Genomic DNA, 72,089 nt, shown 5'->3' on the forward strand with positions numbered 1-72,089 from the left:
GCAATGTCTTGGACATTAGAAACTCTTGTGTTATGAATACTATCCATGATGCTCAGTCCCTCTACTTTAAATATTGCCACTCTGCGTGTCACAGTATTTTTTTGAAATCTAGTCATAAACTAAGTTCTACAGGAAAAGGCCATGAAAATGGTCTCAGTCCTAGTCTTAATTTAACTCTCAGCACTAGGAAAGACACTGAGGACATATATACTGAAATAAAAAGGGCAAAGAATAAAATTTGAGTAATCAGGTCCGTGAGCTCCAACACTGCTAGCTAACTTGTCCCTATGTTTATTTGTGACAACTCCAGCTAGCTTTCTCTGAGACCAATCTGCCTGTAAGGTTTGAATCAGATGGGATTTCTACTCTTTAATAACCAGAGTAATACTAGCCTCAGTGGCTATTCATTAAAGCACTGGACATTTTCCTGCTGTCTCCAGTAGCCCAGGAAGAAGAGAGTGAACTACCCAGTCCCCTCCACTTAAACCAGTTGATTGACAAGTCTCTTTCAACAAAGAGGACAAAGTCTCTTCATATTTCATACAGTAGTGTAATTCCCTGATACCTTTCATGTAAAAGTTAAAAAAACCAAATCTAGATACTGATACTGTCTTCTATATAGGCAAAAGGTAATCTCTGATGATTTGTCTGTTGCTTAACATCAAAGTTATTAGATGAGTGCTATTTACAATATTTTCCAAGATTTCAAGATGATAAAAAAAGGAAAAAATTGAATAAAGAATGGATGAGATTGTGATAATTATTCAGGTGTTTGTTGATGAAATAGTTAAGAGAAACATAATCTAATAAAATACAAGAACACAAGTTGATTTTATTAACAACCTTTACACTAAGACTGTACATCACCGACTACATATTAATATTGTAATATGCTGAACATTATGCCATATAGTATGGACTATCCCTTTGGCCGTCTGGGGTCAGCTGTCCTGTCTGTGTTCCCTTTCAACTTCCTGTGTGATCCCAGCGTGCTTGATGGTGGTGTGAGGTGTCAAGCAAAACAAGCCTCGACTCTGTGTAAGCACTGTTCAACAATAACAAAACCATCCCTTTGTTATCAACACTGTTTCCAGCAGAAAACCAAAACACCCCCATACCAGCTACTACGAGGAGAATTAACTCTAACCCAGTCAAAACCTGCACAGGACTTGAACCAGTTGTGTTTGTATCATCACTGTTGTAGTTGAATTGGGTCCTGCCGTCTTAGCAGTGTATTTAAACCACATTCCTACCAACTTATTCCTACTGGTCCTGCATGATCACCCCTCTAGGCATGCAGAGCTATTTCCTTCCCATCTTCAGTCTGACAGGGTGCTGTTCTCCACACGTTCTGTTACTGGTGTGGTGTCCTTCTCTCTGCCCGGCACAGCAATGTCACTGCACGGCTCTGTCCTGTGTCTCTGTTGGGAATGCGTTGTACAGCAGTGCCACCCAGGGGAAAGGAGACAGGCCGGCACAGGGCAGTGCGTGCTTGTGTTCAATCCGAGGCAAAGCCTGGCAGCAGAAAGCACGGTCTCACCAGAAGTGGAGGGGTAATGACTGAGTGATAGCTTCTTTGGAGGATTTAGGAGTTGTCTAAAAATACAACTGTGCCTGTTGGGAAAGGCAGGTCTAATAAACGTCACATAAAAAGCATTACCTGGGGAATTGGTGTTGAAATGATGTTTGCCTGTCACCAAGTTTTTCTAAACTGTAGCAGGATTAATTTTTTGGGGAGTGATTATATTTCATATGGACTTTTTGTTTTGGTTTTTTTTTTTTGTTTGCTTGTTTGGCCGGGGGGTTTTAAGAATAAAAATTCATACTTAAAATTCCATACTTAATTGTTTCTCAGAAAAATTTGAAAACCTTAAGAAGCACTTACTTTGCTACCTCTTCTCATTTCATCTAAATGTGTCTGACATGGCTGCCCCTCTTTTCAGCCCTCAAAGACTCTACTCAAAATAACCAAAATAAAATGATTCGTACATATAAAAATCTTTTTAGGAATATCTGGGGGTAAAAATCAAAACAAAAGCAGACAAATAAACCCCTAAAAAACCCAAAACAAAACAAAAAACCCAAGTCCAAACTAACAAAACTGAAAGCAAAACACAAAGCAAAACAAAAAGTATTTTCAACTATATAAACCTTCTTCAGCATTTTTTCTTTCCCTCTGAATTAATCCGCCAAACTTTTAAGTTCTATTTGTTCATGGTCAGGTTTGGTGCACTTCCACAAGTCTTTCTGCAGGAATGTGTGGTGATAGCCTACTTCTTGTTTATAAACTTAGTGCCTATTCATGCTACTAAGGACCTCAATTTGCAAGGCAAATATTGTGAAGGGAAATTCATTATTGTCTATATTTTAAAGCAAAGCACGTGGGCTAGTTTCTGCTCTTGGGCTCACTCACAGTGCAGCTTGAATGCCATTCCGTGGAGCTTGTCTCTGCTCTACTTTGCTCATTTTTCTAGTCTATTCAATGGAAATAGATCTTGGACTAGACTTTTCATACCTTAGTGATATCTAGGAGATTGCCACTGTACACCCTGTCAATGAGAAGTTCAAGAATTTCAACAAACACATCTGGGCATGTGTCCAGTGACTCCCTGTTGAGAAGCAATGTGACATATGGAAACATCTGGCAGCCTGACCAACTTGATCACTTTCTACAACAAAGTAGTATTTTCTGTGGATGTGGGGCATCACTGTTTTCCAGTACTTAAAGGGTGGCTACAGAGAGGACAGTTTCTCTCTTTTAAGGATCTACACAACAAGGATAAGAAGCAATGTGTGAAAGTTACACCAGGAGAAGTTTCATCTTGACATAAGAAAAAAAAAGTCACAGTGAGAAAAATCAGTCACTGGAACAATCTCCCCAAGGACATGGTGGGGTCTCTATCCCTGGAGCTTTTGAAAACAAGACTGCACATGGTGTTAAACAACCTCATTTAAGTTGGTATTCCCATAAAATATTTGGACCAGATGACCTTTCAAGGTCCATCCAGCCTGGGCTGTTCTATGATTCCATGATTCTGGCATCTGAAGGATTATGCCCTACCTTGGAAAGCAAGAGAGAATGCTCCAGAGGAGATGATAAGACTTCAGGGTATAAAAAGGGGAACACTAGAGGAATTACTATGAGGGGATAGAGTCTGCATCTCAAGAAGAGACTGTGTGATTACTGGGGGACAGAGGGGAGGCAACAAATTGCCTGGCCATGAAGAAGGTAAGGAGGAACATCCCAGATACAGAAGGCAACAAATCTCGAATTGCTGCAACTACAAGAGAAACACCAAACAAAAACAAAAACAAACCAAACAAAACCGAAAAGCAAAACCAAAAAGACCACGTTGACAGAAACCAAGACTGCAAATAAAGAGGTCATAGAGGAAAGAGGGAGAGCTGATGGTTAGTTCCTGATGCTTAATCATAAGCAATCCCACTAAACTTTCTCTACACAAAAAAGGGGAAAACACCACCAAAACCCCTCATTGTTAAATTGCAAAAAATTGTAAATTGTAAAACATATTTTTCTGGCACTTCACATCTCTCTGTGTCTGGTGGTTCTTTTTGAGGCACGCACATGAACATACTCACAGACTGAACTACATGACAGCTGCTGGGCTTTCCAGATTGCTGGTTATGTTCATTCTGCTTCAGATCTGACCCCAGGCAATGGTTCAGCAGGAAAGATTGTGAAGGAAAGAGTAAAGTCCTCTGGATGGATTTGGTTTATAATGTTCCTTTAGGCCCCATTCAGAGGAAAAATGTATCATTTTGAAGTATGACAGTTACTATAGTCTTTGTAAATAAAACACCAAATGGATTCGAACATGTGTTAACAATATGTGAGACATGCATTAATCCAATCTTCAGGGGAAAAAAATAAAAGAAAATAATAAATACATCTAAAGTTCTCTGGGCAAGTAGAAGAAGCTCAAGATGTGCTATGAAAAGCATTATCTCCTTGTGACTAGTAAAAGTTTGTACAAAATCTCTCATGAGACAGCTAAGACAAAGTGTATGTCCATAGGGGTTTTTTGCTGCTTGAAAATGAGAGACTATCTTGGTTTGGTCCAGAAATAAAAATTGTACACCAAGCTTTATTATCATGACTTAGAAATAGAAATATAGTAAATAAACATCTATGAAATATCAGCTATTCCACATGAACCTCTATAGTTTATGTCTCTGATTTCTATGTTGCAGTGCCAGTGTATTTGAACAATATCCCTTTTGCCAGTACTGAATTAATTTCTTTTGTAATATCAGTAAGTATTGCTTTCTAGTTTTTCTACACCATGAAATAAAACAGCTATTTATATTCCATATATGATTTATAGTTTTGTACATCTTTCTTCTCATTTATTTTCACATAAAGTAAAATATAATTTAAATTTTTGGTGAAATTTATTTATAGTCTAGTTATTAGCATTCTATTTTAGCTCCCTGTAACTCTGGTTTTCTTTTCCTTATTGTCACATGAACAAACTGGTATTAACCAGAAACGAAGAGATGATGGTGAAAAACCGACATGAAAATACTAATGGTAAAGTGTAATAGCTATTTTTCAAATATCTGTATGTTTGATTTTCTATTTAGACCACAAAGCTGGCAGAAATACTTATGAAAATTATTATAGCGATTAAACTTTTTCTTTTTTTTAATTGTTAATTAATGTAAGAATAATGATAATATTCTTCTGCTAGGCAGAAAATTAATTATTTTTCATCTTTCTCATATTTCAGCTAGATTGTAATCTCTATTATTTGCCTTTCACTATATGTTTTAGCTTTAAGGGATCTTTTTCTTGAGTTACTCTATCAATAATCTTTTGAAAGTCTTATGCTGATCATTTCTCTTTTATCTACTGCTTTATTGTGAACTGAATATAAAAGGAATGTTAAAAAAATTCTAAAATATTAGCAAACTACAATCTCCTTTTGAAATGCTGTTAGGGCATATATAAAGATAATCCTGTTGTTTTACTAGTTTGAAATTTCAACCATTTTTCTAATTTGCACATAAACCCCAGTTTATCTAAGATGTAATCTTTTGTTGTTTTACCTTTTAATTCTCTAGTGTAATAACTATGTTTGGAGAAGAGAGCAAATCTTTGTTAACATCTAACTTCAAAAGTTTTTAGAATTATATGGTAGTCAGCCAGGAATTATAAAAATTAGTTTTTATATGAAGGCCACTTTGAGACATTTAAGCTCCACTTTAATTCTGTGGTAAAAAGTTCTATAAAAAATTTCTAGTAAAACCCAGTCTCTTTATATTTGTATTGACTTTTTGGATTTATCATACAAGGTGAGTTCACGAGGCTGGTTCATACATAACTAAGCCTCATTTAAAAAACCAAAATTTGGCACTCAGAAATGCTATGTGTAGCACTTCCGGGTATAAATTGTTGGAGCTGTACGAAAAGTATCTGAGTTGAAAGTAAAAACTAATAACTACACCTATTTCAGTAAATTAAGTAGTTTTTCAACTCTTTCCTTGGCACAAATATCATTTATTTCACAGTCCCTGGCATGACTTCATTCTAAGACAACTCGCCTTTTCTGAAGACTATCTGAGAACAGTTGAGGAGTCAGCATGAGCAAAACACCGTTCCCTAAAATCTTTTTGGAGGTGACTCTCTCTGTTACTCAGCCTCAGGGCCACAGAACAGTCACAGACTCACCGAAATGAGTGGTCTAGATGGAGATTCAGGCCCTCATTCAGAGATAAATTTGATGCCTCCCTAAGACAGTTCACCTTCTTCTTAGGTAGATGCACAGGATTGCTTTATCCAATGTACTTCAAATCCAGCCTGCTTTCTCCCATTAACAGTGAGGGAGTTATAGGAGAGGTCAGACATATATGACTTTTAGGTGAATAAAAATAGGTGTAAGAAATCTTACATGATCTCTAATTCTTCAGATTTTTGAAAAATATACACTTTCACAAATCTGATTTTTAACACCTGCAGCAGTTTCAGACTTCTCCTTCCCTTTTTGGAATTCTGAAGGAAAAACAATAAACTTGGTATTAAGCATAATGAACTTCCTTATTTTTGTAAATTGTCTTTGTACTTTACTCCAAGCATTCTAACTTTGTAAGCCACTTGCATGTGAGCCACTGCATGCAGAATTTTTATCCTAGTTTTAAGTATTTTAATCATCACACTAAAGTGTTTTGTTGTCAATATTAATAAAATAATACAGAATTAATGATGTGTTAAGAAAATGTTAAAGAAGTATAAGGTTTTGGATGTTTCTCAGAATTAAGTTTAACATCTAATCTATGACTGTTTCTCTACCACAATTGTACAGACAGAACTTGTGGATTTTTTACTTATGTGAATGTATTTCATCTTCAAAGGCTATACTTAAGAGACAGCTATAAAGAATAAAATCATATGCATTACTAAATGAAAGCAATATTTTTAAAAAGTCTTATAAAAATATCAGGGTTTATGCATGTGTTGGATGAATCATATATTTTATTCTTCAAAATAGCAGTGCATCTAATCACAGAACTTATCATAGACTAATATATAGTATATTTAGAGGCTATAGGAATTTCAGTAAATAATTAAAGATTGTCACAGTTATCCTAGAGGATGGCAATTAAACAGGTTGCTTTCTTTGTTTTCTTTCTGAGTTATCAGTTTTAAAATCCTCTATAAGCTTATATAAAAACTCCACACCCAAAGGTCAGGAATTTAAAAAAAAAATCTTATATAGAATAAGCATGCTAGGGAGAATTTATAGAAAAAATGTTTTCATCTGAGTTCTGTAAACTCTAGTTTTCTAAGAGCTGCAAGGAGAAGCTCGTAAAAACCCCCGATAAGTTTCCAAAAGAGAGTTAAACAGCTACTGCAACAGTCAAATGTTGCCTGACAATGAAAAATATTATGAAGAAAAACTAAAACCAGTAGTAAAAGTTATAAGGATTCATAGGGATTTTCATAAGATACCTTTTATTCTCATAAATGCAAGTTTTCAGAGATTTTCCTTTAAGCAAAATCACTGAATCACAGAATTGTTGAGGTTGGGAGACAAATCTGGAGAACATCTGGTCCAACATCTGGACACCTCTGGAGAACATCTGGTCTAAGCACAAGTAGGGTGCTTAGATCTGGGTTCCTCAGGACTGTGTCCAGACAGCTTTTGAGTATCTCCAAAGACAGAGACTCCACAACCTCTCTGGGTAACGTGTGCCAATGTTCAGTCACCCACAGAATAAAAAAAGTTTTTCCTCCTGTGTTTCAGTTTGTGCCCACTGCCTATCTATAAATAATGAATAAAGCACTATGGACATGATTTGTCTATGTATCTTCTTCATTTAGAAGATATTCAGACATGGAGGGTACTGGAGAATGTCAGGAGACACACTATTAAGAGCATGATTATGTTGTTCCAAGTTGTCATCATGAAAATTTGTGACGAAGTGGAAGGAGTTAATTGATACCAAAACCACTGAATTAAATGAAAAAGAATATTTTCCTGTTGTCAATTTTCCAGTGAGTAAAATTTTGTTTGTAAAACAGAGAAGTAAGTATGACCTTATTGTTTTAGATTATAAACCTGAGAATCTGAAAATTTTACTTAGTATAGATTTTGACAGATGGGAAATAGTGATATACTCTTTAGCTATATTGCACAGAATACATAAGGTTTAACGAATTAATGATACATAAGATTTTAAATCCAAATACTTATCTTCTTCTTTTCTTCCTTTCCCATCTTCCTCACAAATAAGCAGAAAGTTAGAATCACCTCTCCTTATTACTGTGAGAAAAGTTTGGTGGTTCCTGTGTCATCTGCTCTATATCTGCCAAGCTCAGTTAAGAATGTTTTGTCATATAATTTGGAAAAACAGAAGTTCTATCAGCATCTACTTTAAGGAACAGTGTATTCCCATCTTTAAAAATACTCTTCTTGGCTTATTGTACAGACAAAGAACACATTTTGCTATCATTGGGGTTTTTTTGGTTTTTTTGTATTTGTTTTTTTAATTATTATTTCTTAAATTAAAGAAATAACCATGAGTATACTTGTAATTCTTTTTAATAAAGTTAATTACAGTGTTATGTGTTGTCCAATTAACCACCAAGTGGAGCTCTAACCTAGAAAAAGAATGAATTGCTTTATAGCCAGTGCAGATACCAGCAGTGCTTTTTCATAAAACAAGCTAAATTTGAAGAAAAAAAAAAGTCAGCTGCACCCTGTGCCAATTACACCTGTGCCAATTCATGTCTTTGGGATCTGTTTTGTCTGTAATTCACAGCTCTAGTCAAGTGCTGTAAAAATAAAGCTCATTGCAGGCAAAGCAGAACAGTGATTCAAATTAACATGGAATTATACTGCAATAGACTGAAGATTTTACTTCAAAGAAACTACAGTTAATGAAAATGATGCTCGATCCCTCAAGTGTTCTGTGTTCAAGGATCCAAGTTCCAGATAAAAGAAACCGACTTATAAATTGTTCAATGATTAAAAGAACTGAATAAACCCTTAATAATATACATCTAATTGCCCTGATTACATTGAGAGAATTCTACTTACATTTGAAAGTTGAATGTCCTATTTAGAAGACCATCGAATGTTTAAATAAATGAGGCCAAGTACTTATGAGTGACATTTATAAAAAAAATTGTTATGTGTCAATTAGTTTGTTGACTGTCTTTATAACATAGTCTTGTGATTATTTCAAATCATATCTGGAATGGAATTACAAACAATGTAATACAGTAGATTGCATTTGAATTGCTGTTGTTTTTTGGATTCTTTGTATGCTCTTTTTCTACTTTTCCAGAAAAGTTGTGCTTACTTACCTGATTTCTTTTAGATTTTATTCTATTAGTTATTCTGCTAGTTATATTCTTTTAGTTCTATTCTGTTGTACTTGTTCTACACACAAGTGAGAATAGGACTTAGGAGAGCTTTGGAATTCCAAGGTCAGTTTGTGCACCTTCTGACAACATGTGTGTACATTCACTCCCATCTCTTCCTCTCACCCTCTGCTAACATACTGACTCACTCTCTCAAGGCAATCCTGAACTCATGTCTCACAGAAAGCCATGATTCTACAGGTATCCCAGCGGGGGCAGGTGAGAGACTGTGACTGAGGACGTTGAACAGAACAAACCTGTGTTGCAGGGTGTGTGCATGTTGCACAGGTACATATGGATATACATGTGTGTGATTCTCAGTGACCATTCACCCAGACTTCTCTGCAAACAGCAGGGTAGGCAGGTGTCAAGGAGGCTGTAAAGTGTGTGCCAGATACTGGTGTGACCAGAGCGTCTGCAAATCACCTATTGAAGGGACCAGAATATCCAAGTATTGTGGAGCTTGGGGGTCGACTGAGAGACCCATCTGCATGTGCTGTCTGTGTGTAAAGCAGCCAGAGCTGAGAGGATCCAAGGGCCAGTTGCTGAATGGATTGAATGTCTAAGTATGGGTGTGTGTTCTGGGTGAATGTCTAAACACCTGCAGCAGCAGAAGGGCTGTGGACCCCAAATACTCATCTCCCAAGTGCCAGCAATGGAGGAAACCAAGCATCCAGAGCCAGCTGCCAGATACAAACACTTAGAATATTTTGAGCAATTGTTTTTGTATTCTGAACCCATTATGCTTACAATAAATAGGAACAAAGCTGTTCCTATCAATTTAACTTTGCTGATTTCAGTAGCTTCATACATATGAATAATTATACATTTTGTAGCTTTTATACATCTTGTAACATATTGCTCCCAAGTAAATTCAAGTGCTTAATATTCACCATGACAAATCTGTTAAATGAATTCAATAACAACAAACTGTTGCATTAGGAATCATCTAAGAAGCAACAAAACAAACACTCCTCCCTCTCTATAGTCTGAATATCAGCCTGAGTAAGGTCTGAGTATTTTAATACCAATTAAACAGAGAAATTACATTGTACCATTAATTTTTAAAATGCTGCTTTTATCCAAATTGACCTCATAGAATGGACAACAAATAGCTGAACTTCTACTTCCATTCACTGTAAGGTGGAGACAAGCCGTGCACATCCAAACGTGATGGCCTGCTTTAGTTCACAGCTTTGAAAACTGACATTAAAAGATGGTGTGAGAGACAGAATAAATGGAGGCAGTTTTATTAATCAAAGTTTTACCTCAGACTACACCGTATTCTAGGAAGAGTATATCTTGTAAAATGTTTTGATGACTATGCTAATAACCTTTACTTAATGTTATGTTCTCTTGGACTAGTACTTCATAACTTCTCTAGATCCTTATGCTTCCAGACTGACAGTCATGACTCTGCAGCACGTAACCTAAAATTATAGTAGGAACATGGTTTCTGTGGTCTCACTATGAAGAAACCCAGGGAGCCACAAGCTGTGCAGTCTGTAGTTTTCTGTGGTAGGCAGTCCAGGACCTGTGGCAGTGTTTTCTCTCTTGAATCTGTGTATTACAGAAGCATCAGGATGCACGGCAGCACACTGCACCCAGTCAGAGATTTTCTGAACACTGCTTTCAGTTTCCTAATGACTTCTGGGAAAGTAGTTCATCAAGATACTGTACTCTCTGTGAAGTAACATTTTTTATTAAAATTCTCTTTCATCATGTTTCCCCAAATAGCTGTATTTGGCAGATCTTCCCTTTCTCTCTGTCCTCCATCAGGATATTATTTTCAATCGCTTTTTGATGTGTAGATTGAAATCAGATTTTTTTTTTAAATCTCAGTTAGCTTTTTAGTTATGGATGGGCTCATAGGTACTCATCTGTATCATGGCTAAAGGCAGTTTAAATTAACTGATGCCATCACAGAGAGACACAATTTCAATGGCATAAGATCCTATCACTTTGCTATTGTGCTTAGCCTGAAAGAGGCAATGGCTGAGACTGGAGGTTATGAAGCTCTGTTACAGGTCCCAGGTAGATGTAAAGGTAGGAGATGACACTTCAAAGAGATTTCAAGAAAGTGAGGGAATTTTTGAAGGATACCCTGAATTTATATCCAGGAGATGCTGGAAACATCAGATTACATTATAATTCTACAAACCAGATTGTGCCATTGTGGTAGTTTGGTCTAGGCCTTCCTTGGTGACCAGTTTGTAGCCAAGGAAGGGCCCAGAACAACTCTCTCACAGTCATGCATCATCACATCAAGTAATAGTTCCTGATGTCTTTGTCGCTAAATTGCTGTGTAATCGTGAATTTTCAGAAGAAATTATCAGCATAAGTTCTAAATAACTCCTATAAATACTAAAATTATTCTATTCTGTGACTGAGTGAGAACGATGTGACTGTGTATTGCCATCAACACTCATGGAATAGTACTCTATGGGCTATAAAAGAATAGACAGGAGTTCTCTATGACATGGAATCAACGTACTTGCATCTTTCCAATGATACTGCATTTCAAAGTGATTTCCAAATTTTTATCTTCCGGAGATGCAGCAGCTTCATGGTTTCATGGCTGTTACTTCTCCTTCTGCAGAACATTACTCACATGACCTTCCAAATATAAATCAATAGAATTTGTTTGTTGCTAATTTACAATTAAATGAGTACACATTGCAAATTAACCTAGGATGAAAAGGACTGATTAAAAAAAAAAAAAAAAATTTCCCCATTAAAAATTAGGTCCTATTAAAAAAAAAAAAAAGCAATTACTTTTAAGCAAAGAAGATGTTCATATAATTGATGGTATTGGAACACAGAGAAAACAACCTTAGAGTTAACTTTGTTTCTCTGCAGCCTATTTCCCGTTATGGATCTTTTTTCATTACCCAAACTCAAAATCAGTGTTATTCTTTATACCTTTTTTCTTGCAAGTTTTAACTTTGGTGTCTTTCTGCCAATCTGTGATCTAGCACCAATCATTCCCCTACTCACATTGTTTCCATTTGAAACCACAATATTTGCTCAAAGCTTTACAAAATATGTTAAGGCTTAGAATGGCTCCAGTAAGTACAACAGAGAATAGGAAGTGGAAGATCTTCTTTCAAAGTTTCACAAGCAGTGAAAAATAGCATGTTATTCAGATTTTGGAAGTAATGCAATATTCACATCTGTCTGTACTTTTTTCAGTTCTCAGTCAAAGCTTTGAGCCTTTCTTTTCCTGGAAAATTTGTAATAGGGATTTAATCTACTTTACTGTTGTCAAGGTGTAGTAGGAAGCTATGATAAAATGTTCCAGTATTAAATACTCTGACCAGCCTGTCTAATCACTTGAACTCTTCTCTAAGATACTGTAAATTATTCCTCATAGATTCTGTAGATCTCCTGTAGATCTATTATTCTAGTAGATATGGCCCTGAGCAAGGACATGCTTTGTAAACTCACTCAGCTGTAGAAATACCGTGCGAGACATTTTATCTGACTGTGCTGTGTTTGACTGCCCTTGAGAACAGATTCAGTGCTTGTCCAGTCAGCAAGCCTGCAGGTACAGATGAAGGTCATTCCTAAAATATGTGGGGCTCTATCTGCCTTGGTGTTTTTACCATGTTCACAAACCATGTTCACGTTGCAGGCAGGTGCTGGGAGAGTGTCCACAAGGCTGCTCACAAAGCCATGGGTCCTTATGAATAGCATTGACAGAATAATTTTGTTTTCTTCCTCCTTGCATCTTGCAAGGTTACACATTAGTGCTAATGTTTTTCTCCTCTGCCTCCCCTCATTACCCTCTGCTACTTTACTTTCTCTGGCAAGCACAGAAGTGTGTGTAGAAGGCAGATTCATAGGGTCTTTTTATTTCTAGAGACAAGAGTTATTTCACAGAATAAAGTAACTCTGTTTATGGGGTTACAGACCCCATATTTATACCCGAAATGTACTTAACTTCATCTTGATGCTTAATGCTTGCCCCAGCTTTCTCAGTGATGAGGGAGGCACTTCAAGCTACTACATTCCTTCCTTCCTTACAAAAAAACCCCAAGACAACTTTTATGATCCGGTCATTAAAATCGTTAGAAATACCTCTGCCTGAATCTAGGTACAAACGAGACCAAATGCCAAAGTCAATATTATGAGTTTTATTTTATGGTAAATGTGAGACAGAGAGAGAGAAAGACAGAATTAGGGAAAAGGGGGCTGGGGAGGTAGAAGAAAGAAAGTGACAGAGAGAGATTAATATAGAAAAAGTATCACCACTCCGTGTAACCTGGCAGCATCTCGTTGGTCTAGTTCTTCTGGTCTTCCTAATGGTGAGGGTTTCCCAGAAACCAATTTAATCCGATGGATTAATATATGTTCAGAAGATGCCTGGCACCTCCCCTTGGGAGGGGGAAACTTTGTAATCTCTTGTAACAGGTTTGTTGCCTCACTTGGATCACATGCAGTCCTTTGGCAGCAGAAGACCTCAGGAATGAGTGGTGGGGGAAGGTGCTTTGTGGGTCTTTAGTGGTTTATGGCCCCTTCTCAGCTGCATCTCACATGAATATCCTGTGTGTACTTGGTCTTCCCAGAGAAGGGGAGTGGTTTGCTCCTTCAGTTTGGTGTGGAGAGATTTCACCATCACATCCCCAAAACTCTTCTCCCCCATGGCCCCCGGAGCCCAGCTAGGGCTGAATCTTAGCATGGATACATTCTTCTTTCCTGAGCCTTGTTTACTTCTCCTCAGATTTGAGATGATTAGACAAAAATCTTATCTCAAGCCCTCAGTCACAGTCCAAACTCCAGTTAGAGGCATTGGGAGGTGGGGGGTGCTTTGGTGGCCACAAACAGACTGTTGCTTCCTTGGGGTTTGACAAAAAGTGTTTCTATGATTTTGACAACATGTAAGACATTACTGACATTTCAGTCCATCACAACAAAAAATAAAATAAAAGAAAAAAGAGGCAGATGAGAGGAAACGGATTAATACTATCTATGTATGTGATGCACACATTAATAGCTATTTCACTGTTTTTCTATATGTATTAAGTTCCTGCAGACAGACATTTATGCTTGTAAATTATATTGTGGCACAAAACCAATTTATCTTTTCCTGATTCTTCAGTACATACTTTTTGTAAACATTAAGATGCAATGAAAAAATAGGTGTTTGCCATACTAATTACCAATACAGAGGTAAAGCAAAAAAATGCATTTTCAAAAAGTACTTTAGAATGCAAACATACAATTTTTAAATCTGTGCTTATTAGAAATGTAATGAATGCCTTGGTTAGCCGAAATTATTTAGGTTCTGAATGATGTCTTATTGCACAGTTACCTGCTACCACCTCTCAAATTAAGGATTGACTAGGAAAAGCTTATTTGCTCACTTAGTATTTCATTTAGGTATTTAGTAACTGCAGTACACTCAGAAAGTGGAAACAAGCTTTTCCATTTACTTCACAAAGCTTTGAAGTAGGGCTTTCAATCTCTCATTTGTATGGATAATAGATAATTTAGACTATTAGATATTATGACTACCAGATAATTTTGTATTCATGAAACAATAAGGTGACTCATATTTTCTTTGGTACTTAAAAATAATAGATATGGGCTCATAGATTAAAACTATCTTTCATAGAATTAGAAAAGCAGGTGTGAAACTACCTTCAGAAAACCCTTGGGGAGCACGGCTATTCAAAATTATGTATGCTAGGAAAAAGGAGAAAAAATCTGGCCAGATGTTCATAGGTCATTAATTTATCCTAAGTAAGTTAAAAAAAATTTCATTTTCTTTCCCAAAAACACTTAATCACAAAATTGTATCAATTTCATAGCTATTTATTTCAGTAAATTATAATAATTCTAATAACATTTTAATTCTAATTACTATTATTCTAATAATAATACATTGCAATGTTATCATTTAATGAGGATTCAGTACACTGACTACAGCATAAAAGTTTGAGCAAATTAACATTTCAACTGACCCAATGATGTATCTTCAAGTTCATCTGTTAAAAGTTTGAGTTTAACAATTATTTATTTCTAAGAAAGAAAGAAAGAAAGAAAAGAAGAAAACAGGAAGAAAAAAAAAAGGCCCATTGTAGTCTTCCTTTATTTGACCCCTGTAAGGATTTAAAGAGCATGTCTCAAACATTGTTAAGGCTACAGAAGGACTTTGTCATGAGATAAATACAGAATGCCATGAGACAAGCACAGCGTGGCACTAACTCCAGACCTGGTGGAGTTAGCATGTCCAGACAAAAATTCCCACTAGGGCAAACTGTGTAAAGAAGCAACTGCTCGTACACGTCACCTGTCAAACAAAGATTATCCCAAGGTATGGAGCAGGTGGCATCTGCAACAGCCAATGACCACTGAAGCCCCCTCTCCGATTATGACCTCAAACTTGGACTGTAAGTTAAGCCACCACAGCAAGAACTTGAGATAAAATAAAAAGTGTTATCTCAGACCTAGTGGGAGGTTAACACAGTTTGTGGAGAAGATGTATTACTGATAATGGACAAAAACAATGCAGAATGAATGGGCCACAAGGAAAGCCAACTCAGCAATTGTGCAGAAATCAGCTCTGTCTGAGTAAAAGGTCATTCCAGCAGGGAGCAATGCATTTCATAATTTATCCACCTGGTGGATAAAGAGTTGGCTGGATGGTTGCACTCAAAGTGTTGTGGTCAATTGCTCAATATCCAAGTGGAAAGCAGTGACAAATGGCATTCCTCAAGGGTTGGTATTGGGACCAGCACTTTTTAACACTTTTGTCAGAAACATGGACAATGGGATTATGTGCACCCTCAGTGAGTTTGCTGACAACACCAAGCTCTTGATGCAGTCAACACACTGGAGGGAGGGAATGGCATCCAGAGGAGCCTTGATATACTGGAGACATGGGTCTGTGCAAGTTCAAGAAAGCCAAGTGCAAGGTCCTGCACCTGGATTGCGGCATCCCAAGCACATGGAGGCTGGGTAGAGAATAGATTGAGGCTAGCTGTGGGAAGAAAGGCTTGGGAGAGTTTTGGGACCAAAAGCTCAACAAGACTCAGCAATGTGCGTGTGCAGCTCAGAAGGCCAACCCCATCCTGGACTGCCTCAAAAGAGGCAGTGACCCTCCCTGGAGTACTGCATCCAGCTCTGGGGTCCCCAACACAAGAAAGTGTGGACCTGTTGGATTGAGTCTAGAGGAGAGCCACTAAGTTGATCACAAGCTGGAGCACTTCTCCTATGAAGACAGGCTGAGAGAGTTGCAGCTGCTCAGCCTGGAGAAGAGAAGGCTTCATGGAGACCTTACAGCAGCCTTCCAGTACATAAAGGGCCCACAAAAAGGCTGAAGAAGGGTTTGTAGTAATAGGAAAGGGGTAATGGCCTTAAGATGAAGGAGAGTAGGTTTAGATTAGAAATTAGGAAGAAATCCTTTCCTGTGAGGGTGGTGAGGCACTGGAACAGGTTTCCCAGAAAAGTTGTGAATGCCCCATCCCTGGAGGTGTTCAAGACCAGGCTGGATGTGGCGCTGAGTAATCTGGTGTAGTGGAAGGTTCCCTGCCCATGGCAGAAGGGTTGGCATTAGGTGATCTTTAAAGTCCCTTCCAGCCATAATCATTCCACAATTCTATATTAGCATGTGATGAACTCTGCAAATTACAGGAGATGTGTTTTATTTACAAATAGGTATTCTAGCCTCTGAATGCCATATTGCTTCATTTGAAAGTGTAGTGTGAAGTATGGTTAGATGTGTATAAGTAATCCATTCCATTAACAATAAGATCTTCTAAAGAACTCAAAAGTGCCAGAAATGTATTTGAAATACACAACAGCTTTTTAAGGAAAGTAGTAGTGAATTATATAGAAAGAAAGCATACTTCTTTAAAATCATATCATGCACACTTACAGAGACATTTTGAAACTGGTTATTAAATTGAAGAAAAGAGAAACTTAATAGTGAAAGGCATATAATGAATTGCTATTGTTGTTCTGCCAGCCTTCTCTTAAATAATAAAACCACCATTACATAATCTTTATCTCTTTTGTCCTGGGTAATTGGTAACTATTGCTTTCATGTTTAAATTAAAACTTAAAGAAATAATGACAAAAAACCCAACCCCCCCAAGCAACTGAAAGCCCTGTTTTCATTTTCGTTCTTTAAAACAGTAAGACTAACTGCCAAGACCTGTTTTAAATATTAAAAGTGCTGAGTGGTGTGGACTGAGTTCATGCTTTCATCTGGGGAAAAAAAAAAGGTTATATTCTTCCAGGTTTTTCACTCTTTTTCACCTTTTTCTGCATGATTGATGTTATCTCCAAATAAAATATGTAGTCTTGCTGAAAGATGCTAAATTAATGGCAATAAAACAGAAATTGATCAAAACACACTTGAATCATATAATTCTTTTGCATTTCTTCCTTCCTATTTTGTTTGCTTGCAAAGTATTTTTGTGAGAAGAGTTATTGATATCCTATACAGGATATATCAAAGATAATTAAACATTGTTTTGTTTTCTAGTAAAAAACTTTAAACAACCATTTTTTTCATACCTACTTTCCTTCAGAAGTAGAAATAAAATTTCTGTGTGTGCTACAAGAACTGTTGTACAGTGTTCATTTAGCAGTGACGTTAAACTTAGGTGCAAAACTGGAGAGTTGAACTTCCAGAGTTAATCAGAACATGTGGAACTACTTCTTAGTGAAGGAATAATACTGCTTTGCCACGAAATAAGAAGTCTGACTAGAGAGGTTCATAAACAAAGAATTTTAGAGGATACTATTCTGAAAATCATCAGTTTTCCGAAGAAGACAAAGAAATAAGTCCTTAGTATCTACTTTCACTTAATGAAGTTAAGTAGTGCTGTCAAAAATACAGGCTAAATTTAAAACCTACAGCTTCAACAGCATTACCTGTTCTTAGGATTATCACTACTGTGGGATTAGAGGTTTGTAAATATATTAGCAAGCAGGAAGAAAGCATTTTGTGTCAGTGATTTTTTCAAATATTCCTTTCATGTTGGTAAAATGGGGAGGGGGAGGAGTCAAGAGTCTACTTCCTGTCTGGGATCTAGGATATATAAAACTTGTTTCAGCCCTTCAAACTCAACTTTTTATTAATACATAATGTTGAAAGTCTGTTTCAGGATGCTCCCTTTCTGAGGGAAAGGAGCTGCTTGAATGGCAAGCAGCTGAACAGGCTTTACCACCTCTGTGTCATAAAAAAGTTTTCAAAAGTATTGCAAATTCACTATCGGCTGCCAAACAGGACTTGAGCAGTTCCCTGTGAGGGAAAGAAATCACCTATAAATTCTACAGAAGTGCAAACCATTTCCATTTCCACTCAGCCAGTTCATTTGAATTTGACCTTGTCTGAAAACTAGCTTTCTTGGAAACTATGTAACTGAATGCATTTCTGATATTTTATTGAGTTTATTAAGTCACTTTTATTAATATAAAAAAGCATATACCTAGGCCAATGTAACTAGAATAAAGTCATTAGGAAATCCTCCTGAATACTCTCCCAGCATCCAAAAATGTCATGTCTGAAAAATACCTAAAGAAGAACTTGCATTTATGTATTGAACTCTAAACTACCAGTTTCTTTTGAACTCAGTATTGTATTTGGGTTTGTGTGGCAAGGTTTTGGTAGGGGGGAAGGGGCCACAGAAGTGCCAGAAGCCTCCCCTATGTCCAACAGAGCCAATGCCAGACAGCTCCCAAATGGACCTGCCACTGGCCAAGGCCAGTGAATTAGAGAGGGTGATAGTGCCTCCGGGGTCACAGATTTAAGAAGGGGGAAAAACATCCAACTGCAGCCAAAGAGAGGAGTGAGAATATGTGGGAGAAACAGCTCTGCAGACACTCAGATCAGGGAAGGAGGAGGGGGAGGTGGTGCTCCAGGCACCAGGGCAGACATTCCCCTGTAGCCTGTGAGAAGACCACAGTGAGGCAGCCTGTCCTGCAGCCTGGGGAGGTGCACAGTTGAGCAGAGAGCCACCTACAGCCCACCTCACCCAAGAGCAGGTGGATGCCCAAAAAGGGGCTGTGGGATGTCTGCACTGGAGCAAACTTCTGGCAGGACTGAGCAGGTGGATGCCCAAAAAGGGGCTGTGGGATGTCTGCACTGGAGCAAATTTCTGGCAGGACTGGTGACCCCTTGGAAGGTACCCACGCTGGAGCAGTTCATGAAGAACTGTAGCTCATGGGAAGGATTCACAGTGGAGAAGTTAATGGAGGACTGTGTTCCATGGGAGGAAGCCAATGCTGGAGCAGGGGAAGAGCATGAGGAATCAGTCCTCCCCCAGAGATGGAAGGAGCAGAACAGACGAGTGACAAACTGACCACAACCCCCATTGTCTGCCCCACTGTGCCACTGGGGGGAAGGAGACAGAGAAAACTGAGAGTGAAATTGAACCCAGGAGGAAGGAAAGGGTAGAAAGGTGTTCTAAGATTTAGTTTGATTTCTCATTATCCTGCTCTGAATTAATTTGAAATAAATTAAACTGTTTTCCCCAAGTTGAGTCTGTTTTGCCCTCGACAAAAACAGTGTTGATGGGACAGTAATGTTTTAGAACTTGCTGAACAGTGTTCATACAACATCAAGGACTTTTTTGTTTCTCATGCTGCTCTCCCTCCCACCAAAGGAAAGTAGACTTGGGTTGCACAACAGGGTGGGAGGGGACACAGTCAGGACTGACCTCAGCCAACCAAAGGGATATTCCATACCATATGCTCATCAGTAAAAGCTGGGCTACAGTTTTCCCATAGTTACAATTGTTCAGGAAGTAACTAGACATGAGTTTGCTGGTGGTGAACTACTGCATTTGCATTAGTTTCTTTTTTTGATTCCTTTTTTATATATATATATTTCTTCTTTTTCTTCTTTCTCTTTTACTTATTAAATTGTTTTTATCTTCCCCATCCTGGTGTGTGGCAGTGAGTGAGGGCTTAGCTCATATCTCAATCCATAGCAGTGCATCACTTAATTTTAATTCCATTGACTTTAATCTGTCATTTTATTGAACTTTGTCATCACTAAGTCTAAATATAATCTGTCTAAACCTGATCCAAGAATGCCAGACTGTGTACTGAGAGTTTAACTATTAATTACCATTTATACTTCCTGGCAATTAATTAGTTTCTAAGAGGCTTTCTAACTATTCTCAAAGACGTGATTTTTATCTAAGCTTTTCTTCCAGTAGAAAAAAAATAAAATTTCAGGTATCCTTCTTCAGGTCAAACTTACTTTTATGTCATCATTGATAAATGAGAGCCTACTACAGAGACAAAAGCACTCAGTGCACATAATGAAGGTCTGTGGTAACATTGAAGCACCGTCTTGAACACTTTGACCAATTCTGTGCCTGAATACACAAAAACTTCTGGTTATGGAGTAACACGTTGAAAGAAGTTTTGATTAGTTTGCTTTTCTTTAGTATTAGAACAGTTTTGACTCTAGAGTTTTGCTTAAAAGATATAGACTCTTCAATTCTAGTCTCAAGCCCAATTAAATAAACATAAATGTCTCTAACTTTTTACCCTGGTGAAAAAAAAAAATCAACAAAGCACCACCATTTAAAAAAAAAGAAAGAGATTTGGAAAACTCTCACAAAAGACAGATTTTGCCTGTGAATTCATCTGGAAACAATAGAAACATTTAGAAAGAATCAGGGACTGTAGGAAGAAATGCAGGAAATAATTTTTTTGTTCTCTTTAGTCAAGACAGAAATGGACTTGAAGGTGACATAATTCACTTATTTTCTATGTGGTAGAATCATGGAATAGTTTGATTTGAAAGGGGCCTTAAAGATCATCTAGTTCATGGACAGAGATGTCTTGCACTAGACAAGGTTGTTTGGGACCCAATCTAACTTGGTCTTGAACACTTTCAGGGATGGGGCATCTACCACCTCTCTGGACAACCTGTTGCAGTCTCATCACTTATCCCAAATAATGTCTTCCGTATGTCCAATCTAAATCTACTCTCTTTCAGTTTCAAACTGCCTCCTTTGTATATTGAAAGGCCACAATCAGGTTTCCCCAGAACTGCCTTCTCCACTCTGAAAAAACTCTACTCTCTCAGCCTGTCTTCATATCCAACAGACTCCAATAAAAGTATACAACAACAATTGCTGGGATATTTTAAAGTGAAAACAGGATCAAAAGTCAGAAGATGTTGACTTGGAAGCTGCAGTTATTAATTCCCTCAGCTAATTCATGAGAAGATAAATGCCTACCAGCATATCAACTCTATTGACCTGAATGTGGACAGGTCTTTCATACCACCTTTGTCAGTTCTTCTGACGTGTAAAACGAAGATCTGGGATAAGTCTTATGAATCGTATATCCAAGATTGATGGATACTGCCAAATACCTCTTTTGCAGTTTAGTCAACAGATAGTCTACCTTTTGGCAGTGGCAGAAAACATAGAATCACAAAATATCCTGGAAAGATGAACTGATTGACTTTCAGTATCTCCTAACCTTTCTGTTGCTCTTTACTCAGCTGTATGGCATCCGCCTACTCCATTTGCCCCGTAAAACAGAAATGCTTTCTCCATTCCAATATATCTCCTCTTTTCGTTCCCCCTGGGTAAAGCTCAACAGGACTTGAACTCAGCAAGTTGGTAATTAATTAAATAAATTAAAAGCATAACCCCTGAGGTTTGACCTGAGAGCGGAAATTGCTCTGGCCGCTCAGTGACACGGAATGTGATTACTGAAAGATTAACAATGGGAAAGACAGCTGAAGAAACCACCCAAATAGATAGTCACAAGATGCCTTTCCACTCTACTAGACCAAGAGCCATGCAGCTGGATCTTAACAGATGGTCTCAGCCTCTTGTAAAATATTTAAGTATGCCTTAATTCTATCTTAGGATTTCTACAGAAGAAAGAGCCTCAATTTATTGTATTTTTACTGCTGACAGCAATAGTCCATTGAAGTGGCAGTGAAAGCACAGGGAGACACTGGGCTTACTCTGTCTTTCTGGCTGGCTGCCCACAGAGGCAAGGAAGTCCCTACTATTGTAATGCAGATGACAGAAAACAAAGCACACACTGCAGCTGAATTAATTGAAAGAAACCAACTGCACACCAAAACATAATTTAAACTTTAAAAATAAATCTTGACATTATAATTAGCATTATGTATTTCTGAGAGATCCTCACCCAACTGAATTATTAAGCATGAACTTTATGAAAAATAAGCTTACTGACTTCAGAGGAATTATTCTTTATTTTCATCAGCTTAACGGAAAACAGAATTGCCCCAAAATTATGCTAAAATGAGAATACTAAGATTTGAAAAATGAACTGTTTTCAGTCCTTAAACTATTTTCTCATGATATTCTAATATTTCCTTATAAAACAACAGTTTATTTAAAAAAGGTACAAATAAAATTTTTATTGGAAAAGCATAGACAATCTCTCTATTCAACTCCCATACAACTAGCTTTGTCATCTTTTAAACACTGAAGCCCCTTAATCTTGGTCAGAGGACTACTGGACACAGTGACTTCAACCTGTGTGCGTATTTTGGTGACAAATATGATTAAATTCCATTTGTTTTTTTCTGTAAGGCACATAATGCCTCCTAGTGTCTTTTTGTCACTCTCGCTTCCTTATTAATAAAATCCTGAGTGATCACAGGGACACCAGGAGCTCACAGATGCATGTTGGTAGCAAAGATTCATTTCAGTATATAATTGGTAAAAAATGAATAGAGAGGTCTGTAGTTCAGAAAGATGTATATATATTAAGAAAACTGTTGCACTTAAGGTAACTCCCACCTGCATTTTGAATAGAATTTTGGGAGTCTGCATTTTCTGCAATAAACTATGAAAATATCAGTTATATTTTTCCATCAAATGACATATCATGGTATTACAAAGATTTAAGGCATTAAATACAGTAGGGAAATCTATGCAATGATCTGTCTTTCACTGAAAAGGATCAAACAAAAAATAAAATAGAATTTAGCCTTCCCCATTAAATAAAAAGAATAAATATGGTGCACCACACCTGAAGTTTGCAGGCTTAGAATTTGAATTGCAGTTGTTCATCCACAGCTGGTTAGAAGCAAGCCATTACAAGATACAGTCATTATACTTGGATGTTACCTCCTGAGTCAGGAAATGTTAGTGTACAGAGAATGAGATTTTCAGCTGGTTGCTTCATAAGCAGGAGTTTGCCACAAACTCAGTAATCACAGGATAGGTTGTAAAGGACCTCTGGAGATCACCTGGGGTAACATCCTCTTCAAAGCAGGGTTGTCTAGGCCGTGTTGAGCTGAGCCCTGATGACCTCCAGCGATGGAGACTCCACAGCCATTCTGGGAAACCTCTTCTTCCTATTTAGACCTCCCTCACAGTTGTTTTAATGTCTAATTCAAATGTCCTGCTTTTCTAACTTGTGCCTCACTTCTTATCCTTCCTCTATCCATGAGCCTGTAAGGGAAAGGTGATGTGGAGCAAGGGCAGTCAAAGGTAAGTCAAGGGTAGAGAGAGAAGTGCTGAGGGTTAGGGCAAGGCAGACTCACCAAGGGATGCAGCCACACGGTACCTGGCCAGGAGAGCAGGGCTGGGGATGGTGATGGTGACTGGGGTCAGCTGGGAGACCACCAATATCCAGGGAAATCCGGAGTGACCAGGCAAGCCTGAGGCCAAGCCAGTGAGTCAAAGCTGACACCAACAGAGCAGATGTCCAGATCCAGCCTGCTTGGCATACAGCTCAGGCAGGGACCTGGTAGGAGTCAGTATTAATTATTTTATTCTATAATTATTTTGTGAACAATATTCACATATTTTATAGAAATATCTCAGAACCTTCAGCTGTAGACCACTTCAGTTTATTTAATAAAAGGATTCCCGCTACTATTTTTTTGCCATTTTTACTTACTTTAATTCAAATTTGACTGCAGACTTCTCACGGCAAGAAAAATTTCTTTTCCATAGTTAAACTGCTAATACAGGTATTGTCATACTTCATATTGCATCAGGTGAAGTTTATTTACAGTTCTTCTGAAGGCTTATAACAGTAAATACAGAACATCATAAAATGTCAGGTCAAACCAAAAATGTTCAGAAATATATTAATGTATTATGAATAAAGCTGGTAAACAAGGTTTGATGCAAGCATAAAGAGAGTTTATCTCATCCAATTTTGGAAATAAAGAACAGGAAAAACTGAGAAAACTAATAAAATATTTGAGCCAAAAACCTAGACTGAAATGCTGGTGAAATAAACCATCAGAAATTCCCACGAGATTAATTCTGTCTTGCTCTTCTTTGAATCCCAGTCTCATTCTACTGGTGAATACTGCACCTACGAGTGCATAAGCTTTGCAATTTTGCAAGCCTGTTGATTATATTAAGACTCCACAGATAATACTACATACAGAATTAATTATCTTCCCTTACCTATTCAGGAGAAAAAGCTATTCATCACTGTGAGAATTAAAAACCATATCGCAATCATATCAAAACTCATTACCCTCTCAACATTTTGATTCTGTTCTTCAATCTCTACTCATAAAAACTTGTGCACTGACATACAAAAAGCACACTCTTGCTTCCATCTCCACCTTTGCAATCATTAAAAGAGACTACAAGGGGAACATAAGGAAGAATTTTTTTACAATGAGGATGGTGAGGCATTGCAACAGGTTTCCCAGAGAAGCTGTGGCTGCCCATCCTTGGAGGTGTTCAAGACCACGTTGGATGTCGCTTTGAGCAATCTGGTCAAGTGGAAGGTGTCCCTTCCAAGCAGGGGCTTGGAATTAGATGAATTTTAAAGGTACTTTCCCAAACAAGACACCTTGTGATTCTATGATTGTCATTGCCTCACTGAAAAATAGAGGAAGAAAAAAAGAATAAAATAACATCTATGATAATTGTGACTTGTATGATTTACTGTATTTGTAAAAATCATTTATTTTATTATTGTGAAAGGCTCAACACAAAATTAAGAATTTCAATCAATATGACCTAAAAACTTTTCTTCACAAATAATGGCGATTTGTAAAAATGAAGTGAGTGTATATTATATGCAAAGGATGTTGAAGAAAATATAAAACAATCTATGAAATTCTGTAACAATGACAGTGAATAACTAGAAGTTTCTTTGATATATGTTTTCATTAAATATTTGCCTCATGCTATTTGGATTTTTTTTTCTTTTTTCCACAAAATTGAATGCCTTACTAGTCATTTGCAAACAAAATTGACCAAAACTATTAAGAAGCTATATTCTTTAATGTTGCCCATGTTAGGATGCTCTACAGTGACATACTTCTGCAAAGTTATGAGCTTTTCAGAACAGCCCAGGAAAAAGAAAATCTTTGTATAATTATGTAAACATGTTTGAATGGAAGCACATTGATGCTGTAGCCAATCATTTACCTACAATTATGTCCCTCCGTAATGTTTTTCTGTAGATCCTCTGCTCAACTTTGATCCAAATCAGCCCCCTGATTGTGCGATTTTCTTATGAACTTCTGTGGCTTACTTTAAGCATTATGGATAAATAAATTGCATAAAATTCCATCTCATTCTTTAAAAGGAAATAATTTCTAGGTCCTTTATAAATGATAATATCTTTTAAAAGAGAATTTGAGATAGAGAGCACAACAACTAACCAATTCTTGATGAATTAGAGTTAGGCTATCAATAGATTAGCTGAGAACAGCTCTCCAAAGATAAGAGCCATAGGAGAAAAAAAAAAAAAAGAAAAAAGTCTTTGCCCATGAAAACTATACAGAGACAGCAAGATTTGTCCTTTGCTATGGGAAATTGTAAGAACTCTGTAGTACTAAAATTTGCTGATCCAGCCAAATTCAAGGTTTACGTTTCAAAGGGCACTAATTTCTGTTACAGAAACCTTGCATGAAATTGTGTTATGTTAAAAAAAATACCTCTGCAATTATTAAAGCAAATCAAATTAAAAGCTTTAAGAATCTATGCAACATCAACTTTTAAAAAAATCCAATAGAAAAAAACCCAACTCAAAATTAATATTAAATGTTCAACTGATTTCCCAGGAATTTATTCTAGTTAATAGTTATAGCCACTTGTACCTTACAGTTAAGAATTATATAATCATAACAAACAAGTTTTCTCGGGGATGAAAAAACCTGAATATTAAATGTCAGAATTTTGTTTCTAGAAAAGCATTTCTCACGTTTTGTCGGCAGATGGCAGCAAATATCCAGTGAACAGCAGAGTTTTCCAGCGTACACGTTACTACATCACACCGATGGGAAGATCAAGTTGTCTGTCATGCGTTTTATTAATAAAATTATAAAAATATTCCGATAATAATTAAAATATGCATCCTATAGTATAAATTGAATGAATTTAATGTGTTTTTCTGAGTCAAATAAGTAGCTATCATATGTAGGATGGAGTTTCACAGCTATGGAGTTTCAAGCAGTAAAATAGGTAGGATTTGACTTGAAGTGAGAAACTGAAAATGCAGCACTGAGGTTATCATGTTTCTTACATATGCCATTTATTTATTCCTATATTTAGAAATCTCCCTTGGTCATAAACCTATTCTAACAGATACCAGGCAAAAATAACAAAAAGATCCTACTGTTCACTCAGGGGAAAAATGTATGTGTGAGGCAGTTGAGACACTTCTGCTCTTTACAAAGATTTTTTCTTCAGTGAAGACTGGATTTTAGTATAACTTCCAAGAAGTAGGTCCAAAAGTAGATATAAATTTAAGGTAAATTCAGAAGTGTCTAAGAATACATAGAGCTACAGTTAGAGTTCACATTTGTCTGTCAGATAATTGAATTAATTTCTACTGCTTCTGCTTTTTTTTCTTTTTTGGTCACTGAGCAGCTGAAGTTCAGAAATGTGTTTTGAAAGGGAAATGTATAGTTTAGGTATAATATTAGCCTTGGATTTTTGTGGCTGATTGTGATGGCCATGTAAGATAGTCAGGTCTTTGCACTCGTGCTCCCACACACTCACATCCACCCCACACTACTTCTTCCCATTCTCCTTCTGTCCTGGTTTACTCATTTTTTTAATTCCAGTTCAGCTTTTATCCCCACTGGAATGGAATGTGTCAGGCCACACCTATAGAAGCAAACCACACTGTAGCAGGTGTCCCACAGTTGTCTGTCTCTGCTCCCAAAATACTTTTGGGCACTGTGTGGCAGTCAGTGCAGGTCAAGGACTACCCCCAGCAGGTAGTTTAGAAGAAGCAAGCCTGCTTTGAAAGGCAGCTGAGAAGGGCCATACGGATGTGACCAGTGCCATGTCTGTCCACCTGAGTCAGAGAGCAGACTCTATAGACTATGGAGACACCTACTGACCTTTATCCATGGCTCAAATCCACTGAAAGAATAAGAGAATTCCCTGCCAACAAGTTCTACCACTCAACTCCACAAAGCTCCGAGACTGTAAATACGGCCTTACTTCTACATCTCTAAGGTAGAAGGAATCAAGTATTTTGTTGGCCTGATGTATGCACAGTTGCTAAAGGAGACTGCTCAATGAGAAGAGAGTTACTGGAGAGTTTATCTGCAAATTTTCTAAAAAAGTTCATAGAATATGCACAAATGGCCATAAAATAAACACAAGAAGTTCTACCTCAACATGAGGAAGAACTTCTTTACACTGAGTGTGGCAGAGCACTGGAACAGGCTGCCCAAGGAGGCCAGAGAGAGTCTCTGGAGATATTCAAAAAACACCCGGATACATTTCTGCGTAATATGCTGTAGGCAACCCTGCCCTGGCAGGGGGATTGGACTAGATGATCTCCAGAGGTCCCTTCCAGAGGTCCCTATCCTGTGATTTTGTGAAATTAATTTAAAAAAATATAATAAATTTAGCACCCTCCTTCCAACCTTTGGCATACATTTCAAAAGCAGAATTTCTTTAAAGACATCACCAGATGTTTACTTATCATGCAAAAAATAATGCATGGCCTAAGCCTCATAATTTGAAAGAGGTTTTCTTTCATTGAAATTTTAAATATGCTCAAATCTAAGGTAAGACGTAAGGAAAATTTTGGGAATCTGCTTTTGAAAACTGGTGGGCAACTTCAATTATGAGCAGAGCTACTACTGTTCAGGTTTGACCACAGAAACACCTTACAAAAACTGAGAAGCTGGTATTTTATTCTAGTGGTGGCACTGAGGAGTGCCATTACTGATTCTGCAGAAGTGACACAGATGTATCTGGACTAGGTAAGAGAATGAAGCCTGCAAAATCAAACTGATAATGTATTTGTTGAGAATTTATTCCAGCACTTCATAGAAAACTGAGGTAACCCTAACAGGAGCAAAACTGAAGTCAATATTACAAAAAGAATAAGAAAAATCACCAGTGAATTTACATGTGAAAGTACAACCATATACCATTCATTCTTTACATCTGTTCAAGTTTGTACATGTTTCTGAAAGACAGATTGGCTTTGTTTGTTGGCAATCCACAACTATTTTAAAAGCACAAATGAAACTATGTTACTGTACTGTAACACAGTATTACACTACTATGAAAGACTCAAGACCCCTCCCTCCCTCTCTGATCTCATTTGAAGTGTGACATCATCAGACTGGCATTGCTAATGCACGGCCTCCCCCCCCCCCCCAGTGTATAGTGGGTCTCATTTTTGCATGCTCTGAACTAGCTTTTCATACCCTCTTCACTTCAGACCTGTATATGTTAAGGACTCCTAGCCTTGAGTAGGCAGTAATAATTAGTACAGATGAACAAAACACATTTATAAAAGACAACATTTTAAAACTAAATGTGCTTGCTCTTGGACCTTCTGCAGTCTGGACATGATCTGCAGTTTGATCTCAGAAAACTATTTCAGCTTCAGACAAAAACATTTGGAATGTCAAGAGACTACTGAAAGTCCTGAGAACAACCTTAGGAACATTACTGTTATAACTCGGTAAAAAATCCATTAATGTTTCCCATAACATTGAATCTAAACATGCATTAGTGCAAACCATGAATAATAATTCCAAACTGCAATATGGCCTAAAATTTCCAGATATCACAGAAACAAATGTTTGTGGTCATTCACAACACAACACTGTACAATGTACAATAGAGTGCCTCTTTTTAATATGTATATGAAAATTCCAGAAGTGTGATGAGACAAAAGCAGATATATTTATTTGAATTAATTTATAAGACATGTTAAAGCTACTATTTAATAAAATAAAAACCTGATTACCAGGTAAGAAAATCTTTTTTTAAATGCTTTCTCTTTTCAAAATGTACAAATTCCCTGCTGGAAATCTTACAAAACACATATATGCTGCAAAAATGAAACATACAAGAGCAGCAATGAAGAATTACCTCAGTTTTCATCACCACTTCACTTGATTGAAACTGTTCTAATGTTCCATTAAGTATAATAATATAGTTGGAAAATGTAAATAACCTAATTACATTTTCTTCTTTCAAGCTTCCAGGCACCAGTCATATATCGCAGTCGTATAAAAAGAAGATCCCTGCCCATCTGCAGCCAGCTCCAAAAGGGAACTAACTTAGAACCTGTGATTAATGAAGAAGAAAATCAGAAGGACATTGTTAGAAAAAAATGAGCATTGGCAAGACACACAACTTAAGCAGTCTTGAAACTCTGCATTCTCAGCATGCTCAGTCCCACAACTTGAATCTTAATAAAAATTTATATTTTGAAAGTTATTGCTTTATAATAATTACACTACACCATAGGTGGGAGACTAGTTTGCAAGCAGCACAGTAATTCCATGTATGTGATAAGATGCACGGTCTTCTCCATAACAAGGCTTTGTTCAAATAAATAGGAACCTGAACACCAATAATTAGGCAAATGATCTTTTTATTGACTTTGGAGAAGAACATCACCACCTTGTCTTACAGCAGTAATATGAATGTGCCAATCTTCAGGCAAGTAAGGACCCCACACCACGAAATCAAGCCTTCTTCCATCTTTGCTAACGTTTGTGATAGGTGCAATGCACGTGTGGAACTGCACTGAAAGGAAGCATTTCTTTTCTAGCAAAGCTGGCTCAGGATGTTCTCTACTTGCACCCTTCATCATCACTGCAGTTCATTGTACTATTTGTTGTTCAGGAGTTGTGTTGAGGGGAAGAGATTGAGGTTAAGAAAAGATAAAAACATGAAAAGGTAAAAAAAAATGGAGGAGCTGCATTTGATGGGAAGGAAGTGAGCAGAAGCAAGCAGTACCTCTTAAGCTGGCTCTGCTATGCCAAAATATGCATGGAGCTATACTTTCCAGTAACCCAGAGACCTCCCTATGGGTCTGAAAGAACATCACATCTTAAGGGGAGATGGTGCCTTAGAGGAGGCCTTAATAGCTGAGAAATTTGGAAGGCAAGACACAGTGAAATGAACTTGAATCAATAAGCCATGATGGTCAGACGTCCTCCACAGTATTTTACAATGGCTCTATTTTTATTAACACATTACAGCAAGAAGACATGTCAAAGTAGTGTTTTGTCCTTGCAGTATAACTACCTACTTTTGCCTCCAGTGGGAGTGCAGAGTTTCTCTCTCTTGTTACCCCTTCACCTACTATTCCTGTAAAAAGCCATGGAAGAAGGTTGGCAAGGACATGAAATTCAAAATTTGTATGGAAAGAAGACTGTGAGTTATCAAAACTGCGTAAAAAATGGGCACACCCTTGGCTACTTTATTCTGGATTGACATGTAAGGAATCTTACAAGAATATAAAGAATTTGCCTACCTTCTATTTCAGTCCAGTTGACAGCAACTTCTGCTATAGGTATTTTCAAGCGCTGGGCTATATAAAGAAGTTCCACATCAAATGCCCTGAAGAACAGGAAATAGAAAATACAGTCACACTTATTTCCAGAAGAAAGACAGTGGCAATGTTAATTAAATCCCTTACCTGATTTAATTGGTATCAAGCGCATAACTGAACTAATTGTTCAGTTATGCAGTTGACACCAGTGCTCTAGAGGTCAGATGCACAAGGAAGGGAAATTTATTTCCCTGACTGCACATCTCAGGACACAGTCAGTATACAATAGTACAACAGTAACAACAATGCTTCACTGCATCCTGTTTTTGAAGTATAAGGTCATGCTGTGTCCAGACCACTGCTTGCTTTTCATTCTGGTCACTATCATGATTTAAACATTTTTAAAGACCATGAAGACCAAGCAGTCAAACGTACAGCGTCACTCCACATCTCTAAGGGTTTCATCCAAGGGGACAACGATGTGCTGTGGCTTTACGTGGATCTGATGGTTTCTCCTGGTACTTTCTAAGTCAAGAAACTCAAGGCAGCAGCACAGAAGTGAGAAATGATCTAAGTTACTGTGCATAACAGAATCTGAACAACAGTTTTACTTTACCCAGTGACCATTTAAAGCACAACACAGAAAACCTCTTGAGACACTTATGTTTTTTGCTGGCACAATTTTTTGCAGGTCGTGCAGCAAAATGAACTGGGGAGGTGATCCTGCTCTAAGTCAGCTGCCCTTTTCTGCTCGCTTTGTCCAAAATATACCTCAATCCTCTCAGTTCTCTGCAGAGGATTGTTTGTGTGTTTCATTCTTGAAACCACATGCTCAAATGGGCCTTGTGGACCTGAAGCACTGAAGCTTTTGATGTTAGACAAGTAGTTTGGCAGTTTGTAATGCTCGTGTAAAAATCAGCATATGAAACTGCCAGTAGTTACTACTGACAAGGGTGAATGCAAATCACAATTATGAAGATTCTGGTGATTTTTGTTAAGTTTCTTAGATTTATTGATTGCTAGGTCTTTTTTTTGTAGTCTTCAAATGCCACTAGAGATGTTCTTCTTCCTTAAATGAGTTTTAATAACTGGAATTTAGGCTAAACGGGCCCCTATTCCCCCCAATAAGCAGCTTTTTAAAAATACTAATCTGTATTGGAAGAAACCTCTCAATGGCCTTTCACATGTAATTTCTACTAGATTCAAAACATATCCAAATACAGAGGGTTTGGTTTTTTTTCCCCATAAGACTAAGGTTAAGGAACTGGAAACATTTTAGCCAAGCTGTTGGTAAGATTCCCAGTTTGAAGTCAGTGGAGCAGATGTTCAAGGCCAGCTTACAGAGGGGTCTTGACGACACACCTGTGAGGCAGTCAAGTTCAATTCAATATTAGTCCACATTTTCTCTCAGTAACTTCATAAGTTTAGATTCTCCTTAAATTCTCATTGCTAAGTCCAAGACAGTTTTCTTTTGAAATGAAAAAAATCTTTTGCTACTGGAGAAAATGTATGCAATAAAACCCCCACATTATTCATTCATGCTGCAAGGGTTGCTTGAATTCAAGTCATTGGTAATTCCATTTAACATTACAGAAAGGGTAGAAAGAGACAGACAGGTAACCAAGAGCAGGCAAAAAGACATACTTTAGCAGGTTGGTAGCCAAGTTCAGAAGTTATTTCCTTCTACTTCAAGCCACCCTCTCTTTTTTAGCAGTGTATTTCTGTAAAACTATTAATGAATGCAACAACAGCAGTCAACTTTGAAATATGCCCTTAGGTATGACATACACATGTAGGTTCCCATTGAAGTGCAGACCACGGCAGGCTGGCTTGCTGGTGAACTCACAGGCAAACAGGCATCAACCTGAACTTGTGCTCTCCATGTACATTACAGGAGAACTACTGATATCACTGGACAGCATTAAAATATGCAAAGATAACAGATGTTATCTACAGAGACTACGCTTACTGTGTATGGAGAGTTTAGAGCTACTTTCTAAATCTGATTTTGATCATGACACAGGCCTTTTAATTGTCACCAAAACAGTTACAGGAATAGAGTTTTTTCTTCCTCAGCAACCTGAATCTGCTCCAAGCAGCCTTGCCATTTCACTGCTTTCTTTAAATGGGGGCTGAATATTATTTTATTAATTACACCAAAGTCTCTTTTACTGAAGTTATATTGTTTAATTTTTTTTCTGACATTTTACATTTGTAAGCCAAAAAACCCATGTATTTACCTTTGAATGTTTATGAATCATGTGTATTAAGACTAAATCTAATTTTGTAATACTTACTACTTAAATGATTAAAAATCTTAGAAGACACAGAATAATTGTCTGCTGAATTAGACTATATGAGTTCCTCTAAAAGTATTACTACATAAAGTATTAGCCTGGTGAACTAGTAGTTATTTGCAACGATTCCTGTGGACAACTGATTACTGGAATGTCAGTATATACATCACAAAAAACCAACATTAAATAGCTCTGTGAACTACAGTGCTCAAAGTAAAAGATTAAAAGCACAGAAATTAATCAGGTTGAACACTGATATTGTTACATGTGCTTGCCCTTTGCGTAACAGTGAACATATCCTGAAATTAAAAAAAAAACCTTATCAAAGCTGAAGGGAGAATGACTTTAATAGAATATTACTGGGTATCTTCTTCCCTTTCCCCCACCACCTTTCAGTATACCAGAATAGTTAATCAGGGAATACAGACCACAGTGTGTTCAATACAGCATTACACCCACATTGCTGACTACCAGATCCAGATGGTATAGAAGAACCATATAGAAGCTTCCACAGCTAGGATTTAAGGGTGAATATGTTACATGAAGCCTGTCCTAGAGGAGATCACAACCATAGCAGTGGATGAGTTGGTCAGTGCAATTAGCCAGGAAGCCATTTGTGACTAGTCAACATGTGACAAAACCACTCTTTGAAACAGCAAGGTATTACTCACACCATGTACTTCATCCTGTGCAGAGACTCAAAGTAGGTGCCTCTTGGAAGGGGGACATACAGCTCAGAATACCTAAATTTGGGTCCAGCTTGAATGAATTCAGGCTCCAATCTAAGTTTAGATCCAAAAAATTTAGACACATAAAAATATATGGTGTGAACAATTTCCCCATCTATTTCTAACAGTGGCTCCATTATGCGTTAGTTAACACTAATATGTAATGTAAAATTAAGAAAAATTTCTCCAGGTAGTTGTGTTTCGGTTAAGTTACCATTTAAGACGATGCTGGCTAAAACTAATTTGAACATCAAGTTGGTAGGTGTTTAATTAATTCAGTCCTTTTAAACTGAACTCTTAAAATGCTTGAGCTTACAAAATAACTATCCTGAAAAATTATTCTGTATTTTAAAACTGCACTAGGACTCTTTTTTTTTTTTTTTCTGGTCCTATATTATGTGTTTCAAAAAACAAATTCAGACTTTCAGTTACAAAGTTTTAACTGGAATTCAGGACTTCTGTACACCCAAGATATGTTTTTCCAGTAAACTCTTACTGGGTAGAGAAAACTTCCAGTGCTCAAAGAGCTCTAAGAACGAAACAGGCTGTCAAGTGGGTTAGTCTGCCAGCACCGCTCTAGTTAAACTGGGGCTTTTGAAAGTCCACATATGTCTGCCAGGAGCAGGACTTTTTACAAGACAAAAGAGACAAAGTCAAAATAGCAAAATGTTTTTGTGTTGATTAGACATTAATAAACAAATCTACTTGCCATGCACAAAGTCAGGAAAAAAATTCATTCCACTGCTTGTGTTAGTCTACAATGCCAAAGAAGTAGGGAAAAAACCCCCGTGGCAATACGAATGCTAATTTTTCTGTAATTTTTATATAGTGACTCACATCTAGAGATAAGTGACAAACTGGAGAAACAAATGCTTATTTTTTATATTGATCTTTCCAGTTTTAAAAGTGAAACAGCATGGCTTGTTCAGCGCACAAGGCAACTTTTATAGACAAAAGTAATAGCAACAATTGGATCTAATCAGTGATCTGCTGGCTTGGGTAATATCATTATAAATTGCCACTTCACAAAAGTTTGTTGATCAAACTAGGACTAGAACTATGTTTTGAATTTCCCCTCCTTTTATCATTATTCCAGGTAGGACAGTAATCGCTGCTATGTCTAGTTCTCCTAAGGATGGACATTTTCTGTCTGGAAGGAAATTTTTGTTGTTGTTGTTGTCAGAAGAAAGCAATGATCAAATTTAGGATAGGAAAATTCTGCCAGTGAGACCATTTAATTTTCTAGTATTTCTCCTGTGCATCAAAATTTAACACAGTTACATTTCTCAGGTCAAGACTGCAGATGCAGAACTAGACTTTCTTTTGTAGCCTGAACTGAGTAAATACAACTGTCTCTGTTATATTTTTATAATATTTCTTTTAATTTTAAGTTTTAAATTAAAAAATGTGCTCCATCCATTTCTGAAAAACAGATTAATAGTGTAATCAGATTCAGAACCTAAACCACAAAGCATATGCTCTCTGCTCAAAAGGTTGTTCTCATTTCAAACTGATGTCAAAACATTGCTATTTAGAAAAGTAAATTTCAAGAATGTTTGGTTTGTATTCATTTATACACAGCCAGCTCTCCAAAGGACAGTTAAACAAAAAGACAATGAGAACACTCACAAAAAAAGATAGTTTAGGATTTAAGCATTACTTTTTAATATTGAATATATAAACAGTTCGCAGTATCTATTAATTTTCAAATGCTTTCTAAACTTTAATACGCTAGGAAATATGTTGGTCTCTCTTTAAAAAGTGTTACATGATCCTTATTGCCATAATGATAAAAGTGTATTCAGTTTGCTTTCAAAATTTCCTAAATAGAAGCAGCTATAAATCAAATTCACCATAGCAAGAAGAAAAATGTGGTCTGTTTTCTAGTACTCTTAATATTAAAGAGATGATTTTCCCATCAATGTCCACTGGAATGGAAAAAGCATGAAGAAAGCATAAAAAAGTGAAGGTCTAAGCAGGTAGGAATTACTAGATAGCCAATTTTATAGTGATTTTATATTAACATCATGAGTAACATTCATGTTTTGCATGAATTTTAGTCTAAATAATTGTTATGTGCTCACACAAGAATTCACCTAGCACTGTAGTACCCCAAAAAATACAAGCCTGACAAAACTTGAGCAGACAGGACAGATGACCTGGTTTTTGCAGAAGTCTCATGTTCATTCCCTTCAACAGCTCACCACATGCTCCAGTGAGGCAGATGGGGAGTCCTTGACAGATTCAAGGACCAGGATGTTCTCAGATGGCTTTTATTCAATTAAATGCTGCTTGTTTGTCGAATATTCTCTAACACTGTCCTCCATTATGCACTGACCATCCTGAACTGAACTCTTCTTTCAATACCTAACAGAGCTGCACTTCATTTGTGGGATTTCACGACTCAAAGAGAATCAAATAATTTCTTCACATGTTGAATAGCCCCAGTGCAGAGATGCAGAGGCTGTAAAAAACCCAGATTTCAGAGCCTCTAATCCAGCATCAAGATAGTGGTTTCTCTGCAACCCCTTGCTGATGGTCTCAGTATCAATGAGCTGCTCTGTGACACAGCTGGGGACCCCACGTTGTTCCAGGTTCCAGCAAAAATACAATACCAACAACTATTTCTTTACTCTTATGTTTGCACACTTGTGGTACATACAGAACCATTATGGCACAATATCTAATCACTTTTTATTTTCCTTTTTACACATGTTATGCAATGGAAACGTATCAAGGGCCAGATTTGTTTAAAATAAAAGCTTTCCATTATTGGGCTATTTCTGGTTCTTACATAATTACATAAAAAAGAATCTAATGGAAGTTCTATGGGATGACTATTTGATATCCCTACATAATTTCCACCTACAATTATCCCACTTGTTTGTACAACACTGACATTTCACTTAGGACTATCATTTCCTTTAATTTACCCACTCTTTCCATATACTTCCCCATGTCCCAGTTTATTTCCAGATCTTATAAATATTAACCGGGAAAGGGACAGTACTCTGTTTTGTGCACTGACAAGTTACACACGCAAAATGACTAGCTGTGAAGCTGGTAAGTAACTTTTGAGTCCTTATTGTAGTTTTTTTTTTTCTTCAGCAGTGGGTTTCTCTCCTCTAAGAGGGTTTCAGTTTCCACAAAACTCACCAAAGCTTTTGATCTTGAAACCTCTACTGTTCTGCCAGATTTGGTTAAAATTAGCCAATAAATATGAAAATGAAGGCAGGGAAACACAGAAACTGTTGAGAGACAGATGAAGATAAAAACAGACAATATATTTCCTGTTTTAGTGGAAAATTAAACCAAACTAAAAAAACCCAAACCAACTATTGTTGCAAATTTGTGACTTGGAATTATCTGAATAGCTTCTTTATTAGAAGAATTTGACAAATTTGACAAATTCTTTCCTTGACAAACAAAACAAACATACTTCATCATTAAGTAGTACATTTTTGATAAATAAGAAAATGCACAGGGGATTAGTTTTTGCATTACCGTAAATAACAAAGCTAGAATAGAAGGCCAATTTTATAGCAGTACATACAAGGCACAATGAATTAAGATATGAAGATCTGGTTTGTTACACATCAATAATATAATTACTATAAAATAAGTTAGCAATATCCTTTTTTCATTGCCTCTATTCCCAGATAATGGGGTACAGCACAATTATTTTTATTCTTCCATTCCTTCAGTGCTAGAGAATTGAAGTGGCAGAAGAAAGCTTATTAAGATTTTTTCTGTAGAAAACACTTTATATAACCAGTAAGTGCAATTACAATCAGAATCTTCAGTTTAAAAAAGAATAAAATTAAAAGTTGCATTTTTACAGCTTAAACTGATTATCCTCATTTATTTCTTTCCGTTTTCTTCTTGAAGAGCTTAATTTATTAAAGTGAAGTTAAATAGGGCAATTTTTGGATGTGCACTTCTGGACCTCACATATGTGTTTAACCATGTATTTAGAAAATCCCTGTATGTGAAATTTACAGAACTTTACAGATCAAGTTTGGGTTTGGAGGTTGCAGCACAAACCATACTTCTGGCTCAGTTACGGTTTCCTTTAGAGTGATAAGCAAACCACTCCAGTAGAAAAGTGATTTTCTGAACACTGACTGTTCACAGTTACAGATTCCATACAACAGAAGATCTGTGTTCCACACTTGTGTGCCCAAACACTACCTTTGCAATTTCATTCTGGAGGAGTAGTGTAGCTCAACTATCTCTGCCAAACCTCAGCCTAAAACTAGATGTATTGGAATTGACTAGCTACTGTAGGATTGCACACATTTTTGTACAGGAACACTGTTCAGTAATTCTGTTCCCTGCCAGCAAGCAGTAGCCCATGAGAGATCTTCCTGAATGAAGACAACAGTTTGAAATATTCGATTATACATAATTAAACTATCCTTTTAAGCAACAGTTGGGGTGCAGGAAATTTACAGAAACTGTAGTAATTGTGTGGAAACAGTGTTTTAGTCCCATAACAGTATCATGACTACATCACTCATAAGGGAACTGTTCTAGCTAAATTACAACAAAAGGAGCTCTAAAGTAATTCAAAGACTATGAATCATCTTCTGTTGTCTTAGACTTATGATATCTATCAGTAGTCCTCTCATCAAATATTTTAGCAAGAAAATAAGTAAAGAATAAGCATTTGCTTTCACTTTAGTCTTGAGCAATTACAAACATAAGATATTGATTCTAGGCAAAATGTTCTGCTTAAGCAGTACTGAATTGTAAAGAATATAGAATTTTTAGCAATTACCAGGATATTTGAACATAACAAGAAATCTAAGCTGCCATGCAAGCAGTACTACAACTGGTTAAACTGAGCAGCTAGGATTTATACACAGACATAACATGCTTCATAGTAGCTGCAATACTAAAATTATTTTTTCAAAACCACATTCAATAATAAAAAAAACCCCAACAACAAAAAAAAAGGAACAATTTACCAGCGTTCTATATGAAGAGTAGAGAAAGTCCGCAAGGCAGCTTCTCTGGTTAGAAGTTTAAATCCGCACTGTGTGTCCCTGATCTCTTTGACACAGAGAAACCAAACAAGGAAGTGGAAGCCGTACATAAGGAGAGTTCGAAAGTAAGAGCGCTGTGGACAAAACGCAGTAAGTTAGATGGTTTCATTTAAGTGATGAGTGAAGTGCTTGAACAGAGCTGTCTTACAGGACAATAATTCTGTTTTGTGACAGCTTTCGAAGTTTGTAAACTGTTTTTGGTTTGCACTGGAACAAAAACAGAACCTATCAATTGTTACAGTGAAACAAAACTACAGCTGAAAGACTTGCCAGCCAAGTGTCCTCTAGGATAGGAAAGTCCAAGTTCTTTTTTCTTCTTTCCCCAATTCCCAGCAGCTTTTCACTTGGAATAATGCTTTATTAAGTAAAGCAGGAACCTGCACCTGGATTTCAAATAATGAGTGGGACAGCCACAGCATCTTCTGCATGATTCTTTGGGAATTCCCCAAGGAAAAGCAGAGTGAAGGAGGAAGAGGATGGCATGTTACACGCTCTACTTCACTGGACACTTTTAAGCTATTTTTTCCCTCTGTCTAGTCCTCTTGTTTTTCTAAAAATTGGCTGCATGGATGCAACAAATTCAAAAGCTACCAGGACAGACAATGGACAATAAGCCGGCAAGACTCCATAAAGTGCTACTCCTAAGAATACACATTTAAACTAAACAGGTTCCAGCTGCTAATCCAACAAAAAAATTGAAAAAGTTTTTTATTATTAAAAAACCCAAATGGGAGCATCTCTTGTTATTTGCCATCCACTTCTTTCATTCAAGACTGAATGATCGCCAGAGTTTGCACACACCATGTTAAGGCACTTAAGAGAACACAATTGAAGAATGCAACTTTTTGCAGTACACAACGGACCAAGTAAAAACGAAGCCTACAGTAAAGGGTACTGTGCAAGATAATATTTCATTTTATATTTTCAGCAATGTTACACAGTCATCTCTTTTGTTCTTTTGCTTTCACAGATATATTTTATGTTCCTGGTAAATGTTCTCCCAGCCTGCCCTTTGGTTACACTTTTGTTCTTGACGCAATAATCATATGGATAAGTTTGTCCATGGACTCCAGAGGCTGGAGTATAGATTTGCAGAGGTCGCTCTTAGTCTTTTATTCAAGACAGTTCCTAAACAACCAGAACTCTGACCTACAAATCACTTCTGAACTCACTGCTGGCCTTAAGCTCAATTAAGCGACTATATCTAAGACTGCAAGCCAAATATCATATAAAATCTTTAGGAGCCATCAATTTAACTGGTAAGCATCTCTGGGTGAAAAGACATGCCTTCAAACCTAACAGTTTAGAACCTCATTTGAAAAATGAGAAGATGTTCAGCTTATTATGTAACAGCCTTTGACTTAAATTAAAATCCATAGCTTGTGCCTTTCAGAAAGTGCTCCAGTCCCAGGTTAATGGTGAATCTGGTGTGGCTTCTTTGGCCCTTTTGGCTCTGCGACCAAGAACACAAGGCTGCCACTAATGTCAGAAGGGAAGCGCTAAGAGGCTGCATGATCGTCAGACAGTGCCAAGACTTCACAAAGAGGAGTTCCTGGATTATGATTATCACTCCTAAGACTATTTATGCATGTAATATGTTGGATTAACTAAAGTACATTAACAATTCTGGAGGCAGAACAGAATTCTTGATGTCTTCAGACTGAATTTAAGGTGAAATTCTGGTCTCAATAAATCCCATACAGCTGCTTATCACAGCTTCATTCTACTGTTTTAGATGCCACTAAGTCCAGAGGGAAATCCCAACATCTAAAAGATTGTTCTGCAACTTTTTTATACCTATTGCACTATACAATAGGTATTTCCTTCCCACTTTAGTAGTCTTTCTGTGTCAGACTAGGGATAGCTGCATGACAAAACAAAATGGACTACATATTTTAAACAAATCAGTACTACGTAACCACTTGGTGATTCCTTTATTGAAGTCAGAAATACAGGGAGAAACAGGAAACAAAGGATGGCCACATCCTAAAAATTGTACTTTTGTATTAAAAGATAAAAGTCATGTTCCAATTCCTTTCCCCTATGTAGTAAAACCTTCAAAGATGGAAAGAAATATGAATGCAGTAAAGAAAGTTTATCTACATTCAGAACCTGACCATAAAATGAAGCATTTTTTCTGGGCTCAAATTTCTGAACATTATCAGTGTAACCTGTTTGGAACTTTTGTAACTATTTTAGTAGTTGTGTATACATTTTAGAATTATTTCAAGTATTAAAGATTAGTATAAACAAAGCTTACTCTTGAAAACATTCAACATGATGAGCACATCCAATGATGCTGAAAACATGAGCCCAGCAATGCGTCTGTTGCAGTACAAGTCCCATATCTGTACTTTGTCAACTACTCTCTGCCAAGACATCAGAAAACCAGATGCAAGATAAGGTCGTGTGCCTAGGCATCACTGTTTATTCCACAAGAGCCACACACAGAACAGTACGGTCTGTGTTCAAAACTCAAAAATTTTACAATGAGTAATACAGAAAAATTACACCAGTTTCCCACGAATTGAGATACTCTTCAAACAGTCAGCTGCTAATTATCCCTAACTCATTTTAAACAAGTTTCAAGATCTGCAGGTCAAGCTCTTGCACTGGAAGGGAATCAGTAATAATGAACTCATCAGTTTCCTTCCACTCTAGTCCCAGTACTGGTTACCAGTTACAAACTTTGTCAGGGTTTAGAAGTCTGCTCGTGACATGCTCTCAACTCAAAAAATTAAATCTATAAATTGGAACACTAACTTAAACCAGTAAAAAGTGCCTGAAATCTAGAACACATGTATATGACAGAGCACATCCTACACTTATGACAATCTTTTCCTTATTTTCAGCTTCCATTCTTTTACAAATATTGATTACTTAATTGCAAAATCTGTAGAGCAGAAACAAACAATGGAAGTATTTGGGTAATAGTACACAGCAGGAAATGGAAACAAACCTTTGCTACCGAGTCCTTCTCCAGATGAGCTCTAGAACCACAGGAAATAGCCATCTGGTTCTGTATAAGAATATAAAATAAAGAGTTATTACTTAAACTAGTATTTTTGGAATCAGTGGAATCTTGTGTTGAGAACCATATAATAAAAGACTTCAAAGCAGTATACTTTTATGCTTCCTCTAGCTGCACCTCTTTTACTCCTGAATTCTGAGCCTAAATCAGTCTTCTCTACAGTTAACAGATAATCTAAAGTTTATTACAATTTGCATATGGTGTATACAAATTGCTTCAATTTATTCAGGTTTGGTTTAGCTTACATTGCTTATTGTATGCATACAGTGTATGCATACAGTGTATGTGCTTAACAGCACATACAGCACAGATAAGCATGCAGCATTCCTAGGAACTGAATGTTTTCTTTAAATATTGTGCAATGAAAGGGTAACAGAATAAAGTACTTGTTGCACTGATGTATCTTCAAACAAATAAAATGACATAGTGTTAGGCAAAAATATAACCTCAAATTAAATCAAGGCGATGAAAACAAAAGGTTTAGCATTATTCTCATGCTACTCTTTCTCACACGAAATTTCTGAAATATACTATTTGAGAGTGTGGGACTGATGCTGGAGAAGCAGCAGCTGCTGCTGCCCTGGCAGCAAAGACCATCAGAGTCACACTGCTGCCTGTTGGCTCCTGCAGTTGTGCTTCTGCAGTCACAGACCATGATCCTTTCTGCAGGCACATCCCTTGCAGCTCTGGCTGGAAGGCTGCATATCACTTCTGGCCTTTGGGAAACTAGCTACAAGTACCTCACTCACCTGTGTTAAAGCAAAAAATAAACCTCAGTTCTTTCAAATTAAGGTCCCAAAAGAGAATGACTATGCAGGAAGGTGTTCTTGTTCCACAGGTTTTTGAATTTTTACTTACAATAAAAGCTCTTCCAAATACTGTCATTTAACTAAGGACCCTGAGAACACAAAACCTCTTTAAAAGAGGGTGAAATTAAGATGTATCCTTAAAGGTATATACAGGATGACATCAGACAAAATGGAACTACAAAACAGTTAACAAAGAAAACTAAGTAGGCAACACATGGTATTTATACAGAACAGAACAGCTTCAAAGAACTTAAAAGAAGGATAAATAAAACATTCTGTACTGCATTGAAGTAGACACAGTGGATGCAAAGGAGTTAAGAACTCTGTGGAAGCTCCTTCATACAGCCCATTCTTGAGGCTTCTAAGCTTACACGTAGGTCTTCAGACTTACATCTACATCTTCAACTAGACCTCAAAAAACTCAAGTTGAAGAGAATTACAAAGGTCAATCTCTGTGCATGTGTATTAAACTAAAGCCATGAGAATTTATACTCACAGGCCATGGCTGGAGATTTTTTAGACCTTCTTCTACTTTTTCAATATCTGCAAATTTTGTAGCTCCATCTGCATCAGCCATAAGAATTTTTTTCCCCCGAGAACTAAAGACACCCTGCAATGAAAACAGTCAATAAAAATCAACACTTTTGAAACCAGTATTTGTCACAAGTTAGGTGCAAAAGACTCCAAAAACCTAATGTAGTAAGAAGAACAGTGATATCTTACAGATTCAAAACAACAGGTGAGTCTTAATATTCTGCTACTAACAATTTACCAATTTATATTATAATAACATCTAGAGAATTCACACACTGCACAGTGTCCAGTGACAGACAATGCATGAACACAAAAGGCTAACAATCCCCCTGAAGAGAAGGTTGCAAAGTAAAAGCTTTACAACCCAAAATCTGAAAGTCAACAAGTTCCTACAGTCAGCTGTAGAGGGGAGCACAAGAAGCAGTGATTAACAGCTGCCACTACTCTGGATGGCTTTTCTTTGTCATTTGAGCTATGGAAAGGAGGATGCAGTGCTAGTTTTTCCCAACATTGTTTCAAGAGAATTCATGAGCTATTTCTCAAAACTAATTAAAGATTCAGTTTTAAGTCACAGTATAACTACAAAACATTTGTGATGCACAGGTCTCACAGACAGTTTTGCCATTTTGAAATTTGTCAGACAAATTTCAAAATTTTTGAAGGGATCCAGACAGGAAAACAATTAGCAGCGGGTTTGACCAAAGTATGCAACCAAGGAGGTGTGAGTTTGGAAAACCCTGTCAAGGAAGTATTGTATACACATCCACTCTACACTCTGCATTGCAAGAGTGTATCACACAGAGAATTTTCTCCTTCTCTTGAAATAAGTATATAGCTTACAAAAGTTCCAGGTGTTCTAATATAATGTTCTCTCCTTTTCCTATATTTACTCATTTTTCATAAAAAAATAAAATTGACGTATTAAAGACAGAGCTTAAAACACAGAAAAAGAAAAGTCACTGATAACCCACAGATGATACCTCCCTTTTTCATAAAACTAATCTTAGGAAAAAATATTCCTTCTAAATGTGTAACAGCTATTTTATTTTTAGGACATGATGATTTCAGGATAATGTCTGTGTGAAAGCGTCAATTGTGCTGTTTCTGCTATCGAGTGTGGGTGATAACAGTGGGCTTCAGTACACACAAACTTTGCTGGATGAGAATGCTTCTTTATTAGCCATTTTAAAAAACACGTCTATGATCTGGAGAGCAAAGTTTGCAAATTTGGTTCTATTTTGTCTACAAAACCTTAGCTTTTATCTGTAACAGTTTGGTTGGGTGTTTTTTATTTGGTTGGCTTTTATAAACACAAGCCTATTCCTAAGTGGCACTAACATAATACGAAATTCAAGTATTTTTTTCTCTTTGAAATCTCATATAAAAAATTGTCTTCACTACTGATCTTCCTGGCAAGACAATACTGTTTCCAAGATCCCAAATAAGCTTATTTTGAAAAACAGGTTTTGCTTTAATTTTTAGAATCTGTACTCAGTTTTCTCATAATCATTTTGTTAATGCATTGAATTCAAAATGTCAATCAGCACAGCTCTGTCTTCTGCATATTTGGTAGTTCAAACAGAGAAGGAGATGAAAGTATCAATTACCATCCTGACTGCTCCTCCTTTCCCTCGATTTTTTACCAAAGAAAGCACTCGCACTTTGTCGCTTCCATATTTCTTGCAGTACTGCATTGCAACCTGATAGACACACAAAAAACCAGCATAAAACAAACGGAGGAATCAAGATAGAAGTTTACATTTGCTCACCCTTTAAAAGAAAATAAATTAACAGCACAGAGCTATAACCACTTCAGTCGGCACAAATACATTGCCAGTGTTCGCTGGAGTCTGTTCAGGAAAATAAAAACCAATTCAAAGTCAAAACAAGAAGACTGAAGAAACCAGTCATGTTCAAATGAACAGGATACTCCAAACCCCATCCACCCATCTCTAAAAAACTCAATCCTAATTTAACTTATACTATTACAGACCTTTCATATTAACACCAATAGTTAATAAAAGAAATACAATTTTCTACTACAGCCACTTATTTATCACTCGTCTTGCTGCTATTTGTGGTTTTAAACAAAAATTCACATTGATCTAAAATCCCACTCACACTGCAAGGATCTGCAGATTTTATTCCATGCTGTGAGGAAGACAAAGCATGAGTTTTCTCCTCTTAATTTTTTCTAAAGGTTGTCTTGAGTCCTTGTAAGTCCAGAGGCCCGCAGCCATTGTATGCTCAGTTAAAGGAGATGCCAGAAGGAACGCGCAGTAGTAAAAAATATTTACGAGCAATCCTTAATGGACGAGCTTAAGGAAAGTAAATCAAAAAGCAGTACTCATTTTAGTAGCTACCTCAAACATCTTCCAAGCAGTAATAGTAAGAAAAGCCCTCAAGTTAGCAAGCCTTCCTTTCCAGTGATGTACATCAAAGTCAAACCAGAAGAATACAAAACTATTTTGAAAATACTACTACTGGCACAGGGATTTTTAAATAAACAATGCCATGAAGGGTGTGAGGAAGAACTATGTCAGATGTTCTGTCAATCACAGTATGAATTGAGTATTTTAAAAGACTTTTTAGCTTTCTAAAGTTCATATTCACATCATCACTATGCATATATAGAGTATTTCATAAGAAATTTCTTGACGTTAGGATTAGAATTCTGAGAATCGCAGCTGCAGGAAAATGGCTGTCACAGTCACCAATCAAGAAAACCAGAATTTGCAAAAGAATTATGTGTATTCATATGCATATGTGACATCCGTGATGCATACAGAATGACAGAAAGTACTCAGAAATATGAACTTTAATTGTCAACTATTCAAGTACCAAAATATAAATGCGAAAAATTGTTATATTCCACAAATGTAGCAAAAAAACCGACACCCCCGATGCTTGGGAAGGCACTTCATTTTTCTTACCTTTGTAGTTTGATCTTTACTACCATCATTAACCACTATCACTTCATAAGTGAATGAAGGATCTCGTTTCTTGAAAATAAAAACAGAAATAATACATTTAATCCAATTTCTTAAGTAGGCAGTAGGTCTTTCAAACATCATTATTCTTTTCTCCCTAGCAGGTTTTAAATTATTTATGGTTGCCAATGGACACTAACATGATATAGTAAATTTGTTCACATGGCATAATTAAAGAATTTTGCCATATTTGATGAACATACCATTACATTGGGTTGTCATGCTACCATCCAGAAATCAAAAATCAATTCAGTTGTAAAAGATGGAACACTCAGAACATCATCACTGTTAAGAAAACCCAAACAGAACAACATCCACAAACTTTCACAATGGGCTTCTTACCCAGAGAACAAACGAAAATGAAGAACAGATACTTATGAAACTTGTTGGAACAAACTAGGATTTAGCTTAGAAAGTTAAATGTATGGCTAATCCTTAGCTTTGTCTTGGAAGGGTAACATTCACATGAAGATTTCTTCATCCCATAGCAGTATATTAAATGTTTACTTAATTTAAAAATACTTTTTGGCACTTGATCTAAAAATAACTAAGAGACCTAAGCGTTACTTCTAAGTGGCCAAGTATTACTGTTAAATGTACACCAACATAACGAAGTGACTAGATCACTAACTTATTATACATAATACACACACCAAAAAAATATTGAATACAAAAAGAAAATACCTGTCTTTTTTCTAGATAATCCAAAGCTTCATCCATCATAAGAGGTACTAGAGAAAAGGCGGAGGAGGTCAGGTTAGTAGATTACAACAGGCAAAGCACCAAAAGCAATTGCACAAGCAAGCTGAGAACCACAAAGCAAAGCTGAGCAAATCGACTCTCTCATACAACACTACCTTCAGCAAACAAGCTTAGCAGTTGCAACTCTAAGTGCTGTCCTTTCTGAATGCAAAAAGAACACTGAAGAAAAATCACATACATGATAAAAGACAGGATAAAAACATTTCTTCTGAGGAATCAACTTTTCATTTTGAAATTTGTAATTCTCTACACAAGATTAAAAGAAAAAGAAATCATTCTTCATGATCGACCCTGAAAACCAGCACTGACTTTATCTATTTAAGCAAGCTGACAGCTTCTGTACTACCATGTTTGATTATTTCTATGACATCTGAAAGCCTTTCCTCAGTATCAGGTATTCGTATCTATCTCTAAGTCAAATGCAAGCGTGTGAGATCATCCTTTCTCTGCTCATCTGAAGTTGTGTTAAAGAGTGGGAAGCTCTCAAATCAGTTTTAAAAGTCTTTTTTTACTTCTTGCCTTGCAGCATTTACAGAGGCAATGAACAACCATTCTTCTGGGGTTCACTAAAATAGAGAGGATTCTTATAAGTGCCCCATGCTATTTTTAGCAGCAGAAATCAAGTTACACAATGCCTTAATTTTGAAATTCAATGTACTTGGACTGTTTTCTGGAAACTGTGTCCAAAATCTGATCCATAATCTGGCCTGCCAGAATCTACCCCAAACATAACTGACCTCTGCATTATTACAGTAACAACAGATAGATTTTCTTCTTTTCCTCAAAACAAGAAAAATCTTACACCGGTCTTCCTCATTGTATGAAGGCACAACAACAGAGAGTTCCCTTGTAGGGGGATCATGTACACTTGGTAGAGGTTCTTTCCTGCCTTCAGCGTTTACAAAGAATTTCTCTTCTTCGTGTCGGTGAAGGGTTGGCATTTTTTTGGCAGTTACATGAGCAATTGCACAAATCTGTGATGAAAAAGAAATAAGAAAAATTGTTGAGCATTCTCTTAGAAGTTGACCGAGCTGCTGAATGTGCTACAAAGGGCAACCAACTGTTTTTCAATAATGCGGTGCCTCAATGGTGTGGAACTTCATCCACTGACTGAATCACAGAGGACCAAAATCATCTCATGCCATTTGGTTACTCCTAGTCTGACCACTGTCAGCATCACTGGCTTGTTGCTATTTTCGACTGCAAAGCATGCAGATGCCTCCAAAGTCGTGGTCCAAGCCGCCACTGCCTGTTCCCAAGTAATCCAGAGCACACATGCTGGTGCTGCCTCTGATCCCACTGAAATCAATGGCATGGCTCGTGACCAGCCAGCCACAGGTGCTTGCAAAACACAGGCTCTGATGGCCTTATGAATGGCTAAAATGAAGCCACAGAACTTGCGGTCTGGAGCACTTAATTTGGTGACACCACGAAGAGAATCACAGAATCAACTAGGTTGGAAAAGACCTCTGAGATCATCGAGTCCAACATCGAGACCGAACACCATCATGTTAATTAGACCACGGCACTGAGTGCCACGTACAGTCTTTCCTTAAACACCTCCAGGGACGGCGGCTCCACCATCTCCCCGGGCGGGAGGCATACGTGGCACTGCGGACAGGCAGCAGAATTCCGCCTTCTAGGGTGTCCAACTTCTGCAACTTGCCGGGTATTTGAGCCACGCAGAGACACAGCGACCTCCCGAACGGTCACCGCGAACGGGCGGTACCAGGACACTTCCCAAGGCGTCTTTAGCCCCTCCGCAGGTCCCCGGACGCCTTGCTCGCCCCAACCCCCGCACCAGCGCAGCCCCGCCGGCTGCTGCCCGGACGGCTCCCGGTGCCACCCGCGCTGCCCCCAACCTGGGCCAGCCCTGCCTGGGCCCGCCGCAGCCCCCCCGGGACCCCCCGGCAAGGACAGGATCCGCGGACAGCGCCCCGGCTCTGCACCGCGGGGGCGGCCCCGCGCACCGCACCCGCCACGGAGGCCCCCGGGCCCGCCGTGACCGCGCTGCGCGGCTCTCACCAGGACGAGGAGGAGGGCGGCGAGGGCCGCCAGCGCCGCCGCGGCCGCGGGCAGGGACAGGGACAGGGACAGGGGCAGGGGCGGCTGCAACGGCAGCGCCATCGCCCGCGGCGGCGCGCGGGACCCGGTCGCGCGGCGGCAGCGAGGCGGAAGCGGCCGCCTCGCAGGGAGCCGCTGGCGCCCCCTCGCGGCCGGGCCCCGCCAGCGCCGCCGCCCCGGCCGCCGCCGCCAGCGCCGGTCCGCCCGCAGAGCCCGCTGGGCGGGCCCGCCGCCAGGGGGCGCCACATCCGGGGCGGCGGCGGTGCCGCCATGGCGGCCGCCTTCAAGTAAGTGCCGGGCCTGGCGGCCGCCGTCCCGCTCCTCCCGCTCCGGGCGTTCCGCTCGGTCGCGGCAGCGCCGCCCGGGCCCGGCGGGGCCGCCAGGGCTCCCCGCGCCACCGCGCGCGCGCGGGGGGAGCGGGCTCGGCGCGGCCCCCGGGATGGGGTCGGTGCTGAGGAGGCTGCGGAGCCCCGACGTGTGCGGGGGGTACTGAGCGAGCACGGGTTGTCCAGCCGGGAAAAGGCTCGGCAAAGCGCGGAGCTCGGTGTGGCCTGAAGGTACCTGGTGTTACAGAATCGCAGAATATCGCGAGTTGGATCCACAGGGATCAGAGAGTCCAAGTCCTGGCCCTGCGCAGGACACACAAGAGTCACACCACGTGCCTGAAAGCGTTGTCCAAACCTTCTTGGACTCTGTCAGGCTTGGTGCTGTGACAACTTCCGTGGGGAGCCTTTTCCAGCACCCAACCGCCAACGGGTGAAGAACCTTTTCCTGATATCCACCTTAAACCTCCCCTGACACAGCTGGCAGCATTACAAGGAGGTTAAAACTAGGGAATTCACTGGCTTCTCATTTGTGACTTCTTGTTTTAGAATACTAAAACGAATTGGGTCAGAGGGGGTCTTCACAGGTTGTCTCATTCCAACCCCACTGCCGTGGGCAGGGACACCTTCCACGAGACCAGGTTGCTCGGAGCCCCATCCAGCCTTGCCTTGAACACTTCCCGGGGTGAAGCATCCACAGCTTCTCTGGGCAACCTCTTCTAGTATTCTTGCTTCTATGTTTATGTCTTAAGTGCATGAAGCAGTGTTTAGCAAAGTGCTTTTACATGAATTGGAAGAGAATAGGCCGTGCGTTGGGCTTCAGAAAACCAGTACAGGAATAACATATGTGGAGCCAGCAGGAGCTAAATCATGCTTGCCATTATGTTTGATATCTCTGTATGTTAGTTTGCATTTGGAAAACCTGCTATTCCCATTTATCTTTGGTTTTTCCTCCAGAAGCACTATTTTAACAAAACTGTGAATGCTTTGTTTAGGTATTAACAACAGTTTTATAAAAAAAAGGTGTTTTTTTTTTTTTTTAAGTTAATGATCCCTACTTGAAACACTAATACACGAACACTGTTAGTAGTATGTAATTAATAATAAGCGTTAATTATTTCTCACCTGAAGCACTGCACGAAGCATATTTTGTAATTTTATATTATCTCAAAGATTCTAAGAAAAACTGTAGCATTTAAAATTGTTTTATACCATTTTGTCCATCTGAATGCGATCCTTGAACTAACAGATATTTCAGACACAGTTATAACATTATGCTTTCTGCATTTTTTGTAAACCATTCTACACCTTTCTGTCAGTAAACACTTCTTTTGATTTATAACTAATATTATTGAGGTGAAAGCTAGTAGTTTTTGTTAGGTACATGTGCAGGCAGGTTCCTTATAAGGAGGCGGAATTTTGGAACTGAATATAGGAAAACATCTTAGATCAGTTCAGAGTTTCCTCATCTTTCTGTAACCATATTGCTAAGCAGCTTTGCCAGGTATCATGATTCTCAAATTATTTGTTGTTGTGGGTTAGTGCTTGCTTATCTTTTTTTTGCTATCTCTTGCCTACTCAAGAGCTTGCATGTGAACTTCTCTTTCAATTTGTTTTAGAACTGTGGAACCATTGGAATATTAGAGAAGGTTTTTGGTGAGTAAAACATGAGATGCCTGTATAAATTGCTTATAATGAATTTTTTCTTTCTTGTGGCTCTTCAGATCTAACACGATGCAGTATTGTTTCAATTTCTAACTTAAGGGTCATGTGTTGTACAGCCTCTGCCTGATGGTATTTGAACGTTACGTGTTTTTGGGGGTTGTTTTGCTTTAGTTTACTGTAACATTAATTTTAAGAGCTCCACTAGGGGGGGATGGAGGAGGGGAATTGCCTATGAAACCTGAACAATACAGACAGATGGAAATTCTCATTTTAAGTTACCAATGAGTATTCATTCTTGGATGATATTCCGAATCTAGCCTGTAGTACTTATCTTTGAGACAATCAATCTATTGTTATATTTTCTAAATAAATTATAATAAAATTTAAAAATCAGGGATTCTTTTGCAGGTCTACAACCACAAACTACATATCAGTTGATGAAAAACCAGGTAGAGTTGTGACCAAGTTTTCCCTAGCATTTTTGAGGCTGCGTATTTCTGCTAAAAAGAAGAGAATATTGTTTTATATCAACTCCAATAGCATAAATATTACTGTATTATTTAATAAAACATGTTTTCTAATTTGAACTTTGTAATTTTTGGTTAGAAAGAGAACTGTCGACCTGATGGAAGGGAGTTAGGTGAATTCCAGGCAACCACTGTCAACATAAGCCAGTGCTTATTTGTAATAATAATAATGGGAGAGGTATTATTAATATCAGGTTATAATAGTGACCTTAATGACTTCCTAATTGGTTTTCTTGGTCCTTGCTTTGAAACAAGGAAGAGAAAGGATTTTTATTTACTGTTTCAGCAAGCATGAAAGAGAATGCATAGTACAGTAATATACTTTAACATTGTTTTCAGTCCTGATCCTAGGCTGATGTGCACAATGTAATTACTTGGGTCTGCTCCTGTCCGGGTATGTGCAGCACAAATTAGGTGGTTGTGGAATCTTGTCTCTGTCTAAGGTGAGCAGTATCTGTTACAGATGCTTAAGGCAGCATCAAGGCATATGCTGACCAGCACAAAACTGATGCCCAAGCATCTTGGGAGGGACAGTGAGTCCTGGCTTCTGCTGTGTTCTGAGCTTGGTGGGCAACTGCCTCGAGCAGAGGCAGAATGAGCCAGCAATGTGCCCTTGCTGCAAAGAAGCCAATGTTATCCTGGGCTGCATTAGGCATGGCATTGCCAGCAGGTCAAGGGAGGTGATTCTGCTCTCTGCTCAGCACTGGTGAGGCCACACCTGGAGTATTGTGTCCAATGCCAGGCAGTGTATAGAAATTCCTGAAGGGAGGGTGTGGGAAAGACAAAGCCAGGTTCTATTCATTTATAACCAGTGACAGAACATGAGTCAATGGGCACAAGCTGAAACACAGAAGGTTCCCTCTGAACATGATGAAACACTTTTTTACTGTGAGAGTGATGGAGCACTGGCACAGGTTGGCCAGAGAAGTTGTGAAGTTTCCTTCCTTGGAGATAATCAAAAGCCATCTGGGTACACTTCTGGGCAACCAGGTGGTCCTCCTTGAGTAAAGGGTGTTGAACCAGAAGAGCTTCAGCTGTCCCAGCCTCAGCCATTCTGTGTGATTAACTATTTAATATAGAGATTCCATCCCACTCTGGATTTGAGACATTGCTTAGGCTCTGTTTAGTATAAAATGATGGAAAGTTAACACTTTGTGAAGGTAGGTGTTAATTAATGCTCTTTGAATGAAAAATAGATTTTATTGAACGGTACTTTTCCTCTGCAGGTTCAATTGATACATTGACCTCTTTATGTGTCCCTGCATCACACAAAGAGCTGATGTGTCACAGTGCATGGGGTTAGACTTTAAAAAGCAGCATTTTTGAACAGAGTAGCTAAGGACTTATGTTTTTGTTACTATTGCTATTAAATGGCAATCCAAGGTTTTAAAGTTCAGCTTTAAGTTCTAGTTTTTCTTGTTGGCTTATAGTTTAGATCCTATAGATTTCCCATTGATTTTGCTCTATTTTTAACTTAAATGGTTCAAAAATAACAGTATTTAATCTCTCAAAGATATGCATCGTGATGTATAACAGTTTATACTGGATGTCAAACACCCCATAAATCCATTTTTTTAACTATTCCCAGACTGGGTGATATTAGAGTTCTCTGACAAGAAACTGAGAACTACTTTGGTGAACTTACCATTGGAAATGAGTTTTGCATTAAGGTGTCTGGTAGAGATTAGTGCAGCCTACATCCTGTGCCAGTTTTTGTGTAACTACAAAATAAGTGACTGCATCCTTCAAATGGCAGTTTAGTGGCATTTCCCTGCAATACATGGATGTCACAAATCTAGGAAACTTCAGGCATAAAGCTGCATTTTCAATAGACATAAACACTTGATTATGTGGAATCTCCTGTATTTTTTGACTTTTTAATTTTTTTAAAATTGGTGCACTTTGGTAAGAAAACAGGTAAGCCTGGGCACTAAATCCATCTACAAGTATTTTGTAAGACTACAGTAAAAATTAATGTTATGTGTATTTTGCAATAATGGTAATGGAGCAATACGTACAAACATGTCTGCATGCCTTTTCCTTTCACAAGCACATTACTCGTTGTTGATCCAACTGCTGAAGATGATGATTTAGCAACTGGAACAGTAACCATTGTCTGATGAAGAAGGCAGACTCTGTTCTGTCCATAAACCAGGTACTTCCAAATTTATTACAAGGAAACCTATGGAGATGATAACGTTTAGGTCAAGAAAAGACTGTGTACCTCCTTTGTTTTGTAAGATTTGGGTGCTTTATAGTAACAGAGCATCTGCTTAAATACTCATTAAATTACTTTCTCTTGAAATTAGTTTTTAAGATGGTGGCATGACTGAAATTCAAAAAGAAGTCACAGCTTGACCTCATACAGCAGAGGACAGATTTTGAGCATGTTTCCTGTTACAGCTCTAGTTTGTTTCCATTATCTTTGCCTGAGGCTGGAGCTGGGAAAGCTGCATGCTCCCCAGGTGAAGGGTGTTAGTCATAAAAATTACTGTATTAATACTCTTATTTGGAAATCACATTTAGAGATACATAACTGAAGTATAAGTAGAAAATCAAATTGTTTCCTTTAATTTTTAGGTGGAAGTCCTCTTACAGAAGCCAAGCTTCAGGACTATATCACCAGAGCAATTACAAGACACAAAGAAGTAAAGAAGCTGATTGACAAAGTAATAAAAAGTACAGTGCCCAAGTGAACAAAATGAGAGATCTTTTCAAAAATGGATTTGTAAAAATTGTATTTGTTACAGTGTTCACAAACCTTTTATACTAAATAAACAATTACCAATACTACCTTTACAAAGGAAGTCCGGAGAAGCAATGCATTAATTTCAGGGGCAGGTGGATAAAGCCCCTAGGAATGTATTGTAACAAGCTCTAATATTCAGTAAAGCTTAGAAACATAGACATTTGTGTTATTTCCTCAGTTTAAACCATCCCTATCAGCTGTTCATGAAAGCAAATACCTTTACTTGAATGTCAAGGAACAGAAGGCACATGAGCCACATCCACTTCAAGGTAGCATCAGTTATTTCACTGATAGTGAATATTTCATATTTCATTATAATAGAATTCAAGGAAGAAAAACATTACACAACAACAAAGTAACAACACAGAAATATACAACAAAACCACTCAGGCTTTTTACCATTAACGTACAATGTACCTAACACAAAATTTCTTACCTGTTCCTGAAAAAAACACCTACTTTAAGTGCTATTACTTGTTAGAATCCATCACTACAGAATATGTAAATTTTCAAGTGTCTAGGTGTTTTTATGAAAATGTCTAACACTCATGCTTTCTATTTAAGTCTAGTGGATAACTGCATGATTTCAGATATTCAATTCACTGACTGCTTAACATTAGGTAACAATCCAAATCAATATTAGCATCACTCAACAGAATACTACGTGGAAGCAGGATTTATATGCACCCAACTGTCTACCATCAGTTGTGACTGAAATACCACCATTAGCTTTATATAACAATTCCTATGATGCACTGGCCAGTGACTAAGTGTTTAGAAGCATTCACAGGCTATGAAGGAACACATCCCTGGAAAAAGGAATGCCAGAGCTCAGAAGTGACATACAAAATAATTTTTTTAAAGAAAATGTGAAACGCTTTTCAATGTGAAATGTGATGGTATTCTCCTCATCAGCCAGGATGCTGATGAGGAGCAAAAGAATCTGAAAATATATTATCCGAATCATACTGTAGTTGAAACCACGTGACCAAATGGCAAAAGAAGTACTCAGGAGTTTGGTGCAGCAGGCAAAGAGTCATATTTTATGGTCACACTTGGGATACTGAAAAAAAAAAAATCAAGAAGAAAAAGTATCACTAAAAAACTAAATGAGTATTTTATTTAAATGCAACATTTTTGGCAGCCAATTGTACTTAAAACTCATTTGTATAGTATCCTTTCCTTCAAAAGTAGAAACAAAAGAGTTGCATTCACTGCTAGTGCAGAGGTTCTCATTCTAATGACTACTACTACTCTCCATAATCATTTTACATCAGTTATATTAAATAGTAAAGTAATAAGCATATAAGTGATCTTACATAGCCAAAGTACTCTTCTCTATTGCAGCAGCCTGCCGAGACATCCCAAATATCACATCCTCAGACGCACAGAAGGCTAAAACATTTAATGACAATCAGTCAGAGCGTTTAGCACACCCCATCAGTTCTTGTGTTTTGCTTTCGAGCAGGTGTTATTCCCAGCGAACACCTCCACTAGCGGTGTCTTCCAGCACTGTTCTGCGATGTTAGTTTAACACTGACTCACAGCAAGTGTCTGCCGGGGCGGAGAGAGACCGCCGGAGCCACCGAGGGCAGCGGCCGGCCAGGAAGGGCCGGGCCGGCACAAGCCGAGCGCGCAGGACGGGGCCCCGTCCCGCCCCCTCCCCGGCGCGGTCGGGGGAGTCCCATGCCCGGGGGAACCCCCGCGCCCCGCCGAGCGCCGCTACCTGTCGGCCTGTCCCGCGGAGCCCCCGGCACATCTGCCCCGCTGCCCGCCCCACCATCCACCCCGCCACTTCCCAGCCGCTCCGGAAGGGGCGGGAGCGGCGCCATGGAGAGCGGCGGGCAGGGCGGTGGACGGGGGAGAGATTGGCGTTGTTTGGTGAGGTGGGAGTCTGGAGGGTTTAGTGGTAAAAAAAGTGCCAGGAGAGTTCTTCAAGGCAAAGATTTAATGCCGTTGTGAACGTCAGGATAGGTCTCCATGTGTCTCAAGGGTGCTGTAAAGATATTTGAAGGTTTTTGGTGTGTGAGTCCCGGCCAGCAGCACGATGGGAAAATTGGTTTCTCTTGAGAGCAGAGAGGACTCAGAGTATCCTGAACTGGAAGGAACCCACTGGGATCATCAAGTCAAGTTCCTGGCCCTGCACAGGACAACCCCAAAAATCACACCGTGTGTCTGAGAACGTTGTCCAGACACTTATTGAACTGTCAGACTTGGTGTCTTGACCATTTCCCTGGGAAGCCTGTTCGGTGCCTGACCACCCTCTAGGTGAAAAACCTTACCATAAAATCCAACCTAAACCTCCTAAGACACAGCTTCATGCCATTTCTTTCGGTCCTGCCGCTAGTCACCTGAGAGAAGTCCCTTCATTTCCCCTTACGAGGAACTGGTAGACTGCAATGAGGGCTCCTCTAAGTCTCCTCCAGGCTGAATAGACCAAGTGACCTCAACTGCTCCTCATACGGCTTCCTCTCAAGGCCCTTTACCATCTTCTTGTCCCTCCTTTAGATGCTCTCTAAAAGCTTAATGGGATACCTGTAGAATCATGGCTTTCTGTGAGACATGGGTTCAGGATTGCCTTCAGTGAGTCAGTATGTTAGCAGAGGGTGAGAGGAAGAGATAACTGGAGGTTATGAAGCTCTGTTACAGGTCCCAGGTAGATATAAAGGTTGGAGATGACACTTCAAAGAGATTTCAAGAAAGTGAGGGAATTTTTGAAGGATGTCCTGAATTTATATCTGGGAGATGCTACAAACATCAGATTATATTATAATACTACAAGCCAGACTGTGCCATGCATCATCACATCAAATGATGTCTTTGCCTCTTAACTGCTGTGTAATCATGGATTTTCAGGAGAAATTATCAGCATAAATTCTAAATAGCTCCTATAAATACTAAAATTATTCTATTCTGTGACTGAGTGAAAACAATGTGACTGTGTATTACCATCAACACTTGTGGAATAGTACTCTATGGGCTATAAAAGAATAGACAGGAGTTCTGTATGACATGGTGTCATGGTTTAAGCCGTCCCCCCCCTCCGAGGGAGCGAGGGTAGTTGGTCCCTGGAGAGTTTCCTGCTGAGAGACTAATCGTAGCTGTTCTTTTCCACTCCTGTGAAATTAGATATTCACAACAGCTGGAAGTTGTTGCTAGTTGTGTGAGAGCGTGTGTGTGAGAGTGAAGATGGAGGGGTGGACGGGGGCCCCCCATAACCCGGGGGGGCCCTGTGCCCCCCCGGCCCTGTGTGTGTGTTGTGAGGGAGAGAAAATCACAACCATGAGGTGAGAGGGAAGAGGCCCCCGGCTGGGCCCTCTTCCCCCCCACCTCAGCTAGATGCAGGGCTTGGGACAGTTTATAACTGGACTGAGTACCCTGCCGCCAAGGCGAGGGGGCTTTCTTTTTCTTCCCCCACTGCCTGGGTGGTGTGGATTCAAGGCACGCGAGGCATTGGAGCCGAACCAAGAGATGGGCCAGGAGGCTTGGTTGCCAGGAGAAGAAGAACTACAGGCAGAAACGGGAGATGGGCCAAGTGGGCTTGGAGGTGCCATACTTTGAGTTTGGACGTGGGCTACCGAAATTGAAAGCTACAGCAGCTAAGGAAGAGTGAGACAGCCAAAACAGCAGGTTTTTCTGGGAGGAAACCTTCATGAAACCAGGGAGGAAGGACTCAGACCTGATTCCCTGGACCTTTCGTGATGAAGATCCTGATGATGCAAGTTGATTCCCTTGCAGCTCAGGATGAGACCTTGGCATGGAGCTGAGGGCTGGTGGGGGTGCACAAGAACCCCCTTCCCTGATACCCTAATGAGAAATAGACTTTTTCACTATTGCCCTAAAGACTTCTCCTGAACTGATGTTAGAGGGATCAAGGGTAGCAGGAATTGTGTTAATATTGTGTATATAATTGCTTTTTAGTTTCTATAGTAAGAGTATTTATTATGTATAGTAATAAATTGTATATAATTCCCTTCCCCCATACTGAGGTGTACCTGTCTGAAAATTTCTCTTCAGTGTTGAGGCAAATTGTGGGGGGAGCTTGGAGATTAGACTTTTGTGGGGGTCAAACCCCCGCACACGGACTCAACGTACTTGCATCTTGCCAATGACACTGCATTTCAAAGTGATTTCCAAATCTTTATCCTCCAAAGGTGCAGCAGCTTCATAGTTTCATGGCTGTTACTTGTCGTTCTACAGAATATTACTCACATGACCTTCCAAATATAAATCAATAGAATTTGTTTGTTGCTAATTTCAAATTAAATGAATACATATTGCAAATTAACCTAGGATGAAATGGACTGATTAAAAAAAAAATTAGGTCCTATTAAAAAAAAAAGTAATTTATGGTATTAGAACACAAAGAAAATAACCTTGGAATTAACTTTGTTTCTCTGCAGCCTATTTCCCATTAAGGATCTTTTTTCATTACCCAAAGTCAAAATCAGTGTTATTCTTCATACCTTTTTTCTTGCAAGTTTTAACTTTTGTGTCTTTTAATATCTTTCTACCAATCTGTGATCTAGCACCAGTTATTCCTCTACTCACACTGTTTCCGTTTGAAACCACAATATTTGCTCAAAGCTTTACAAAATACGTTAAGGCCTAGAACAGCTCCGTAAGTACAACAGAGAATAGGAAGTGGAAGATCTTCTTTCAAAGTTTCACAAGCAGTGAAATATAGTATGTTATTCAGATTTTGGAAGTAATGCAATATTCACATCTGTCTGTACTTTTTTCAGTTCTTGATCAAAGCTTCGAGCCTTTCTTTTCCTGGAAAATATGTAATAAGGATTTCAATCTACTTTATTGTTGTCAAGGTGTAGTAGGAAGCTATGATAAAATGTTCCAGTATTAAATACTCTGAAAGATGGTATGTTAATCCTTTCATTAGAGACCAGCCTGTCTAATCACTTGAACTCTTCTCTAAGATACTGTAAATTATTCCTCGTAGATTCTGTAGATCTCCTGTAGATCTATTATTCTAGTAGATATGGCCCTGAGCAAGGACATGCTTTGTAAACTCACTCAGCTGTAGAAATACCGTGCGAGACATTTTATCTGACTGTGCTGTGTTTGACTGCCCTTGAGAGCAGATTCAGTGCTTGTCCAGTCAGCAAGCCTGCAGGTACAGATGAAGGTCATTCCTAAAATATGTGGGGTTCTATCTGCCTTGGTGTTTTTACCATGTTAACAAACCATGTTCACGTTGCAGGCAGGTGCTGGGAGAGTGTCCACAAGGCTGCTCACAAAGCCATGGGTCCTTATGAATAGTATTGACAGAATAATTTTGTTTTCTTCCTCCTTGCATCTTGCAAGGTTACACATTAGTGCTAATGTTTTTCTCCTCTGCCTCCCCTCATTACCCTCTGCTACTTTACTTTCTCTGGCAAGCACAGAAGTGTGTGTAGAAGGCAGATTCATAGGGTCTTTTTATTTCTAGAGACAAGAGTTATTTCAGAGAATAAAGTAACTCTGTTTATGGGGTTACAGACCCCATATTTATACCCGAAATGTACTTAACTTCATCTTGATGCTTAATGCTTGCCCCAGCTTTCTCAGTGATGAGGGAAGCACTTCAAGCTACTACATTCCTTCCTTCCTTACAAAAAAAACTCAGGACAGCTTTTATGATCCAGTCGTTAAAATCATTAGAAATACCTCTGCCTGAATTAAAGTACAAACGAGACCAAATGCCAAAGTCAATATTATGAGTTTTATTTTATGGTAAATGTGAGACACAGAGAGAGAAAGAAAGAATTAGGGAAAAGGGGGCTGGGGAGGTAGAAGAAAGAAAATGACAGAGAGAGATTAATATAGAAGAAGAATCACCACTCCGTGTAACCTGGCAGCATCCCTTGGGTCTGGTTCTGGTCTTCCTGATGGTGAGGGTTTCCCAGAAAACATAGAGTCCAATGGATTAATATATGTTCAGAAGATGCCTGGCACATCCCCTTGGGAGGGGGAAACTTTGCAGTCTCTTGTAACAGGTTTGTTCCCTCACTTGGATCACATGCAGTCCTTCTGTGGCAGAAGGCCTTAGGAATGAGTGGTGGGGGAAGGTGCTTTGTGGGTCTTTAGTGGTTTATGGCCCCTTCTCAGCTGCATCTCACATGAATATCCTGTGTGTACTTGGTCTTCCCAGAGAAGGGGGGTGGTTTGCTCCTTCAGTTTGGTGTGGAGAGATTTCACCATCACATCCCCAAAACTCTTCCCCCCCATGACCCCCTGAGCCCAGCTAGGGCTGATTTTTAGCACAGATACATTCTTCTCTCCTGAGCCTTGTTTACTTCTCCTCAGACTTGAGATGATTAGACAATAATAACTGTGGTAAACTGTGTAAAGAAGTAACTGCTCGTACACATGTCACCTGTCAATCAAAGATCACTGAAAGTTATGGAGCAGGTGACATCTGCAACAGCCAATGACCACTGAAGACCCCCCTCTGATTATGACCTCAAACTTGGACTGTAAGTAAAGCCACTACAGAAAGAAAATTGAGATAAGATAAAAGGTGGTACTATTGTACAGGTGCTATCTCAGAACTAGGGGGAGGTTAAAACAGTTTGGAGGGAAGAGTGTATCATTGATAATCATAGAATCATAGAATCAGCCGGGTTGGAAAGGACCTCCGAGATCATCAAGTCCAACCCTTGATCCACTACCACCGTGGTTATTAGACCATGGCACTAAGTGCCACATCCAGTCTCATCATAAAATCTTCCAAGGGTGGAGAATCCACCACTTCCCTGGGCAGCCCATTCCAATGCCTCATTACCCTCTCTGTAAAGAATTTCTTCCTAATATCCAACCTGAATCTCCCCTGGCAGAGCTTAAGACCATGCCGCCTTGTCTTACTGATAGTTGCCTGGAAGAAGAGACCAACCCCCACCTGGCTACAACCTCCTTTCACGTAGTTGTAGAGAGTGATGAGGTCTCTCCTGAGCCTCCTCTTCTCCAGGCTAAACAACCCCAGCTCCCTCAGCCTCTCCTCATAGGACTTGTGTTTGAGTCCCTTCACCAGCCTTGTTGCTCTTCTCTGGACCTGCTCCAGCACCTCAATATCCTTCCTGAACTGAGGGGCCCAGAACTGGACACAGCACTCAAGGTGTGGCCTCCCCAGCGCTGAGTACAGGGGAAGAATCACTTCCCTGGTCCTACTGGCCACACTGTTATGGGCACAAACAATGTGGAATGTATGAGTCACAAGGAAAGCCAACTCAGCAATTGTGCAGAAATCAGCTCTATCTGGGTAAAAGGTCATTCCAGCAGGGAACAATGCATTTCATAATTTATCCTCCTGGTGGATAAAGAGTTGGCTGGATGATTGCACTCAAAGTGTTGTGGTCAATTGCTCAATATCCAAGTGGAAAGCAGTGACAAATGGCATTCCTCAAGGGTTGGTATTGGGACCAGCACTTTTTAACACTTTTGTCAGAAACATGGACAATGGGATTATGTGCACCCTCAGTGAGTTTACTGACAACGCCAAGGTCTTGATGCAGTCAACACACTGGAGGGAAGGAATGGCATCCAGAGGAGCCTTGATATACTGGAGACATGGGTCTGTGCAAGCTCAAGAAAGCCAAGTGCAAGGTCCTGCACCTGGATTGTGGCATCCCAAGCACATGGACGCTGGGTAGAGAATAGATTGAGGCTAGCTGTGGGAAGAAAGGCTTGGGAGAGTTTTGGGACCAAAAGCAATGTGCGTGTGCAGCTCAGAAGGCCAACCCCATCTTGGACCTCCCTGGGGTACTGCATCCAGCTCTGGGGTCCCCAACACAAGAAAGTGTGGACCTGTTGGATTGAGTCCAGAGGAGAGCCACTAAGTTGATCACAAGCTGGAGCACTTCTCCTATGAAGACAGGCTGAGAGAGTTGCAGCTGCTCATCCTGGAGAAGAGAAGGCTTCATGGAGACCTTACAGCAGCCTTCCAGTACATAAAGGGCCTACAAAAAGGCTGAGGAAGGGCTTGTAGTAATAGGACAAGGGGTAATGGCCTTAAGATGAAGGAGAGTAGGTTTAGATTAGAAATTAGGAAGAAATCCTTTCCTGTGGGGATGGTGAGGCACTGGAACAGGTTTCCCAGAAAAGTTGTGAATGCCGCATCCCTGGAGGTGTTCAAGACCAGGCTGGATGTGGCTCTGAGTAATCTGGTGTAGTGGAAGGTTCCCTGCCCATGGCAGAGGGGTTGGTGCTAGGTGATCTTTAAGGTCCCTTCCAACCATAATCAGTCCCCAATTCTATATTAGCATGTGATGAACTCTGCAAATTACAGGAGATGTGCTTTATTTACAAATAGGTATTCTAGCCTCTGAATGCCATACTGCTTCATTTGAAAGTGTAGTGTGATTGAGTCCATCATCAGCAAATTTGCAGATGACACCAAGTTGGGAGGGAGTGTCGACCTGCCGGAAGGCAGGAGGGCTCTGCAGAGGGATCTGGATAGACTGGAGAGATGGGCTGACTCCAGTGGAATGAAATTCAACAAGGCCAGGTGCCGGGTCCTGCACTTTGGCCACAACAACCCCCTGCAGCGCTACAAGCTGGGGACAGAGTGGCTGGAGAGCAGCCAGGCGGAAAGGGACTTGGGGGTCCTGATCGACAGGAGGCTGAACATGAGCCAGCAGTGTGCCCAGGTGGCCAAGAAGGCAAATGGCATCCTGGCCTGCATCAGGAACAGTGTGGCCAGCAGGACCAGGGAAGTGATCCTTCCCCTGTACTTTGCATTGGTGAGGCCACACCTTGAGTATTGTGTTCAGCTCTGGGCCCCTCAGTTCAGAAAGGATATTGAGGTACTGGAGCGGGTCCAGAGAAGAGCAACAAGGCTGGTGAAGGGACTTGAGCACAAGTCCTATGAGGAGAGGCTGAGGGAGCTGGGGTTGTTTAGTCTGGAGAAGAGAAAGCTTAGAGGCGACCTCATCACTCTCTTCAACTACCTGAAGGGAGGTTATAGCCAGGCGGGGGTTGGTCTCTTCTCCCAGGCAACCAACAACAGGACAAGGGGACATGGGCTCAAGCTCTGCCAGGGGAGGTTTAGGTTAGATGTTAGGAAGAAATTCTTTACAGGCATTGGAACGACCTACCCAGAGAGGTGGTGGATTCACCATCCCTGGAGGTTTTTAAAAAGAGATTGGACGTGGCCCTTAGTGCCATGATATAGTAATTGGAGTTGGATCAGGGGTTGGACTTGATGATCTTGGAGGTCTTTTCCAACCCGGTCTATTCTATGATTCTATGATAAGTATGGTTAGGTGTGTATAAGTAATCCATTCCATTAATAATAAGATCTTCTGAAGTACTCAAAAGTGCCAGAAATGTATTTGAAATACACAACAGCTTTTTAAGGAAAGTAGCAGTGAATTATATAGAAAGAAAGCATATTTCTTTAAAATCATATGCACACTTACACAGACATTTTGAAACTGGTTATTAAATTGAAGAGAAACCTAATAGTGAAAGGCATATAATGAGTTGCTATTGTTGTTCTGCCAGCTTTCTTTTAAATAATAAAACCACCATTACATAATCTTTATCTCTTTTGTCCTGGGTAATTGGTAACTATTGTTTTCATGTTTAAATTAAAACTTAAAGAAATAGTGAGAAAAAAAAAAACAAACAGCCCCCCCCCAGCAACTGAAAGCCCTGTTTTCATTTTTGTTCTTTAAAACAGTAAGACTAATTGCCAAGACCTGTTTTAAATATTAAAAGTGCTGAGTGGTGCAGACTGAGTTCATGCTTTCATCTGGGGAAAAAAAAGATTATATTCTTCCAGGCTTTTCACTCTTTTTCACCTTTTTGCATGATGGATGCTATCTCCAAATAAAATATGTAGTCTTGCTGAAAGATGCTAAATTAATGGCAATAAAACAGAAATTGATCAAAACACATTTGAATCATATCATTTTCATTCCTTCTTTCCTATTTTTTTTGTTTGCTTGCAAAGTATTTTTGTGAGAAGAGTTATTGATATCCTATACAGGATATATCAAACATAATTAAATATTGTTTTGTTTTCTAGAAAAAACTTTAAACAACCATTTTTTTCATACCTAGTTCTCTTTGGTAGTAGAAATAAAATTTCTGTGTGTGCTACAAGTGCTGTCATAGTGTGCTTATTTAGCAGTGCTGTGCTGAGGAGAAGGAACTGTTTGAATGGTAAGCAGCTGAACAGGCTTTACCACCTCTGTGTCATAAAAAAGTTTTCAAAAGTACTGCAAACTCACTATCGGCTGCCAAACAGGACTTGAGCGGTTCCCTGTGGGGGAAAGAAATCACTTATAAATTCTACAGAAGTGCAAACCATTTCTACTCAACCAGTTCATTTGAATTTGACCTTGTCTGAAAACTGGCTTTCTTGGAAACTATGTAACTGAATGCATTTCTGATATTTTATTGAGTTTATTAAGTCACTTCTATTAATATAAAAGAGCATATACCTAGGCCAATGTAACTAGAATAAAGTCATTAGGAAATCTTCCTGAATACTCTCCCAGCATCCAAAAATGTCATGTCTGAAAAATACCTAAAGAAGAACTTGCATTTATGTATTGAACTCTAAACTACCAGTTTCTTTTGAACTCAGTATTGTATTTGGGTTTGTGTGGCAAGGTTTTGGTAGGGGGGAAGGGGCCACAGAGGTGCCAGAAGCTTCCCCTATGTCCAACAGAGCCAATGCCAGACAGCTCCCAAATGGACCTGCCACTGGCCATGGCTAGTGAATTAGAGAGGGTGATAGTGCCTCCGGGGTCACAGATTTAAGAAGGAGGAAAAAACATGCAACTGCAGCCAAGGAGAGGAGTGAGAATATGTGGGAGAAACAGCTCTGCAGACACTCAGATCAGGGAAGGAGGAGGAGGAGGTGGTGCTCCAGGCACCAGGGCAGACATTCCCCAGTAGCCTGTGGAGAAGACCACAGTGAGGCAGCCTGTCCTGCAGCCTGGGGAGGTGCACAGTTGAGCAGAGAGCCACCTACAGCCCACCTCACCCAAGAGCAGGTGGATGCCCAAAAAGGGGCTGTGGGATGTCTGCACTGGAGCAAACTTCTGGCAGGACTGGTGACCCCTTGGAAGGTACCCACGCTGGAGCAGTTCATGAAGAACTGTAGCTCATGGGAAGGATTCACAGTGGAGAAGTTAATGGAGGACTGTGTTCCATGGGAGGAAGCTGATCCTGGAGCAGGGGAAGAGCATGAGGAATCAGTCCTCCCCCAGAGATGGAAGGAGCAGAACAGACGAGTGACAAACTGACCACAACCCCCATTGTCTGCCCCGCTGAACCACTGGGGGGAAGGAGACAGAGAAAACTGAGAGTGAAATTGAACCCAGGAAGAAGGAAAGGGTAGAAAGGTGTTCTAAGATTTAGTTTCATTTCTCATTATCCTGCTCTGAATTAATTTGAAAAAAATTAAACTGTTTTCCCCAAGTTGAGTCTGTTTTGCCCTCGACAAAAACAGTGTTGATGAGACAGTAATGTTTTAGAACTTGCTGAACAGTGTTCATACAACATCAAGGACTTTTTTGTTTCTCATGCTGCTCTCCCTCCCACCAAAGGAAAGTAGACTTGGGTTGCACAACAGGGTGGGAGGGGACACAGTCAGGACTGACCCCAGCCAACCAAAGGGATATTCCATACCATATGTTCAGCAGTAAAAGCTGGGCTACAGTTTTCCCATAGTTACAATTGCTCAGGAAGTAACTAGACATGAGTTTGCTGGTGGTGAACTACTGCATTTGCATTAGTTTCTTTTTTTGATTCCTTTTTTATATATATATTTCTTCTTTTTCTTCTTTCTCTTTTACTTAATAAATTGTTTTTATCTTCCCCGTCCTGGTGTGTGGCAGTGAGTGAGGGCTTAGCTCATATCTCAATCGATAGCAGTGCATCACTTAATTTTATTTCCATTGACTTTAATCTGTCATTTTATTGAACTTCGTCATTACTGAATATAATCTGTCTAAACCTGATCCAAGAATGCCAGACTGTGTACTGAGAGTTTAACTATTAATTACCATTTATGTTTCTTTGCAATTAATTAGTTTCTTAGAGACTTTCTAACTATTCTTAGAGACCCTATTTTTATCTAAGTTTTTCTTCCAGTAGAAAAAAAATAAAATTTCAGGTATCCTTCTTTAGGTCAGACTTACTTTTATGTCATTATTGATAAATGAGGGCCCACTACAGAGACAAAAGCACTCAGTGCACATAATGAAGGTCTGTGGTAACATTGAAGCACCGTCTTGAACACTTTGACCGATTCTTTATCTGAAAACACAAAAACTTCTGGTTATGAAGTAACATGTTGAAAGAAGCTTTGATTAGTTTGCTATTCTTTAGTATTAGAACAGTTTTGACTCTAGAGTTTTGCTTAAAAGATATAGACTCTTCAATCCTATTCTCAAGCCCAATTAAATAAACATAAATGTCTCTAACTTTTTACCCTGGTGAAAAAAAAAAATCAACGAAGCATCACCATTTAAAAAAAAGAGATTTGGAAAACTCTCACAAAAGACAGATTTTGCCTGTGAATTCATCTGGAAAGAATAGAAACATTCAGAAAGAATCAGGGACTGTAGGAAGAAATGCAGGAAATAATTTATTTGTTATCTTTATTCAAGATAGGAGTGGACTTGAAAATGACATAATTCACTGGTTTTCATGGAACGATGCTAACTGATATATGCCAAGAAACTGGCCTCTTTGTGTTTAAAATTTCAGTATTGAACAAATTGATTTAAAACATTAGGGAATAGTTTGAAATAAAATATGACTGTGACTTCACAATTTAATTAAATATTTGATAACCATCCCACTGTAACTGCCAGATAGTTGTAAAGCTGAATATAGAGAACAATTAGAAAAATTATTGGGGAAACTAGATTAAATATATAAGGGACAGATCCTCAGCCTGTGTAAATTTTCACTGTTTTTAATGAGTCTATGTTGCATTATACCTGCTGATAATTTTCCCCTAAGAATTTATCATCTCATGAATTCAAAAGAAAGCCTTGGCTGCCACAAGTAGTCATGTATTATAGCTCTAGAATTTAAGAGAATTGGAATGATTTTTGAAATCAGAGTATGTATTTATCATATGAACGCAGACAAAAATTTAAAAATCTTAAAAGAGTGACAAGAAGATTCATTGCAGGAATAGGTTCATGGCATTCTGAAGTTTATGTTATACCATGGGACAAAATGAAGAACTCAAAGTTGAGCATGTCTTATTTTAACTGGTTAACTAGAGCAAATTAGGCCTCCATCTACTTTGGTGTTTAAGTTTTTATTTATCCAGAATGTAAATAAACTCATTGACTCCTAAATTAAAGTTTGCACATTAATTTATAAGTAGTAGTAGTCGTTATTATTATTATTATTATTATTATTATTATTATTATTATTATTTCCTTGCTGAATCAAGATTTGGTTAGCAATTAACTCAGTTTTCAATGCAGTTAAATTTTGAGTCTTTTGATGAGAAAGCAATGAAAGGATGATCACAGAAGGATTCTTCAGAAATAAGAATATTAAACCAACCATATTCTTATTCCCAAATAATACCTTGAAAAGGACAACAGCATTAGCTGTAACTGGGAACAACATACTGACAGGAATATAGTATCTTTTAGCCTCCATTTAGGACACAGAACTATTAAAAAACTATTCTATTCTCCAACACAGTTCAGAGCCAATGTAATTTCTTTTTCTGTAACTTTTGGCATATAATTTAAGAAACATAAATTTGTCATTTAGTGATTTCATCATCCAGTTAATCCAGATGATACATTAAAAGTCATTAGGGGAGATAATGGAGAGTTTCAATTTCACTACAGTCAGTTGAAAAAGTATTAAATTCAATCAAAATTCCATTTATGAAGTAGTCTTTGACATTAACTTTCAAAATTGTCCCTGGAATGTACTGGACACTCGTTAAGTGATTCTGAAATACCTCTAAGGTAAAGGAGACAAGGTTAGAAAAGTGGCCATGAAGTCAAGTCACTCAAATCCATTTTTTACCAGTCACCTCACTGTCTGCAAATCGTTTGAGTTCTTTAATTCTTTCCACTAGCTTTATAATTTCTTTGGATTTATTAAACTTTCTTTGACAGGAAATGTCCCTTACTATGTGTGCATTTTGGGCTTACAATATTGCCTAGAATCCTTTGAAATGTATTTCGTACACATACACCTAATTGTTAAGTACCTGAACAGTAAAAAAATAGGGATTTTTAAAATCAGATGGCTTGATAGTTCTGCAAAATTATTTTCTACCAGTAAATTTCAAATTCAGATTTAAACAATCACAGATTTGCTGGATTTTGTGCTGTGATTAGGAAATTCTCAATATTTAGTAGCTGAATTCTGCTTTTAATTGCTATAGAATACAGCCTGTCCATTTAACTAAAATTATTGACCTGGTCTTCAATCAGATTTTTATTAGAGTTACATCACCTCAGCTGGGTCAATAAATATGTATTTCACATTGATCAGTTGAGAAAATAAACAAGAATGGCACTGAACAAACGCAAAAGAAATTGAGACAAAGCACTAATGAAGATGCATGTGTTCAGCTCCTGACAAAATCTAGGGAAAAACTACATGCAGAATATTTGTGTGGATTTGACAGTTCATGTTTAAAACAAAGGGTATAAACAGAAAAAAAAAAAAGAAACAAAACCCCTCCAAACAAACAAAAAATTCCAAACAAACAACAACAAAACAAAACCCCCAAGTTAAAAAAAGTAATAATACCCCCCTAAACCAAAATAAACTGCAAATTCTGAAATAGTAGATAGAGTCTTCATGATGTATGAGAGCACAACCCCCCCTGACATTATGTCTATGACATTATTACCTTTCTTAGAAGGACACAGAATGATTGAGTGAGGCATTACTTACCCATCCTCCTAAGTGCTCATCGTGATGACCTTTTAACATTGTCTTTTTTATCTAGTTTGACTTGCACAAAATGTTTTTTCTGTTTGAGACTGTATATTATTCTTTAGATTTTTTTCAAAAGCTATTCTGTTTTATTCTAGCTAAAGAGGAAGAAGAAATTACAAGCAATTTGTTCTTTTTCCTTCTGAGTGGAAGATTTACTGAAAGTGAAAAAAAATTACTAAAACTTGAAAATGTGATGAAGTTGCAAATTATTTGTCACTTTCTTAAAAGAAAAAGCTTACACATTCAAAGTATAAAAACTCTAATGAAAAGACAACACCTCTGTGTCACCTGAAATAAGATATGTAATGACATAATGAGTACAATACTTAGGTATAATGCTACATCTCTGCTCTTTTAAAGAAAGGTTGGTACTCAACTTTCTCTTTCCCTCCAAATGTGAAAAATTAGTTACCAGGCTGAAAAAACCCTATTCTCTCAGCCTGTCTTTATATCCAACTTTTTATGCAGTTTAGGATATGATTTTGTTTTCAAGACCCCAATAAAAGTATACAACTACAATTGCTGGGATATTTTAAAGTGAAAACTGGATCAAAAGTCAGAAGATGTTGACTTGGAAGCTGGAAGAGACCACAATGATCATACATATAAAGTCAGTCAGTACAAAGCAGAACTTCATTCAGTCATTAATTCCCTCAGTTAATTCATGAGAAGATAAATGCCCACCAGGATATCGACTCTATTGACCTGAACGTGGACAGGTCTTTCATGCTATCTTTGTCAGTGCTTCTGACGTGTAAAAAAAAAGATGTGGGATGAGCCTTGTGAATCGTATATCCAAGATTGATGGATACTGCCAAATACCTCTTTTGCAGCTTAGTCAATAGACAGTCTACCTTTTGGCAGTGGCAGAAAACATAGAATCACAAAATATCCTGGAAAGATGAACTGATTGACTTTCAGTATCTCCTAACCTTTCTGTTGCTCTTTACTCAGCTGTATGGCATCCGCCTACTCCATTTGCCCTGTAAAACAGAAATGCTTTCTCCATTCCAATATATCTCCTCTTTTCGTTCCCCCTGGGTAAAGCTCAACAGGACTTGAACTCAGCAAGTTGGTAATTAATTAAATAAATTAAAAGCATAACCCCTGAGGTTTGACCTGAGAGCGGAAATTGCTCTGGCCACTCAGTGACACGGAATGTGATTACTGAAAGATTAACAATGGGAAAGACAGCTGAAGAAACCACCCGAATAGATAGTCACAAGATGCCTTTCCACTCTACTAGACCAAGAGCCATGCAGCTGGATCTTAAGAGATGGTCTCAGCCTCTTGTAAAATATTTAAGTATGCCTTAATTCTATCTTAGGATTTCTACAGAAGAAAGAGCCTCAATTTATTGTATTTTTACTGCTGACAGCAATAGTCCATTGAAGTGGCAGTGAAAGCACAGGGAGACACTGGGGTTACTCTGTCTTTCTGGCTGGCTGCCCACAGAGGCAAGGAAGTCCCTACTATTGTAATGCAGATGACAGAAAACAAAGCACACACTGCAGCTGAATTAATCGAAAGAAACCAACTGCACACCAAAACATAATTTAAACTTTAAAAATAAATCTTGACATTATAATTAGCATTATGTATTTCTGAGAGATCCTCACCCAACTGAATTATTAAGCATGAACTTTATGAAAAATAAACTCACTGACTTCAGAGGAATTATTCTTTATTTTCATCAGCTTAACGGAAAACAGAATTGCCCCAAAAGTATGCTAAAATGAGAATAGTAAGATTTGAAAAATGAACTGTTTTCAGCCCTTAAACTATTTTCTCATGATATTCTAATATTTCCTTATAAAACAACAGTTTATTTAAAAAAGGTACAAATAAAATTTTTATTGGAAAAGCATAGACAATCTCTCTATTCAACTCCCATCCAACTAGCTTTGTCATCTTTTAAACACTGAAGCCCCTTAATCTTGGTCAGAGGACTACTGGACACAGTGACTTCAACCTGTGTGCGTATTTTGGTGACAAATATGATTAAATTCCATTTGTTTTTTTCTGTAAGGTACATAATGCCTCCTAGTGTCTTTTTGTCACTCTCGCTTCCTTATTAATAAAATCCTGAGTGATCACAGGGACACCAGGAGCTCACAGATGCATGTTGGTAGCAAAGATTCATTTCAGTATATAATTGGTAAAAAATGAATAGAGAGGTCTGTAGTTCAGAAATATGTATATATATTAAGAAAACTGTTCCACTTAAGGTAACTCCCACCTGTATTTTGAATAGAATTTTGTGAGTCTGCAGTTTCTGACATAAACTATAAAAACATCCATTATATTTTTCCATCAAATGACATATCATAGTATTGCAAAGATTTAAGGCATTAAATACAATAGGGAAATCTATGCAATGATCTGTCTTTCACTGAAAAGGATCAAACAAAAAATAAAATAGAATTTAGCCTTCCCCATTAAATAAAAAGAATAAATATGGTGCACCACACCTGAAGTTTGCAGTCTTAGAATTTGAATTGCAGTTTTTCATCCACAGCTGGTTAGAAGCAAGCCATTACAAGATACAGTCATTATACTTGGATGTTACTTCCTGAGTCAGGAAATGTTAGTGTACAGAGAATGAGATTTTCAGCTGGTTGCTTCATAAGCAGGAGTTTGCCACAAACTCAGTAATCACAGGATAGGTTGTAAAGGACCTCTGGAGATCACCTGGAGTAATATCCTCTTCAAAGCAGGGTTGTCTAGGCCGTGTTGAGCTGAGCCCTGATGACCTCCAGGGGTGGAGACTCCACAGCCATTCTGGGAAACCTCTTCTTCCTCTTTAGACTTCCCTCACAGTTGTTTTAATGTCTAATCCAAATGTCCTGCTTTTCTAACTTGTGCCTCACTTCTTATCCTTCCTCTATCCATGACCCTGTAAGGGAAAGGTGATGTGGAGCAAGGGCAGTCAAAGGTAAGTCAAGGGTAGAGAGACAAGTGCTGAGGGTTAGGGCAAGGCAGACTCACCAAGGGATGCAGCCACACGGTACC

The 72,089-nt window shown here is 38.6% G+C and overlaps 1 protein-coding gene and 1 long non-coding RNA gene across 5 annotated transcripts; one reads left to right on the plus strand and one right to left on the minus strand.

The window, feature by feature from the left end:
• Window positions 1-28,099: 28,099 nt before the first annotated feature.
• On the minus strand, window positions 28,100-49,559 carry LOC135409868 (dolichyl-phosphate beta-glucosyltransferase). 3 transcript variants are annotated; one of them, XM_064645987.1, is made up of 10 exons: window positions 49,429-49,559; window positions 47,606-47,777; window positions 46,726-46,772; window positions 45,985-46,053; window positions 44,659-44,751; window positions 43,014-43,127; window positions 41,637-41,696; window positions 38,600-38,751; window positions 30,587-30,672; window positions 28,100-29,388 (listed from the first exon to the last, which is right to left on the minus strand). In XM_064645987.1, exons 2-10 carry the CDS (start codon window positions 47,742-47,744, stop codon window positions 29,276-29,278), a joined length of 873 nt encoding a protein of 290 aa, XP_064502057.1. In that variant the 5' UTR covers window positions 47,745-47,777; window positions 49,429-49,559; the 3' UTR covers window positions 28,100-29,275. The 3 variants fall into 3 exon arrangements, with proteins under 3 accessions (XP_064502057.1, XP_064502055.1, XP_064502056.1); XM_064645985.1 differs by lacking the exon at window positions 49,429-49,559 and adding an exon at window positions 48,829-48,991; XM_064645986.1 differs by lacking the exons at window positions 44,659-44,751; window positions 49,429-49,559 and adding an exon at window positions 48,829-49,418.
• A 1,295-nt stretch (window positions 49,560-50,854) lies between these two features.
• LOC135409870 (uncharacterized) lies at window positions 50,855-54,287 on the plus strand. Of its 2 annotated transcripts, XR_010428399.1 has the most exons (3): window positions 50,855-51,304; window positions 53,433-53,537; window positions 53,963-54,287. It is a non-coding gene; the product is annotated as an uncharacterized LOC135409870 (long non-coding RNA). The 2 variants fall into 2 exon arrangements; XR_010428398.1 differs by having other exon boundaries at window positions 50,855-53,537.
• The last annotated feature ends 17,802 nt before the right edge of the window (window positions 54,288-72,089 follow it).

The sequence above is a fragment of the Pseudopipra pipra genome, chromosome 2 (genome assembly GCF_036250125.1).
Source record: "Pseudopipra pipra isolate bDixPip1 chromosome 2, bDixPip1.hap1, whole genome shotgun sequence".
In the NCBI taxonomy this organism is placed as follows: Eukaryota; Metazoa; Chordata; class Aves; order Passeriformes; family Pipridae; genus Pseudopipra; species Pseudopipra pipra.

Excerpts from the sequence above, each read along its gene's own strand:
- LOC135409868 (XM_064645985.1), bottom strand. The coding sequence starts at position 48,930 with ATGGCGCTGCCGTTGCAGCCGCCCCTGCCCCTGTCCCTGTCCCTGTCC. Across the intron at positions 46,773-47,605 it reads ATACAATGAGGAAGACCGGT|TACCTCTTATGATGGATGAA; the intron begins GTAAGATTTTTC and ends CCTTTTCTCTAG. Across the intron at positions 46,054-46,725 it reads ATTATCTAGAAAAAAGACAG|AAACGAGATCCTTCATTCAC; the intron begins GTATTTTCTTTT and ends TTTATTTTCAAG.